The sequence below is a fragment of the Vidua chalybeata genome, chromosome 2 (genome assembly GCF_026979565.1).
Source record: "Vidua chalybeata isolate OUT-0048 chromosome 2, bVidCha1 merged haplotype, whole genome shotgun sequence".
Classification (NCBI taxonomy): Eukaryota; Metazoa; Chordata; class Aves; order Passeriformes; family Viduidae; genus Vidua; species Vidua chalybeata.
In genome coordinates, this window is record NC_071531.1 from 17,172,577 (window position 1) to 17,244,665 (window position 72,089).

The 72,089-nt window shown below is 40.4% G+C and overlaps 2 protein-coding genes across 2 annotated transcripts; both read left to right on the plus strand.

The window, feature by feature from the left end:
* The first annotated feature begins 20,260 nt into the window (after nucleotides 1–20,260).
* On the plus strand, nucleotides 20,261–50,891 carry VEGFD (vascular endothelial growth factor D). Its single transcript, XM_053935103.1, has 7 exons — nucleotides 20,261–20,824; nucleotides 37,950–38,160; nucleotides 42,130–42,320; nucleotides 44,713–44,861; nucleotides 46,138–46,235; nucleotides 48,598–48,793; nucleotides 50,220–50,891. The coding sequence occupies exons 1-7, from the start codon at nucleotides 20,735–20,737 to the stop codon at nucleotides 50,344–50,346; spliced, it is 1,062 nt and encodes a 353-aa protein (XP_053791078.1). The 5' UTR covers nucleotides 20,261–20,734; the 3' UTR covers nucleotides 50,347–50,891.
* Nucleotides 50,892–62,563: 11,672 nt separating this feature from the next.
* PIGA (phosphatidylinositol glycan anchor biosynthesis class A) lies at nucleotides 62,564–71,728 on the plus strand. Its single transcript, XM_053936119.1, has 7 exons — nucleotides 62,564–62,628; nucleotides 62,851–63,509; nucleotides 64,062–64,194; nucleotides 65,239–65,371; nucleotides 66,525–66,731; nucleotides 68,316–68,620; nucleotides 70,400–71,728. Exons 1-6 carry the CDS (start codon nucleotides 62,588–62,590, stop codon nucleotides 68,577–68,579), a joined length of 1,437 nt encoding a protein of 478 aa, XP_053792094.1. The 5' UTR covers nucleotides 62,564–62,587; the 3' UTR covers nucleotides 68,580–68,620; nucleotides 70,400–71,728.
* The last annotated feature ends 361 nt before the right edge of the window (nucleotides 71,729–72,089 follow it).

The window sequence follows — 72,089 nt, forward strand, 5'->3', positions numbered from 1 at the left end:
TCCTGCAGTCCATGAGGAGATATGAGGAAAACTTACATTGGGATAGTATGGGGATTAAACAATGCCTTGGGGGCTCCCTGAAAAGCTTCTTGAACTTTGAGTAGCTTTCAGCTTCTTTCTAGAAATATTCAGAAGAAATTTAATTCTCTATTAAGATACTTTGGCTTTTCTCAGGGATTTGTTCTTGGTTTTGCTTTGCACGTTAGAGTCAATAGGCCTTCAGAAAAGGACATGATCTCAGCAGCGTTTCCAGGAATAATCCCTAAATTGTTACCTTGGAAAGAAGAAAGCTCTACAAGAATTAGAAGGTGATCAAATGCAGGAGCATTCCACTGAGGAAAAGGTGACAGAGGAATGTCTGTCAGCATTTAAACCTGGGCAGGCTTCTGCTGACCTCCTAACCCTGTTCATTACAGCCGAGTGGACCAATACTGCCACAGTCCCTCCCAACAACCACCTGGGCTTCTTTCATTCAGCTGCAGAGGAGAGGGCAGCCTTGGGGCTGTTGTACAACACTGCAGGAAGTTCCTAAGAATTCTTACTGCTCTTCTTTCGGGGAGGGCTGATGTATACTTTGGAAAACATCAATGTCTAACTGCAATGTGCTTACACTGTCTTTTTATTTGGTGGAGGGAGGGAAATAGAAGGCTTTTTTTTTTTTTGTACATCTGGATTTGTCTCTTGACTAGAAATATTTCCAAATAATGGTAAGCCAATTAAACATGCACTGGAAAAAAATTGCTTCATTGCTATTCCTAATGGATATTTAATTGATTTATGTATTCAGGTTCTGGTCATATCACTTGCATGGATGAGATTTCACAATTGCTATTGATTTCTATAAAGAAATTTTTTCATTATAAAACTGTGTGATGTAACACTTTGAATATTTTTGCCAGTGAATATCAGTCCAAGGGTGGTGATTCCTCTAGTTTGCCAGTAATCTCTAAAGACAAACATAATATTTTCAGTGAAGTGTAATATTGGTTAGAATTTTCATTTTTCTAAGGTTCCCTTAATTTGCTTCACTGTCTCATTGGTGATAGCAATAAGTAATTTCTTCATAAATACTATTAATTTCACTCATTTCAAAGTCCCTGTTTTCTTCTGAAGAGTTCATATTTATATAAATACTTCAAGAATACAGAGAAAAATCATGTAGTGCGGGAGCTGTCAAGCTGAAAGATAAAACTACTGTGTATGAGGTCATTCCTTCCTAATGGACATTATACACTTCTGTTTAGTGTACCTGAGGAAGTGTATTGACTATTAACCTCAGCCAGATTTCCCTCTTTTTTCCCCATTTGCTACTTTGGCTTTGCCTTTTGCAATTTTTTTTCCTCTGTTTCCACATTATGTTTATACAGTTGCCATTACATCTTCTATTACTACAGCTATGGTGCTAAAAATGTAGAAATCTTCCACAATTCCTACTCCATTTACCTGGGGGATTTTACAGCTGACTTCCAAAGAACAAAGGAAACTGATTTTTAAGAGTGGCCCTAGACATCTTACAAATTAGAAACTAGCTTCTAAGTATATAAACAACATTTTCTTTCCCTGTTTGCTTTATCCTTAACCACATGCAAGTACCTGGGCTTCAAGCTGGGTAAAGAAATCAAGCACACACCACTTTCTTACAGGTGTGAATGTTATTGGTTTTGTGGGAGGAGGAAAGTGGGAGAAGAAGAATTTAATGAACTGATTCATAATGAGATAAAATATTTCACCTTTATAGGGTGAAAAGCATGTTAATTTTGCAATGTTCTGCATTCTGAGTGTTTGGTAACATATTGGAAAAGGCAGTTACCTGTTCCCAAATTCTGCTTTTGGGACAGAGCAGCACAGTGTTTGATGGGAGCTGGGCTCCTCTGTATGGGGGTAGAATATCTCTATTGATCTAAAACTGCACTCAAGAGCAGCTCAAATTCCACTGATAGAAAATCAGCAAGAATTGAAAGATATAATCCTTGCATACTAAATGTGACTTTGAGGTGTTGGACTGGAGCATAGGAACAGACTTTTTATAATCCAGAGGTGGCTTGTTTGAAAAGAGCTTGTTTCCTTGGAAGGGTAATTATGGATTAACACCAAAACTGATTTTGTCAGACCTTCATTGCTTTCTGGATAACAAAAGGTCAAAGCTCACCAGCAAGACTGAATTTCTTTGTCTCAACTAATGATGGACTGGATGAGAGAAGAAACTTTGTCTTCTACATAGAAAAGCCTGCACTTGATAGTTCAAAACACCCTCAAGTGAGAGTGTGGGCTTGTGATACCTTTAGTGAATGAAAACTGCTTAATTCATGCTGATTAATCAGTTTAATAGTTTCCCTTGGTGTGAATTAAAAAAAAAAAAAAGAAGCAAAGGTGCAGTAGTCAGCTATATAAACTTGTGAGGAGGCGTTCCAAACGCCTTCATACATACTAGCTGTATTAATGTGAGAACAGATGAAGAGTAGGCATTTGGGAGAAAGATTTAAACACAGACAGCTCAAACAGTAACATTTTTCAAGTGTGTTGTTTCATTGTTCCTTCATTTTCTGGCTTCTGTAGATTTCTTAATTGTCAGACTGCAACTGGAAGATTAACTACAGACGCTAATGGTAATCAGATGTTTTCATGTATTAATCTACTACAGACTTTGAAAGGGAAACAGTGGAATAGCAATGCCTATTTACTTCAGTCTGGAGAACTAAGAATATATACAAACAGTCTATGGCAGACAATATCTTTACATGTTTTTTAGGTAGCAAGAGAAGACCTTACTATATGAATGTACGTTTGGTGTCAGTCAGTTCAAAAGAGGAGATTGCTCATGAACGATTATTCAAATGATAATGCAAACTTACCTCAAATGGGAGGGCTGGAGGCTCCATTAAGAGCTCTGTACTGAGAAAGGCAGCAGTTGGACTCCACTCTTACTATCCCCATGAGACAGGGTGTTGCAGGTACCCCAGATCTGCAGGGAAAATGTCGCTTGTAATCTGCACTTCATCAACATCTGAGAATTCACATAGAGTGACAGGAAAAAATAAATAAAAGTTGACACACATCCGTTAGAGGTGAATTTTTAGGGAACTAGTTTTTTTAATTGCGTGGATGATTCCTTTAAACTAGCACATCTAAGAGTTAAACAGTTGGTCAGTGATTTTGGTCTCATAGAAAACAGATGTTTCAGCACAGCGCGAGAGCAGCAGAAGGCAGGCTGGGGGTTTGAAAGCAGCACATTCTGCGTGGCTTGGAGAAAACCCAAGGCCACATCCTGCAGCCTGCACCCATCTGATAAGTCTTCCTCTTGGGAGCAGTTCCCCACACAGCATGCGCCAGTCTCAGCAGTCAGTGGTTGCCCTCAGGATTAGCAGAATCTCAGTGTTGCATAATTCCTTCACATTTGTAACACATTTCTTCCTGCTAGCTGTATAAAAGGGAATTCCTTACTATCTATGGCAGTGGATTTGGTTTGCATCAGAAATCAATTTCATTTGCAGTACAAAAGATAGTTTTTAGCTGCTTTCAAATAAAAAGGTCAGATGAGGAATAATGTTAATAATTATGAGCATGTAGCACATCCAAAGAACTCTTTTGTCTTTATGGTCATAGGTTACAAATTACTTACATATTAGAAGAGCAATAAAGATGGGAAGCTGGGCATAGTGAATCACCTCAAATTACATATTAAATGCATCATAGAGGTGTGTATGAATAGGCCTGTAGGTGAGCGGTGAGGATTGTATTCCATTGCTGTAATCAGCATGCTGGATCTTGGCACTGGATTGCTAGAAGAATGACTGGAGATGGTCATGGCATGTGAATAACAGGAACCTAGTGAGCAAATATTTTTCATTAGCAAAGGGTCAGGGTAACAAGGTGATCCATGAATGATCTCAAGCTGTGAATGAGTTAGGAGATGGTGGCTCTGATTTAGCAGATCACTTTAATCACAATACATTTACTTATCTCTTCTTGCATGATGACAGCTCCATGCATATTTGTAAACAGAGACAGAGTTTCTAACCCAGCCCTCTGTGAATGCATGAATGCAGTAAGTGGAGGTAGCTCGGTAGTATTCTAGTTGCCATAAAACAAGTCACTTTTGACCTGTTGTTTTTGAGGTAAGTTTAATATTATGGGGATTTTGAATTTAATAATATGTAGATACACCTCATCTTTTTAAAAAGAGTCATTCTGTGTTTCTTCTGTCTCTGCATACTTACCATATCCACAAGAGATAATTGGTTTCAAAATGCTGAGTAAGAATTGGTATAGTGTCTTACCTTAATGAAACCCAAAATAGGGTAAGGTTTGATTTGGTTGACAATTTTTATGAGACTCCTGTGTATATTCTAGCTAAAACTATAGTTATTTTAGCTGAAATGTCTTAAAAGAAATGACATCCCAATGTTCTTTACATTGCAGCTTCACAGCAAGGTTACTGTTTTTTGTTACCTTTGGTCTAATTTTTCACCAGGTGTTTTATCAGTACTTCTGGCAGATTTGTTAATTTGATGGTGGACATGATATATTGAAAAGAAGCATTTTGCATTCTGTTTGCCACAAGCACTCTTCAATGAACAATGTAATGTAAAATTTAGTTCCAGGATTTGAGTGATTTTAAAAATAATTTCTTTAAACATTTAAAAGCGCAGAACTTGATCCCATAAACTTTAGAAATTATGGTAGGATGATTTTCCTACCTCTTTGCAGCCAAAATATAATAGTTTAACTTATCATAATTCAGAATTGCAGATAAGAACACAAATAGAAGCCAAACCAGATAAGGCTGATATATTGTCATTGCTCTAGGTGAGAGAAAAGCAAAATTAAGCAATATCATACAAAACAAATAGGACAAGTCCTTTCAGTTTTCCCAATCAACAGTTCACCTGATAGAGAAGCTGGAGGATATTTCTTTATCCTGAAATACCTTGCTAAGAATAAATAATCTGGGAGGATGCAGTACTCTGCTGTAGGGTCATATTAATCCCTGGAGTTCTGGGTTGCTGTAACATTCTCCAGTGACTCTGGAGAATGGTTCAGCCAAACGTATTGAGCCAAGTCTGCAGTCTGGCTTCAGGTGCAGATGGTGATGGTGTGGCATCCAGGCAGTGCGTAAGGCAAGCATGAAAGGAGCACCTTAGACCTGGTGTCAGCAGATGTTCACAAATGAGGGATTTAGTCTGTAGGGCCATTTGGGAATCAGGCCTTGATTTAGGAGTTAACTGCAAATGGAGATAAGCAGTTTTTAAAGGGTCATGGAGTTTATGTATTTCTAGCCTTAAAATTATGTGAGCTGGGGAAAAAAAATTCTGAGCTATACCCTTAATTTTTATAATTATGAACTCTAATCATAAAAAATGGATGGAAGGGGAAAAATAGGAGTGTGACAGGTATGAGATTACATTTTTGAGAATTTCAGCTCTTAAGGACTACACCTCTCCCTGCTGTCAGAGGTGATCACCAAGAAAAAAGATTCCTTGCACATGGCAGGTGAAGGGAATATAGAAAATGTGGTCAGTGTAATATAGTGGGATTCCCATCAGATGATTTACTGCAGATATATTACTGATAGCAAATGTATTCCAAAATGGAAGTGGATTATTTGTTGGCTTGTTGAGTAGTTAGTGAATGTGTGTGCATTATTTACGTATGAATATTTCTCACTATGGTACTAATTGAAAATTTGACACACCAAAAATCCTTTTAGTGCTAAGTTATAATTTGATTGCAATATTAAATCACCTGCATTGGTGATCAAAGCATGGAAAAGTGTGCAAAGGACACTTGGCTTAAGAATTTGATTAATATTTGAAAATAAGCTACTTTTAGAGTGTTCTGATATTAGAAAAAATACTCCAGTTGTGGAGTATTGGAATTTAACCAATGTGTATGTAATATTTGGAATAGCATCTCCAGTAAGACTTCTCTACATCTCAGATAGTAAACCATGTCTTCTACTGAATATAATAATTTCTTACAGCAGTAGTACAGCATTGTTCAATACAGAACAAAAGCTGTGTCTTTACTTTTAAGGCATCTCTGTTGCAGCCTGCATGCCTTGAAAAAAAAGTGGTAATAATAATGGAGGGAAGCTTTCAAAGGTGAAAACAATATTATACCAAAACAAAGAGATTGAATAAAATAGGGAGTAAACTGATCTAAAGGGAAATATTTTGCTAGAGGCGAATGCTACAGGTTAGTAACTAAGGCATAAAGAGTTATTAGTTATTAGTCTGAAGTTATTTAAGAAATTGACAGAATGTTGGCAAGCCTAAGGGACCTGCAGAAAATTTTGGAAGACCTCATTTCACCTTGAGAAAAGAAGGACACAAATATTTCAATTTGCATGAAGCAACAACCCCAGATGGGATATGTTGTGAATTCTACAAGGAGTAAGTTATTGGCTTATGGCATAATAATTTAAAATGTTTCTAGGAAATTGACATTTTCCAGGCAGTATATGAGAGGCAGAAGAAAAATGCATCTGGAAAACACTGTGATTTTATTACATGGCTGAACAGCTGAAGGAGTTGTTTGTGACTGTGAAGACTGAATCCACCGGCACCCGGTGGAGCCCATTCACCCTGGGCTCCACTACAGAGGAAGAAAACAGACTCACTAGAGCACCATCCTCATTTCAAAGCACATGCATGTACTTGGTCTGATAAACCCATACACTTGTTTGTAAAAATCCAGAGTTAGAGAAATTGAATCCAGTTATAGGTACCGATAAGTTCCTTAAATAGAGAGTGATTTGGCTCAGTGCAAGCAGTTTCAGAGGCTAAGTTAGGTTTCAGATTTTCAATGCACAGGACTGTTAGGCTCCCACAGCCAAAGCTGAAAAGACTGTGTTGATATTTACTCTGGTCCTTGTTTAGAGCACATTTGTGCAAGATTCTATATGCACAAAACCAAGGAGTAGCACAGAGCTGCAGTTGTCTGGTAGGGCTGACACACTTGCACATATGTGTGTCTTAGCCTTTAAAGGAGCTGAAGTCTCTTATGGAAGTCAACCATTGTCCAAAATTACCTTGCTGACTGCAAGTGAGCTGTAAGGCAACATTAAGAATACTCCCAGTCTGTTACACTGCCTTGTCTGTGAGGTTGGAAACAAGGAGAAAAGACTCTTTTCTAAATTTGTTCTTGTGGCAATGGTACCTAAGACTTATAGACTTTAACCACAGACCCATCTGTGCATAAACAGCTCACTGACCAAGTCTGTGAAACCCCTCAGTTCAGTTCAGCGATGTCCTTTCTATCTGTTTCCTAAAACTCTGTATATTAAACATAGGTTTTGTGTCTCATTGTACTCCAGTGTTGATAACCTTTATGCATACCATGCCTGGCACTGTGTATGGTTGGTAAATCTGTATTCAACTCTCCTTGAGGCTTCTGTTCAACTCTCCAAAAGCAGCACTCTGGTGCAAGCCAAGATAACAAGATTTGCGGCAAACGGCAAGATGACAAGATTTGCAAGTATGTGAGATGCTGCACTTAATAAAAACAACAAAAGTCTGTGGCTAAGCAGAACAACGTGCTGGTGTTTTGACAGCTTACGGCTTTCATTTCCTCTTCAGTGTCTGAGCACTGTTGACATCACTGTGCTTTAAAGAAAAATGCCCACAGAAGAGGTTTGTATTATGTGATTATTATTTACATGCTCAATGTTATCTATCAGATCTGTTTTCCCACCTGCTGGAACTGGTGTAGGACCCCGTGCTCTCCACACTTTTATCTCCATGGGGCTGCGTGCCTGCACGTTGTTGGGGAAGGCAGGGGCCACCCACAGAGAGCAACCCAGAGGCAAAATGTGCCCCTGACTGTGCCCAACCCAGCAGAGTGACCTAGATGGTGTATTGCAGCATCTGACTGCTCAGCTCTCCTGTGCTCTCTTCAAAATTGGATGAAGAGGATAATCAGAGCACAGGGACAGTCTTTCCATGTTCATGTCTGCAGTTCTTATTCCCTTGCTACGAGACCTAGGGAAATCTGTAGGTCTGCTCAATACTTCCAACCAAAACATGAATCAGTAATCAGAATTTCAATATGTGTGTTACAGTTTAATTGGTCTGGTCTGTGTCTCTCAAGATGGTGGGAATTATTGCTTAATCCTCAGTACTAGAAGAAGGGAAGCAGAGTCAATGGGGATTAAATGTGGTAGCCAATAAAAGTCATACCCTATGAAAATATTACAATTAGAAATGAAAGATAGCCTTTCCAGATAGCTTTCCTTGAGCTCTTACAAATGTTTAGACAGCCTAATCTAACCACATATTTAGAACAGCTATTTTCAGAGAGACCCTTGTGAACTGTGCTGTTAGTTAGCATTCTTGGCCCAGGTTAGCAATGGAAAATATTTCTTATCTGATTTGGCTGTATTTATAAGTGAAAGACATGTAATATGTATTTTGTCTTTTGAAACATTTTGATTTACAAAGAATAACAGTGTTCATAATGTATCAAAAAATTGCCTGTGAACATTTATGTAATTGTCTTTGATGCTATTCTGCAAATCTTCTGTAAGCAATTTATGTATAAATAGCAACATATTTTACATATGTAATCTATCTTTGTATAGCTAGCTTTCCCCATTTTTATAAACTGACTTCAGTGTCTGGGACTATAGACAAAACTCTGTCATTTAACCATGAAGACAGCAATTGACAGTCCAGCAACAGGCCATAGAAACTACATTTATGTATAATCAGAAATGATCTTTCACATCACAACATTGCTGTTTCCAACCATCCCTTTGAAAAGTGAGGAAAGGAAAAATGATCTCATATAAAGTCAGAAGTTCAATATTTTGGCAAAGTTGTACTAATGATGTGCAACTTAGAATTCTCAGAAAGGACAGAAGAAAATAAATTCTCCAAGGAGTATATATGCCCTTTATGAAAAAGGCACTATTGATATATTCAAATTTTAGATTACTACATAAAAAATCCTATATGTGGCTTTGAAATATGGTATTTAATGCTTAAATGGAGATGGAGTGACAGTGAAGACCAGTACTGTATGCAACAACAAAAGATTTGGGGCCATCCTTTATATCTGGTGTTTGAGAAAAGGCTGGTTGCACATATCTGTCTTAAAAGTAGAGAGAAAAAAACCTTCTTCCAGCCAACATAAAGAAAGAGTAAATCTGAATGTATTCAAGGGAAAAAAAACCTGTCTTGTATTTTAAATAGATTGTAAGAGTAACATAAATATTTCAGAGCAAAAAAAAAAACTTCACAAGTGTTTAGAAAGAACATACAGCCTGATTTCTGCATTTGCTTTCTTACTTAAATGTCTGTTTTATTCAAAGATCCTGATGATGCTAAAGAAAAACTTGAACTTCACCGTAGTGTATTGACTGACAATGACTGCTCAGTTTGAAGACAAGATATTTCTGCCCTAATGATTGTGGTCTGAAGGACATTTCTGAATAAGATTTAAGATGAGGGTTGCTGACATTGTTGCCATAAGCCATAACTGTTAGTTCATCACCTTCCTGACACCTCCTGACACCTCCTTGCAGCCTTTGAAGTATAAATTTTCAAATCTACTCTCAGTATTTCAGATCAGGAAGCTCCTAAATATTTCATAATGGTTGTGTCTTTCATTAACTGGTCACATTTTTCTTAATTTTTATGATACACATCAATCCTTCTGCCTCTGCATTAATTTTGAAGTTGGAATTGTAAAGGGGACCTTTTCTTTGACATCACCAGCATTAATTTCACCTAGACAGATAATTTCTTTTAAATGTCTTTTGCCATTATAAAAATTAGCTATCCCAGAACAAAGTCCCTTTTCCCAAAAATAGGACAAAAGGACAACAATAATAGGTCTGTAGTTACATTTAGCATACTAATTATTCTCCAGATTAGTTTCTTTTGTGTCTGGCGTACTTTTCCAGCCTTGGGGATCTTCTGTAAGACTGTAACAGGGAAAAACAGTGTCTCTTTGGGGAAGCAAAGTAGACAGCCTCAGTCAGTCATTATGATTTTTCATGAACCTACATCATGATGCGATCCTCTCACCCTCTGTCTCATCTGATCATTTGCTGTGCTCTGCTTCCTTTTATGCTGAATGCTCTTTATTGTAGGCAGAAAAATGGTGGATGGGATGTTATGCATGTCAGAGAAATATTCTGACTGTGAAGTCCAGCTTGGCAGAAAGATTCTTAAATAATTATCTATTGAAATGTGTTTACTTTATTTGCTTTTGTCCCTCAATGGCAGAAGATAATTAAAATCAGGGAAGTATCAGTAAGTAACATTGCTTGTATCAAAGGCCAGTGAAGATTCAGATCTGCCCAGAACATTCTTAATAGCACATATTTTATAAGCCTCAGGTAGTCCCTTGGACTATTTGTAGGATTTTGGGTGAAAGAAGGACAGGATCTCTCCCTGAGGACAAGACATTTGTGTCCAGAGTGCTTCAGGCACTCAGGATTGACAGCAACTTGTCTGAATCTGGGCTATGGAGCATTTGGCCCGACTTCTCCTCTAAGCTCCATATGATGTTCCTGTGGCTTTAAGAAATAATTATCCCTTCTAAAAGACTTTTTAAACATTATTATCCTTAATGACTTAATTATTAGATCATCATTATGCATGTACCATGCCTTGGGGCATGGCAGGAAGACACTTGTGCATGTTTGAAGAAGCAAAGCCTGATTGTAAAGCTCTTTGTGAGGGGAATCCCCTTGCTTCAGCCTTGGAAAGAGATCTCTGGAATGATCTATTGCCAGAACCATCCTTGGGTGTTGCCTTGGAGTGAGCTAACTACAGTGGTCCAAAACAGGACCATGGAGCAAGGTAACTGTGACTTATGGCAGAGGAGCAGAGATCCAATACTCAATCCTCTGTCACTGCCTCTTTAATTAACAGTCTACAGATATTCTTGGTGCCCAGTCAATACTGAAAAAATAAATTAATTAAACCCTGCTTATTGGATTAAAATCTGCTTTTTAGTGTCTTTCATGAAGCCTGAAAAGATTTTGCAACATCTTCAGCTCTTTAAAATCTTGCTTGCTTGAAGATGGTTACTGAAGATTTTCTGTCAAACTGAAGGGATCAGAAGAGCTAGAATTGAAGGTGTAGGTACATTTAGGTAGAGCGCATTATGTGGCTTTTTTTCAGTGTTTTAAAACTTGTTGAAAGTTTGATATTAAGTTAGCTATTACTGTTTTTCAACATGTTACAGCAGTGATCTATTCCCAGAGAGCTTTTGAGTAATTAAGGTTTAATTTCCTTTGGACTCATGTCTGCCCATTTTCTTTGCTTATTTATTTATTTTAATTTTTTTTCTTTAAACAAGTAATTCCTGTTTCAGTATCTAAATAGTGTTCCTTTTTCTTTATTGAAAATTTTTATATAAAATTTCTCCACTGTGTTTAAAGAATAATACAGCAGTTGATATGGACTTAAGAATAAATATCTCATTATTTCACGTGGTTCTTGTCTTTCCCCTTTTCTTTTAAGTAGTGCAGGTTTGCTTTCTGTTCTCTGGCTGCCCTCCTGAACTTGGAGGATTTTGTTATGAAAAACTTGGCCAAAAGGCAGTGCTGGAGGCTTAAGTTCATGGCATATTCATCAAATACCAACAAGAGGGTAATTCCCAGATGGATAAAGAGGTCTCTCAGAGCTCTTGTGACTTTATAAAACACTCTGGTTAAAACCTTACAGGTTTTTTGTGGCCAAGTGAACTCTTCTCTACACCACTGCTCCTGGTGGGGGATCCATCCATCTTTCTGTGCTACCTGAGCAGAAGTGCAGACTCCTACACTTATGAACAGATGTGGGGGCAGCAGTCTCACCCATAGGAAAACAAGTTTGCATTGGGTGTGAGACCAGCAGGCTCCAAGATGAATGAATGTCAGGGGCACCCTCTGAGCTGTTTGAGAGCACCTCCTGTCCCTTAAGAAGCCTTGAGGGTACCTGAACCCTGAAGCCTGATGTCTGCAGTAAATGGGCATTAGAGAGAAGCAGTCTGTTTCACACAGGTGACTGGCCAGATGATGATGGATCTGAAATGTTCATTGGATCTTGTATGCAGGCAGAGCTGGAGCAGCACAGATAACGTGGGGATGAAAAATGTCTGTAGAAGGGTCAGTTAGCCAAACCATCTTTATTTTATCTTCAATGGGAAATATAGAGGGTGAGACTGACAAACTATGTTTATGCTTACACATTATTGATAGCAATAGGATGTAATAAAACCAGGAAATGGTGGGTTTCTTGTAAAAACACAGAACTGCTTTTGTGTTTTAAGTGCCAAAAAATCTTTCTATTAGAGCTAGAGATGAACTTTGCAATATACACACTTTGAAGCATATATTTTCTTATCTAAACATTCAACAGACATCTCATCTATTCTCCCCTGCTGATGTCAGGGAGCTGATTTGTCCTTTTATTGGCCTAGTATCTGAGAGTGTCAAAGTAGAAAAAACAAATGTAAATAATACCCATTTCATACTCAAACTCTAAATTGCACCAGAAGTGTTTTATTTTCATATTACTGAACTGTTGTTACCCTAAAGTGTCCTCAGATATGTGTAAGTCCTGAAATTAACTTTCAGTGTTTTGCAATAGGTGTGTGCACACTTTTGGGATGTTCCCTGCAAGGAGAATTATGCTAAACCCTCTACTGGTTCTCTGACCATCTGCTATGTATGTACATATTGCTCCAAGGATGTCACTTCAGGATGCTACAAAAATAAGTAGGGAAATCACGTGTAGAAAATAAAGGTATAAATCCCTTCTTTATCACCTCCTTGCTGTCCTACTTCCCACAATGTTGTTTTAGTTATCCTTGGACTTGTAACAAAATTTTCTGCCTCTGAATGTTTTAACTTCTACTTCTCTGCCTGATTTCTCTGATCACCTGGTAGCTTTTATTTGTGAAAATAGCTATATGAGGAGCAGAAAACTCTGTTTAGGAGAAATTCTGGGCAAAGGCAGTTGCTTCTATGACTTTTTAATGCTGAAAGTTCCTACAAAAAGCTGTTTTGTGTTAAGTGAAGACAGAAAGTGGCAGGGAAGGTGACTATAGGTATCTTTAAGCCGTCTTGTGTGGGGCTTAGCCTTGGAGTTCCTTGCTGGCCTTGAAAGGCAGGATGTTTTCACAGCATCTTCTGGCTGTACCCACTGGGTCAAGAGTCCGGGGCTCTGGCACAGAAACTGTTCCCATGTTTCTTCTTATTTCATGGCCATATCTCCCTGACAGGATATCAGAACTAGGAAGTAAGAAAAATCTGAGCCCTGGAACTTGGCCGGGCACTTGAAGTATTCTGTGTTGCATTTAACCAATAACTTTTCTAAAGCAGACTGGATATGATTATAAAGTCCAGGAAAAGGCCAAAAAGCTAATTGTGAGTAGATGTAACTGTGAGACTATTTATATTATTCTGTTCTGTTAGACAGAACACAGTTCTGTTCTATCAGAAGATAGTTATGCCTACAGTTCCACCAGCTGCTTATGGGAGCTTGTGGCAAATTCTAGCCTGATGTGTGAAGTGCAGAGATGAAACTAATCTTACATTTTCCACTCCTGTCACAAAGTCTGCCTTACCTCAAGGAGTGTTGTGATGAGATGGGTGAAGCTCTCCAGAAGCACTTGAAGGTGATTGTGTGGTAATGACTGCTTCAGAAAACTGTTCTTGCACAAATTTGCTTTAACTCTCTAGTCCCATAATATATAGTTGCTTCTTGACCTCTGAGAATGCAACAGTCACTAGAATAAATTAGGATTTTCTCATGTAAAAGATGTTTCCTTGATGTTTTGTAGCTGCTCTTCTGGCACCATCCACTCTACAGTCACTTGAATTAGATTGCTGTGAGACTACTGGATGAGAAGAAAGTAAATGTTTGAAGTACACGCTGTAATGTTGCTCTGCTATGTGGACTTGCTCAAGACATCACCAGAGACTGCAAGGTTAAGGATGTTGATATCACCTACAGTCACATCTTTCTCTTGAGAAATTCTGGGCTTGATGTGCACAGTGCAACAAATGTCTGTTCAGTTACACAAGTTGGTGCAAGCTGTGCATACCTCAATTCCCAGAGTAATTTAGCAACAGTGCCACATGTGGTGGAGAAAATGTGAACATATTATTATTCTCCTCCTTATGAGAACCCATGAGTTCATCTGCTTTGCTTGCAACATCTTCAGGATTCAGTAGTCAGTGTTTTACAGTTACATTTCCCTTTTTTGCTGTACAGTAGCTGAGGATTGCGGTGTTTCGTTATTTTTCCTGGTCCCAGGCAGCTCCGGAGAGCCCGGCTGTTTCTCGGCGGGACTGCTGCGGTTCCCGGGCGCTTCTGCTGCTGCGCACCGGGGCGGGCTGGCCGCGTTCTGCCGTCGGCATGAGGGGCGAGACAAAGAGGGAAGGAATTGTCCACTCTGTCCGCATGGTTGGCTGGAAAGCTTTAATTGCTGCGGGGAGCTGTGGTGGAGAAGCTGCGGCTCGCTCTCAGCACTGCGTGGACAAAATGGCACTGGGACCGGAGAGGCGTGGGATTTTATAGGGGGCGGGACAAGGAGGGCAGAAGCCCTCCTGCCCAATGGGGACAGGCAACGTGGCGGTGACGTGGACCACGGCGACCAACGGGGGCATGACAGGGGCGGACATGGGGCTCTGGGGCGTCCACGGACGCGGGGATGGGGTAACTGACAGGGAAGTTTCAGGAATGAACAGGGGGTGGTTACTGGAGTGACGTGGAGAAGCTCCAATGGCAGGCAGCCTGGAGCGAACCATCGCAGGGGGAACGGGGGCGTACAAAGGGGTACACAGAACCGGCTAACTAACACATATCAGAACCCCTAATCTGAACGCAACCCGGGATGCAACAGAGGATGAAGCCTCAGACTGAATGTAGCCATTGAACTCTGGGTGTTGAATCTATCCTCTTGGAAACTGCTTCCTGCCTTGGCTTTGTGAACTGTTTCAGACCTGACTTGAACAAGTAGTGATCCTCAGATGTACCTGAACACCAGCCACAGGGGCCTGGCTACAGTCAATGGAAGATGTGAAGGATATCATCCAGTCAGAGTTCCTCCTCTCCTTCCTCCTCTCTCTTCTGTTTCACCTATCCCCTACCTTCCCAGCTTTTCCTTTCCCTTTCTTCTCTTTAACTGCAAGACCTGTTTTATCTTTATGTTCAGCTTCTCTCACTTCTGAGTAGAAAGAAATGAGAACTTATAAAATAACAAGTGAAATAAAGGCTCATGAAAGCTACTACACACCTTTGTAATTAAAGTTTGATTATTTTTTCAGTTGCACCCTCATTAACAGGTATGTAAACACAGATGGATGTGAAGACAAGCAGACACAGAGCTCCCATTATTGAAGATAAATATAAATAACAGGAATCCAGAGAGAGGCCTTGCTCTCTGGATCAGGTATCTCTGTGTAGGTTAGACTTCTTAGAAGTTGGAGTTACCCAAACAGACACAAAGGAAGCACTGAAACAAAAGAAGCACAAATTTCTTCATACTTGATATAAAGCTGTTGCTCAGCACAGCAGCCATCCCCAGAGAGTACTTCTGTCTTTCCATGCATTAGACATCACAAATGTGAACTAGTGAAGGGTAACAAGGCAGCTGTGCTCTTTATGAGGTTGAGGCAGAACCTATTCAAAACCAGAGCAGCTACACGGTGTTTACATCTCTCAAAAGCTCAACAAACAGTGTTTGTTTGTGATTTGTATCTGCTTTTTGCTGGCAGCGCTCCTCCATTAACAAGGGCGTCCCTCCCTGGAGCAGGGGAGGACTGAGCTAGGGGATGCTGTGGAGAGCTGGGAGTATGCCTGCCCTTCAGCCAGGGGTGTGTTGGTAGCCTGTGTAGGCATTCCCAGGTGAACTTTCAGCCAGCTAGATGAAGGTGTGGATAGCAGTTTAGCCACCGCAGCCTGGGGCACAGCAGAGGCACCCGGTGGGATTTCCCCTCTTCCCTGGCCGGTTTTGCATCCTGCTGTGAGCTCCACGTTTGCTGCAGCAAGCAGACAATTAAATTATCTAATTTAAGGGCAACTAAAGAATAACCTGAGGGGATGAAGCAGTGCTGGGGCTGGTGCGGGGGAGGGCTCTGGATCTGGCTCTGTGGTGCTGTCCCCATCACTCCGCTAGCCTACCTTTGGCAGAGTCTTCTCGTGCTCTGAATCTGAGATTCTGTGCATGGGATTTTTCTTTTTTTTCCCTAAATTCTATCAATCCAGATCAGCATTAGTGTGATGTTTCAAGAATTCTGCTATTTCACTGAAATTTCTGATGCCAGTAGCCATTTTAATAAATGTTGCTTTATTTCAAAAAATGTTTTTAATTTAATAATTACTTGATAATTAGTTTAATAATGTGCACTAAGTGACCGGATTGCCACATAACGCACATGTCATGAGTGTTTATTAAAACTGAGTTAGATCCTTGTTCGCAATATTTTATAAACTCTCAGTTTTTCTTTTTCTATGTATTTTTCAAGAAGACAAGTTCCTCTGTGTATGGATTAGTTAGAGGGAATGTTCAGATCCACTTATAGAATCATCTTGAAAATACGTAATTACCTTCATTGAGAATTATGTTATTCTGAACATTGTGCCATACTGAAACCTCTAATTGTGTGGAGTTTTCAAGTCTGAAGTAGCTGATGAAACAATACTTTGTTTGAAGTAAAGGCGATGAACTTCCTTTATTTATCTCCAATTTCAACTTTGCAAACTGATCAATTTAATTGGAGTTTATTTAGAGCATATCCTCACAAACCTTCCCTGATCTAAGTAGTCCTATTGATTTATGGCTTACTCTTGTGTTAAGAGCCTGAAATATCTTCCTTTATTGTTTTGTTACATTTTTCCAAATGAAGATGTTTTTGTTTGTTTGAAGTGTTCCCTTTTAATTTTTTTCAGGCTAATAATGACACTAGTATGGGCCTTTCTGCAGGTCTAAGTTCTTTTCAGATTACTGAAGGAATTTACTGTCTCACCTGAAAAGATTTCAGCTTGAGAGTTGCTCAGCACTGTTAGGAAATTCTTCTGTTCCTTGGCTGTGCACACATGCAAGAAATGTATGAGTTAAATATGGTGCTGTTTTTTTAGCTTTAGTCATCTGTACTGGCCTTATTCCTCTTTATGTGCAGCAAAGTCCAAATATAGAACCCCCAATGCATCATGGTGAGGAGTTCTAGTAAATATACTGCAAGTGGTCTGCCTATCCTATCATAAAAGTACCAAGAAATTATGATTAATCCATTCATTTACCAAATTCTGGGTCATTTATATGTTCTCTTCCATCACAAAACCAGACAATAGGAATCAGTGATTCCAGGTTGTTGTGCAATGTGGGACTATTACTTTGGAAGAAAGACTCATAATTCAACTGTTATTAAAAAAATCATACATAATGCCTGTAGATAAATGGTTTTAAAGTTTTAATCTGTATTGTTCATCCATTTCAGACATCAGTGTTGATCAACATTAGAAACAGATTTAACTAAACAAAATGTTAAGCTCTTCTTGTGAAGAGCTGACTCATTGCCACAGTATTAATGTATTAGCTGCTTACCCAAAGGTGGCATAAATGTTTGAAATTTCAGTTCGTTGTGCAGTATTTAGCATTGCTGATGTCTGTGGAGCTGATTCTTCAGTTACAAAAGTAATTTAAATAGTCATATAAATTTCATTTAAGCCTCTTTTTAGACAGTGCTGAATTTCAAAAGCACAAACCCCAAACCCTGCACAAATCTGAGCAGGTGGTTCTACAACAGCTAACTGACATAAAAGAAGAAACTGGAGTGTGTGTATTGTTAACTTATGTTCATACATTAAATGAAAACAGAGGTATCTGGCTAGACAGCAAGTCTGTTCACTGCTGTTGCAGGCAGTCTGCAATATAATCTCATCATACTTCTGAGATTTGAGCTCCAACACAAAAGTATTTAAACTGTTCTCAAACACTAGGCAGGAAAAATCATAAGAAAGCTGTGTAAGGAGCAGAGCTGAGGTGGTACTGAAGGGAGAACTGATTCTTATCTGGAACTGAGGAGAGAGGCAAGAACTATAGGGAATGGGATGAGCACTGTGATACAGATGGTGAAAACAGTTTCCTAGAAATTCATTATCAGAGTTTCTCTGCTGTCCCATCAGCTGGTTTTTCTTGCTTTGCCTTTGCTTTCACTAACAGCTTTGAGCCAGCTTTAGAGTCCTCTGCAGTTAACAAAAGGGTTTTTTCCATTATTTGCTAGTCTTTGTGTCTGAGTGCTAAGGGAGAGACTAGGTACATTTTGTGTTCTGCCTGCAGCATCTAACTTGCTCTTGTATAAACGAGTTTGATTCAGTGCCTGAGGGTCAGTTCAGTCTTCCTGCCAAAAAGCCCCCTGAAGCCAGAGGTGGGTGACCTTTTCTGATGAATGGGTTGCTTTGAGAAAGATACAGGCCTGGTCTTTCCAAAAGTATTTGTAATTCAGAGCTGAATTCAGTAAGTAACAGCGATGAACTACAACATAAAGAAAATACTACAGAGGTGTTTCTCTCCAACATTTCCAAACCAAACAGCCTTAATTTTCTAATGCTAGATTGCTTAGAGTCCCTTAAGGGCAGTTTGTGGGCATTTGGCACCAGCCCTACCAGGGAACAGAGCAGCTCATCCCTGAACAGTGCTGCAGACAGGCTGTGTAAGGATCCCACTCACCAGGCTTTAAGGTGTGGGGGCACATATTGCTTCTTGTCTCTCCCGTGGTTCCAGGTCTGTGCTCCAGATGATCCCATAAATGAGAGGTGACTATGGCCAGACACTCCCTCCAGTTAACTGCAGGTCAACAGAAAGTTATTTTCATGTAGTCCTGAGCCCACAGAGGTTATTTTTGGTTTGATCCCTTACTCGGAAGCTGTGCATCCGAGGCTGAGGCATAGCCATTCCTTTTAGCAGGCTTTCAGCTCCTGCAAGGGGATGGATATTAATATCAGAAGCCAACCAGAGACATTAAATGAGGTCAAGGTGACCCTACATAAGCGTTAGATAATACAATAATTTAAAATGATGAATGAAATAGTTTAAAGAATGTTAATTATACTCTACAGTGCAGACACAGGATGACCCTTGTAGCATGGGTTGTGCAAAGCTGTGTGAATATCTCTGGCAGCTGGGTGCAGGGGAGGTATGAGGGGGAGCAGCAGGTACACTGACAAAGCAGCTTTTTCACTCTCATTTCAAAGAGGTGAAATTCCTGCTGTCTTTGTACTAACCAGTGTGGAGTGGGTGGGGAAGGAATAAAAAAAAAAAGAGAAATAGATTGCTTTCACAAATCAAGTGGGAAAAGACAAAGCTAAAAAATAATAGAGTTACATATATTTTTTTAAAACCTAATGACAATTAACAGACAACAACTGGAAAGACTGGATTAAAATAATTTTCTTGCTAAGGTCCATTTGTGGTCAATACTTAAGAAGAAATTATTCAACCTAAAGGTAGAACCTATTCAACCTATAAAGGTAGAGAAGAGTAACTTGTATTTAAGGCAGCACTTGTTTGGACATCAGAGGTAGGAAACCAGGACTCTGAAGTATTATGTGCTTGACTGTTTTTAACAGCTGTGAAGTCTGATTCTGCAAACACTAAAACCTGTGAGAGTGGAACTATTCTCCTGAACACAATATATATGAGTACAGCAATATAGAGTTAACATATGTAATTATTGGAGTCTTTGTCTCTGCTATCATTTTAAATGATTGATCTCTGTTTTTAAATCTCTGTTTTAAACTGCAGGAATATATCAAGAAAATACATACTTATCTTGGAGCAGAAATGCTGATTGTGTTTTGTTGCAATAAAAAAGTTATTTTGTCCTTTTATACTGCAGCTTCATGAACTTTCTTTTAAAAAATCAAAATCTTGTTTGTCAGAGATAGTTCTTAACTTTGCTTTTTAAAATTTATTCAGAAACCCCTATGACACATGAGATAGAACACATGAAAGAAAGTCTTTCTCTTTTCTTTTCCCTCCCTCTTTTTTTTTTTTCTTTCAGAGAAGTAACATAAAATATGTGTGTGGTGTAAGAACGTGTGCTAAAGTTTCATGTTTCAGGTAATCTCCTTTAAAATAATGGGAGTCTTGATTGCATCAGTTAGTTTAAAAACTGCTATGCTATTGGTAGGAAGAAAATGGGATTTGAGCCAAAATTTGCCTGTATTACTGCCAAAGTCTGTATCAGATTTAAGACACATGCTTCTGCAAGCTTCCATGAAGGTTGTGAAAAAAGTTTTCATACAGAGTTGGATTACAGCTCTCGGCTCAAAACACTGGCCATTACACTACCATCTTAAAAGCCTGCTGTAACACCGAGCACAGAATCAAGCAGATTTCTTACATTTTCTGGACCACAGATGGATTTTGAATGTCTCCTTGTGTCTTGATGGAAGATATATTAACTTCATTAACTGGAATCCATACCCGATTGCTTGTGAGTGTGTATGTGTACACATACAGATATATATCTATTTAAAACCTTATCATGATTTTATTTCAAGTGTATCTAAGATCTGCTCTAAGAAATTACATTCTCTAGAGGAACTTACAATTGTTTTGAGTAGCAAAGAGACATATATTTACTCTCAGATGTTGGAATCCTTTGTGAGTTTATGAGAGAAATTCTGGAAGCATTTCTGTGTTGGTGGTAGAGAAATGCCTTTTGAAACAGACACTTCCAGCTGTACAACAACGACTGCGTAGTAACCTGTGGATTTTAAACATCAGAATGTACAAACCGTGGGCAACTGTGAATATTTTTGTAATTTCTTTTCTACATCTGCTGCAAGGATCTGACTATGAGAATGGTTCTGTGAAGGTAAGTGAACTTTATTTACTATGATTCCTTATAATACAAATTTCCAGAATTAGCTACATTTAATGTGCAAGGTAGTAGGTTTCTTGCTGTTTTGGTAATGAATTGTTATTTTTTTTTTGTTTGGTGATGGTTTAGTTGCAGAGATGTTTAGCAGCCATAGAGGAAAATGAATCTACAAGGAATTTAAATCCATGTTCTCTGTTTAATATTTTATTACTTCTTTTACTAGTTATTAAGTACTTATTGTATACTTTGTTCTTGAGTTAAAATTTTAGTTTCAGTCATGGAAAATAAAATAAAAATCTGAAAAAGAAGCACGAATCAGAGTATTTAGAATATTTGGTAAATGCACTTTTTTATTTCAGGTATTTATAATTGCAGGAATTAGTATGCTGGCATTGAAATTTTCCCTGTAAAAACACGTGTTCATCAGTTGTTCACTTGTTTGGCAGATATCAGAGAAACATTTTTCTTTTCCTTCATTAGAAAAAGTTATACAGGATTTTAAAATAAACAGCAACTAGTAATAATAGAGCATATTGCCTAGAAATTAACTTTTCTTCTGAATATGGTACATGAAACAAAATTTAATCCTCACCATGAGAGTAGGATTTTTCAGATTTGGCTTTGAGACAATGTGAGAACATCCAGGGCAATCATTTAGAAAAATCAGAACAAAAACTGGAACAAGTCTCTACACATGCAGTCTGTCCAAAAATGATTAATTCAGTGTGTGGTCCAGAACAAATTATTTGTTTTTTGCTAGCAGAGCAAAACAAGCTAATATTTTTTTTCCCACTTCAGAAAACCTCCTGCTTGCAAGCAATGACCACACACTAGTCTGTGAGCCTGCTGCATGCTGACCTGTGCTTTAGGAAAGAAATGCTAAGTTGTGTGCCTAACTACAGACTGCTGTTGCCAGCCCAGTAAGTCAGCAGTGGGGAGCAGTGTGTGCCTCAGGAAGACTGATGCCTGCTGACTGCTCACAAGCTTTTAATTTACAACCTCAGCAATCAATTCTTTGAAGGCATTAGGACCAGAGTAATAAGCCTTGTTTAATACATTAACTTTGTGCACTGCATGACAAATCACTGGTTTTGTACTTGTAGGAATCACTTCATTTAAACCAGAACATGCTTTATAATACAGAATAGTAACCATTTCATAATTGGCAGGGGTGATAATTCTGGCCACATGTGGGATGCAAGTTTATTCAGCACAAAAGTAAAACCACTAGAAAGCCCTTTAATTGTAAACTTTGAATCTATATCCACTTTGCCTAGAGTAAATGCAAGAGCTCTTCTTGCTAGCTTATACTAGCTTATAGTTCATTCACTGTGGTAGGACTGTCCATCCAATATAAGGTGGTTATTTTCACTGGAACTTGGTTACCACTGTCAAGCAGCCAGCTTAGCCACAGGCTACTGTTCTTGAAACAACTCACAGAGAGTTTCCAAGACTATCTTAAAGGAATCTTATAGGTCACACTCAAAAGGTGTCACACTCAAAAGGTATCACACTCAAATGTTGTATTTCACTTGCATTGGCTGCTGATTGCCAAAAGGAAAAGACTGCTTGTTTTGGCTCTTTTGGTATAGACAGAGGTTTTTGGCTAAACTGTTTGTTTTTCTTTTAATGTTTTACACAGAGTGTTAGTTGTCTGGGTTGTTTTCTTCTGTATGACCTGTGGGCTTCTGTGTGTGTACACATGTGGAAATACACCACAAAACGTGCTTCATTTTACAGTGTTGGATGGCACACAAGGTTATGATTATTTTTACCATTTGCACCTCAAATTGAATTTGCAGTACACAGAAATGATGCATTGCATTCACTTACCTTATCTTGTTTTTTTAGAGTCCTTTAAGATCAACAGCAGCACTGTGTGGATAAAACCCACAAGGTCAGGATGCAGCTAATACACAACTGATAAGACCTAGGAAGGGTTAAGCACCAGCAACCTGCTCTGCCCCTGTTATATAAATCCAAATTAGGTGAGCTCTGCCCAGGACACCTGAAATTTTAAAACTGTTTATGCTTCAAACCATCAGGTGGTGTCAGTGTGGTATCATGCAAGAGTTTCAGGGGGCTAAGAGTTTAAATTTTCTCTTTTCCCCCTTCAAATATCCTGATTAAAGTCATGAATGTTAAAAAGCTTATTTACAAGCTGCTGTGATCCAGCATCTCCATGGCAGTTGGCTTTTCCTAACCCTTCAAAAACTCCATTGTCTTCTGAGCACATGAATCCCTTTTCCCCACCATGTACATGTATTCCTCTCCTGTCAGAGCTCTTCCTTCCTCTCGCCATTCCCTGTTCTACTCCCAGCATTTAACCTGTGTTCCCTCACCTCCAGGACTCAGGAATTCAATTTTCCAATTGGTCTCTTTTTTGTGCTATCCAAATTTCACCCTCCTTCCCACTTGCTTCCTCCTGGATGGGGACATCCTTCTTCTGTCACAGACCCTCAGGAGTTTTGTCCAAGTTCCTCAGAGACAGCCCTAATGGTCACTTTTGTTTTCCAGTCATCTCTGACCATGGACCCTAACCCTTCCCTTCTCCATTCATAGCTTCCTTCTTTGTCCCTGTGGTTTTAACTGCCCCAGTTTTCCTTTTCCTGACCCATTTCTTGTTCTGATCTCCAAAGATTATCTCAGCCTCCTTGGCCAGGCCTTGCCCTCCTCCCCTCCCACAGGCAAATCCAGCAGCTTCCTGGCCCTGGATGCCAGACCCCTGTGGCCTGAGGGGGAAGAAGGGCAGGTCCTGTGCTCTCAGCCCCATAGGCTGGACCTGCATCTATGGGTGTCCTGCACCCAGGTCCTGCTCTGCTCCCGAATGGACTGCAACCAGCACAGGGCATGACTGCTGCAAAGCCCTGGGAGGGCTATGTGGACTTTTTTCAAAGATAACAGTGTACACATCTGAGGCAAAGAAAAGGTTCCTCAGGTGTCAAAAATTCACATCTGTGATTCACAGTAGGGAAACAGAAGATTTTTTTGCACAGATAAAGGAGGAGCTTCATCCTCTACTGCGGTCAAACCGTTTTGACAGAGAAAGCAGAAAAATTATTAAAATAATTTTGAGGCAGACATCTGGTATGGAAAGTTTCAGCCTGAACATCAAATGTCTGCCAGTCAGAAGCACAACTGGAGCACAGGCTCATGGTGGGAAGCAGTGGGCAGCCTCAGCCTCAGCCACACAGGTGTCCAACGGGACTTGGCTCCAGAGCTGAACTGATGTCAAGGGTGGCCCTTGCCTTCCAGTGGCTTGGTTCAGGATGCCAACCTAATATATAAAGTCCTCATGGAAGAATTAGATTTCCACATGGGTTTTCTGAAGACAGAGAATTATTTTTAAAGGCTTCTTTTCATCAGGAAATGCTTTAAAAATTCCTTATTGAAGTTCTTGTTCCGACAGTCTCTTACGTTTTGGAACCTCTCAGCTAGAAAACCGCAAATTTCACTGTCTCTCTTTCTGTCTCTCCCCCTCAAATTTTTCCTCTCCTAGAGCAGCAACAGACATAAACTACTATTTCCAGAATTTTAAAATTAGATATGAAGAGCTATGTCCTATATTCATCAGAGCTGAGGCAAATTTTTTGCCAAGAAAAGCCAATGATCCATCAGAGCTGCTTCTGCCTTCCAACACTAAACCTGCCTCTCTAATGAGGCAGCAAGATTTGATCTGGGAGAATTAAAATCTAATTGCTTTCCTCCTCAATTCTGCTGCTTCACATTATTGACAGAGTGTTGGAGGACATGCAAGAGAAAGGAACAACTGGTCACTTCCAAGTTAAACAGACTCAGAGCCTTTTCCTTTTGCAGAGATGTTCTCCCCATGTTGAACCCTCCTTTGGTTTTGTTCGAGAGAAAATGACAGTGGATAGGCCTGAGGAGTGTCCCTGAACTATAAAGCTGCTTTCTGATCAAAAGACCAAGGGTCAGGTGGGCTTAGCTGGGAGGTAAACATGGCTGCTCTCTGTTACATGCACTCCTTTTCCGCAGCTAAATCTTTTCTACTTCTGCACCAAACATTGTTAAAGCCTCTAATGGTCGCTCTTGCTCAAACAGATCTTCTTAATCTCCTACTGTCCCTGTGAGCTGCACAGAGCAGGAAGCCACTTTCCAAACACAGCTGGTACATGGTCCTTGTCCACTGGTGAGAGTGAAGCAGCACTTCCCCACCCTCCTGAGGCCCTGGACCACCTAAGTGGAAAATGCTTTGCCCTTGGGAAGGCATGGAAATACTGGAGAGCTGTCACACCATGGGTGGAAGAAATCAGGAAGCTCTTTACATCCCCTTTCCGAGAGCCAGCTGCAGTCTGTCTGTCTGTACAACTGAAACAGAGCTCTGTGAGGAAACCTGAGCAGCAGAGCTGGCTGTAAGCTTTTGTCTCTGTAATTATAACTGACACTGTTTTTCAGATAGATCTACACAGCTTTCTAAAATCTGCTTGCAAATGTTATGCAGTTTCTAGAAAAGTTAAATTCTAAAAATCTTCTATGTCATGGGATCTCTTCCTCAAAGGCAACTCCTAAAATTCCAGTAAAGTGCTCAACTGCTAGAAAAAGCAACCTGAAATGTTACTGGGAACAATTTCACTGTTTTAACTAAGCTTTTCATCCTCAAATCCAGCTTCCTTTCAAAGTTAGGAAACACTTCTAAACAAATATTATGAGATTGTGGTTTTCAGAAGTATTTCATTCTCCCAGTTTTGTCTACTGCTTTTGATTCTCTGTGATTACCATCTCTGATAGGCTCGATGAGCCAAAAATGTGTGAAAATATACTTACAGCATTCCTGCAGAAATGATTGTTTGTATTTTTCCTTCAGAAGTCAGAAGCTATCAGGGAAGCTGTGAAGAAAGCCAATTTGTTCTGACTTATCTGCTACTGTCTTGACAAGGTGCACTGAAGGCAAACAGAACAATCCTGTTTTGTTGTTATGCCACAGAGCATCCGTCCTTGGCTCTTATCAATTTGGAAAGGCAACTACTAACATGCTGCTACTTTATCAAGAACAGTTCTTGCTCATGAGAAAGAGCAAAAAAATCTCTCCCAGCTACTGATCCAATCCAGTCCATCCCAGCTAGGATTTTAACGTCTGAGGATAGAGCAGAGCTTGGAAAAGTACACCAGGCTGTGTAGATTATTCAGATGCAGCATTTGAGAAATCCACTTATCAGCTGTTTGAAATTAAGCACTAATTAAACTTTGCCATCAGTTGTAGCTCACATCTGAAAGCCTGTGAAACCAAGGGGAGGCAAGAAGGCAGGTTCAGAGGGCAGTGGGCCATCTTTTTTGATAATTAGTGGTCTGAAAGCAACCAAAACAAGCCATCAGCTCAGGCTCAGCAAATGTTGCTTGTTTCTGTTTTCTGCAGCCTACTGGTGCTTTCTCCGCACAGGCATTTGTGTTGTTTATAACCAATGGTGTGGTGGTATCAATGTAGGCTCCCACAGGAGGCAAGAAGAGAAAAGATCTGCCTGAAAACAGGAAAAAAACTGGTGCAAAGTCTGGCTTGTGAGACTTCTGCCCTGGTGTCTGCAGTTTTTGCTCTGATCAAAATTGCCACTATTGCAGACAAGGTTTACTTATGTCTTATCTCCTGGGGACACCATACTGGCATTTGGGAAAAATAAATAAGGTACAGTTGTTGTAGGTGATAACTCATTTATTCTTATTCTCACTAAAAACCCCTTGTACCATACTTTTTATAGTTATCACATAGTGGGATCTGTAATTCTTTTAGGCCTTTCTGTCAAGGCAAGTAAGTCCAGTTACAAAACTGGCTTTTACCCTTTCTTGGACTTGGCTTTGAGACCGTATTGCTGAGGGGGAAAAATGACCTGAGCTATGCTGCTGCAGGGAAATAAATCTGATATGGTAACTTTCCTCCCAGAAACACTTATTCCTGAGAAATTTCTTATTCCTCTCACTATGTGCCATTCCCTTATCTACTTCTCCACCTGCTTCCTACCTCCCCAGCATGCTTTGCAAATCATCTACATCTCTCTGGGATTTGAGGAATGCAAACAAAATGCTGAGTGCCCCCACTACAGCTGCACAGACCCACTTTGCCCATGGGAAGACCTAACAGAATTTTTTTTTTTGAACATCCTGGCAAAAGAGTGATATATGGGCTTCTGTACCAATGAAACAGCAGAACAACTGCACAGGCTATTTTAGCTTTCTTACATTAATAAAAATTCAGCTTCCTTTCTTTATGAAGGACAGCTGAGTATTTTTTTATATTTTTCACCCAAATGTGATTTAAGGTGTGCTACCACTCAGCTGGTGGTAGGACGCCATCTAGGGTCCTTCTGCTTCCACAAAGTTGTACTGAGCACAAACAACGTGGGGTTGGACTCGTAGGATTTGGCAATCCAGTGTGGGCACCACATGAGTGGGTTTGGAAAGGGGTGACCACCTTCCTCACTCTCGGGATGCCAGGATGGGGTTGCCTGAGCCATGCTTTCAGGGGAAGCAGGCTGTGTTGGGTTTGACAATTCACGGTCACCGACTGCAGTGTGGTCACTGTGTGAGTGCAGCTGGGGAGGGAATTCTATTTGAGTCACGATGAACTGCAAAAAAGTTGCATCATGTTACCATATCATATGTCACTTTACACACAGAGAATGTGCCACAAAGACAGGCAAAACTTTTCACTTTAATTAGCAGCATGACTCAGAAACCATGTTAGGATACTTTTCTGAATTGCTAGGGAAATATTACTCAAGAAAAACTACAATTCCAGGAAAATGTGTGCGTGTGATTGGGGTAACATGAGTTCATTCAGTGTTGGCAATGGCTTTGCTTTGTGAGTGACATTTTGAAACCCAGCTGTCCAATTGGCTAGTCATACCTCCAAAACATTTATTAAAGAGTCTTGGGGAAGACCCAAAAACCATTGAAAGTGCTAACCGAAGAACCCTTCATCACATTAAAAAATATTTTCAAATATTAGAAGAATACATAGTCATCTGATTTCATGCAGGTCTCTCTTACTGAGCCATTCCAAACTCACTCTCCAAACCCCAGTGACTTCCAAAGAATGGACAAATATCAAAAGACAGTGACTACAGCCTGGACACACTCTTTGTAAACACATTTAATTATGCTATTTTTGATGTGTGCATCCTGTCATAGAGTTGGGCCAGCACCTAACCTGGTGTACAGTGAAGTGATAACGTTCTAGCTGAGCTCTGTCTTGAGCAGCACACCTGCCTCAACACATTGCAGCAATACAAGACCATATGAACAAGCTTATAAGCAGAAACTCAGAAAATGTACTGTAAGACTCCCAAAGTTGTCAGTAGAATTTAGGATATACAGTGAGTTACCACACTGGACATTTATGACAAACCACCTGTGTTTTTTCACTTACCAAATGAATGTTCTTTGCATGATCACTGTAGGAGGGACCTAAAGGTAAACTCTCAATGTAGTTGACTAGGCCTGAACAGAAAGAAAATCCATACCTTAGCAGACCAACTCTTTTCTTTCATATACCACTCCAGCTTTTCCATTACTACCAGCAAACTGATGCACAGTTACCTTCAAAATCACAATTGGAGGATGCTTCCGATGAGAGCCAAAAGACCTGGCTGTGGGAAGAAGCATTTGTTTCAAGAGAGTTGTAGCTGATACTTAAAATGTTTTCTGGCTGAAAAAAGTGCCTCATTTTGGTGTAAAGACCTAACTGGCTAGAAGTATATAGTTCTGAGAGGTATTTTGATAAAATATTATCGTCTCTGCTTTGGACATAAAAAATTATATGAAATATTCTGACCAAACCATGTCCAATTCTGATATTTTCAGTTATTTGCTTTCAATATTTTGGTTTATTCAAGAGAAAATACAGCAACCAAAGTATCTAATCTCCAAGGATTTTTATAATGTAAGCATGCTACTAAAGTGCAAGAAGTCTGATTTGTTTGCCGTAGCACCACAAAAGATCTATTCTAGTTCAAAAGGCCATTCAAAATATAAAACAGCTGTTCTCTTGAAGCCCCAGAGAAGTTAATATGATTTACTTGTGAAAACACATCATCTTCAGCTAAAGTAGAAGCTGTTTTATCACCACCTTGACCACCAAGTTTAGAAAACGCGTAATTAGGAATCCTTCAGTGGAAAAAAGAGTAGACTGGAGACCAAGAAGACAGACTCTCAAGAAGGAGTGTCTGGAGGAAGCTTTTTACCACATTGAGCATGAGGTGGAGGCATCAAGAGCTTCCTCCTCCTCTGGTTTTGTGAATCAGTCAGACGATGTACTGGCACGGTTTTAGCAGAAGAGGCCCTCAAACATCACAAATGTATCAGTGAGAAATGTGACAGCCTCAGGTCAGTGTCCCCCTGTCAGCCCTCTGCCACCTCATACAACACCTGGCCAGACTATAAGTTTGACCATTTTTTGTTCCTTCCAAACCCACAAGTGACATATCTGTCAGTCCTTCTTTGTGTGCTCTGGCACAGTGTAGAGCTCTACACTGCTCTTCTTACAGGCCAGGGCTCTGTGCAGTTTCTCTTCCAGCAGCCATGGCACACAGGACTTCAGGATGGAGTGCTGGGATCACAGTCATCCTTTTCTGAGTGGCACAGCCAAGGCCAACACTCTCTAATTCTCAAGGCAGAGTGCAGAGAGGATTTGCACAGATTGTGGGTGAGGGAAGAAAATTTTTCCTGTGCCTGTTCTTCAGTCCTTGAGCTATTTCAGGGAAGAAGTTCCATCCCTTTGTGTATTTTTTTGCTATATATTTGGACAATATAGCTGTATGTTTTCAATACAACTCTCACTGGAGAAAAAACCCTTTTTTAAAAAGTGACAGCTGGAAATTTGTCTCACAGGGCCCAAACTTGTCCCCACTATAAACAGAATGCTCCTTCAGGTTATTAATGTTGTAACTGTGATGATCAAATGAATGTTCAGTCTGGACAAGACAGTGCACTGAGAGAGATGAAACATTTTTAGAAGAGATTTGAGTATGTTTACAATATTTTGAAGGTGAAGTACTGCACGCTCCTGAAATTTCATCCATGCTTCTGAGATGACAAAGATTGTAATAGGCACTTAAAAATCCCATGACAAGCCCATCATGTTTCAGAGAATAATTTTAGTAGGAAGTCAAAATATCTAATTGTTTTGTCTCTCTACGGTCATTTTCGCTGTAATTAAAAATAACTTATTTGTGCACTAATAATGTACAATGATGCTTCCAGAGGGAATATAGTCAGGAATGCAACTTCATATATTAGAAGTTCATAGCTGACAGAGAATCAAAAGTATGATTTCTCTGGAGCTGTTGAAAAGCAAACACTCTTTCTCTCCTCGGAAATGAAATACAAAGTGATGACAAAATTACTGTATGCTAATATGCGTGAGACATGTGGCAGAGTTAGATGCCTCATGATAGATATTTATGGGGTGCTGCAGTTGCTTGTTGATAGGGCAGTAAGTCACTGCTCCAAGCCTCATGTTTGCAAACTGCAGAAGATTCTCTCACTGTTTTATTACCTGTTATGCAACATCCCAGGGATACAAGATGCTGTATTACAGACAATATTTGTTATAATAAAATTTGACAATGGTTGAGCCCATGCTACCTAAAAATCATGGCTCATCACGCTGAGCAGTATCTTCTGTGTTTCCTTGGTACTCCCTTTGGATGAATGCTGCCTTCTCTTTCTCATATATTTTGCTTTGGCTATAGACACCAGGTTAGGGATCATCTCTTCATTTCACGTTTTAACATGACTCCAAACTGATAGAAGACACAATAATGCAAAAAATACTATGAATAATGATGAGAACCCTCAAAAGAGTTCTTCTTACTTCAAAAACTCCACACAAGCTTGTTATTTTTACCAGGAAAATGCAGTTCTTTGTGTTGCCGTCATAATGGCAGGAGCTGCTTCATTTTCTTGCCGAGAGAGAACCAAACTTTTCCACAGGAACTCCCTTGTGGTTCCTTGGCCACATCAGCTCACAATCTGTGTGCTGGGAGCCACAGCATGGCTGGGCAACTGCACCGTGGCCTTGAGGCAGGGAATGGAGTGCTTTTTTCTGCCAGTGCTGGCCTTCAGCCAGTCCCAAGTCCTTCTGACCCTGGTGCAGTTGCACTTCCTGGATGGCTATATTTGTGTACCTCATAAATTGCTTGTGCTTTAGATTAGGAGAGGTTATTTAATCTCATTTGAATACTCTCAGCTGAGTGGGATTCAGGTCTCCTCACTACAGCTAAGCTGCTGATCTGCCAATTCATCCTTCAGCATCAGCGGAGAGGAAGAGGCATTTTGGAGGCACAGTTAGTTCAACAGGCCTTAGAATGGGATGAATGTTCACCCAGTGGCCCTATTTTTCTCCATTATCTATGAGAGGAGTCTCAGATAAATAGTTCATATTCATTTGGGCAAATAGAATCATAGAATCAGATTAATTTTTATTTTTTATAATTGTGGGGTGGCAGGGAGCTGTAAGCACTCTATCTCCACAAGATGAGCCTGCAACTGTAATCAGTTTATACACTATGGTAAAATCACCTTGGGGAATGCATTGTGGAAGAGAAAAGGAGGTTGTATTCAGATGTAGCATACATAGGAGCAAAATTCCTTTGTATTTTCTTGTGGTGATGAATTATCGGCCTAGTATTTAAGCTGGTTTGAATCTAGTTCTGAGATTAGCCTTCAGGCAGCACTGGAACAGGAGGAATTCACCTTCTAGTTGCATATAGTCTTTGTCTTCTACATAACGTCTCTTGAACTGAATGCAGCTGCAGCAGCTGCGTAAAGCACACGATGCTGGCATAAAGGTTCAAAATGTCCTCACATGCTGCCAGTACTCTTTGTGTTCAGGTGCCCTCATTTAGAGACAAAACTTCCACCCCGCAGATTGGTTAATTTTGAAAACTTTAGTCTGACCTTATCTAAAGCCTGTTTGGCCAAGTTTGAGATACAATGGCATTAAGAGAATCATCACTGTGCTATGAAGCTACAATCTGCTTTCACTGGCAAGATAAATCTGTTACCTTCTTTCTATTGCTTAGCTGCTGAGAGGACGGATCACAAAATAGTGCAAGGTTATCGAGAGGTCCCTTATCATTTGTCCTGGCCCCAGGCACAGTGGTAATGCTGAAAATTTCCATTGGTATTTATGCAGCACTTGCCATGACAGTGTCTGTGACCCTAACTCAGAAAAACATTCCTTATCAGAAGAATTCTTACACATGTTTAGCTTTAAGCAGAGGTTTATGTCCTACTGTGGAGAAAGACTGTGAGGCTGGAGCTTAAGGAATATAATAATGTGTAAAGCTTTCAGGATGTATTTCCTAAGTCTGTGAGCATGCTTGAGTACAGAGTGAAATGCAGGCAGATTGAGCAAGATATAGATTTCTATCAATTTTTATTTTTGCCTTCCCATGCACACAAAGTATTATTCATCTGCATCAATGCAGATCATTCATGCATCTGTTTTCTTAAATACAACCTCATATGTTTTTATGCTATAGGTCCTCAAATAAATTTAGGACCTTAGCAGGCCTTTTTTTTTACTGTTGTACTCCACATCTCTCTTCTGTTGTTCAAAATACCTCCAGGAGGTCTTGAAACACATCATTAATACTGCTGAAAAGAGCAGCACATGCCAAGGAAAAAAAAAGGAGTTCTGCAAAGGTGGGCTCTGCTGGCTTTCTTAGACATAATTTTGATTTATTTTTCCTAAGCAGGAAATCTAGGAGCTTGTCAAGGGTGGAGAAGAGGTGCAAACTGCAGAGCTGCAGCCCCTGATAGGATATGGTCAATACTCAAGAAAGAGCACAGTTTGAACAGTGCAGGCTGGCTGTGGGATTGTGCATCTGTATTACATAAGCCAAATATTAGACTAGCATAAATCAGTGGGAAAATGAACTCAGTGGCTGATTTTAGTTATTGTCCAAGGTGGGAAAGGCCACTGAATGTATCACTGCTTTTTCTCTTGTTTCTTTCCAATGCTGACTACTTTTAGGGTTTTCCTGGCATCTGAGATTACTAGGAAGAAGACAGATAGCCCATTATGGTTTCTTTTGGAAGGACAAGAGTTGTAATTATCCAAAAATCACAATGCTAACTCGCGTTATCATTTCCTGGTGATTGTTCATAGCCAAAATAGAGGAAAACAGATATTCCTCTTTGAATTGAAGAATAATTTTGGAACATATGAGAGGTCAGTGTTTTGAAAAACATGTGACTTCAGTTAATTATGAATCTGGTTTTTATCTCGGGGTATGGGATCTGTTTTTAGATAAGGTCCTTAGAAAAATTACATTAATAGCAGCAGCAAGCTGAGGAGATAAGAATGAACTACTTAAACCTGCTACTTTGATATTTGTTATCAATAAATTCTACTCAAACATTTCTCACAGGGAATAGCATTATGTCTTTGGTGGACTATGGGATGTACATTGATGGGTAATGGAAATTTAGGACATTTGGAGCTTTCCAGTGATATGGCTCCACAGGTAATTTTTTAATATTGGGAGCGTGGAAATGACATTGCCATGGTCCTTTCCCAAATACCCCTTGTCTAATTTGTTTTTCTATTAACTCTTAATGCATATTCTAAGGTTGCTGGGGCCGGAGTTCATGATTTTGCTCCCTATGTGTACCATGCCAAGTGCAGTTTTAAGTTCTGGTCCACATCTTGGTTGCAACCATTACAACCAACAACTTCCACAATGGTGACAGCTCACCTCAGATGACTACTAAAATCTGTGTCAGTGGGAAGGAAAGTTGGATGAGGGCATGGAATGGAAAAAAATGGATGTTTTTCTGGACTAGGAGGCTGAGCATCTCAGACTGAGATAGGTTTCACTAGACTCCCACCTAGCAGAATATGGGGAAAGCAGTGAAAATAAACAACATAAAAGCACAGTGGGATCCAAGCAGTTCAAGGTGTTGAGAGCAGAGTGGAGAATGGGAAGGGAACATGGAAGGAAGGAATGTAGTCATCAGAGAAAGACTGAAAAAGGGAGGTAGGGATATCTGAAAAGTGAGGAACAGCATGTGCAGATGGCTACAGTCAGGGAAAGCAGTCAGTGGTTCTGTTCCTCTTTTGCTTTTTGTGAGGAGCTGGATCTCCCAGAAATGTCAGTGAAATGTCAGTCTGACATCTATGCATCTTTCCTCTGCTCTGTGGCTGGGTGAAGAGCTCCCCTCCTGTTCAAATGCTAGTTTTAAGAGCTTTCCACTTGCTATCAAGGTGAGAGGCCATAAAGTCCTAAATCAAATGACAGGAAAATTTGGGACTATTGAATTTAACACCCTCCTCCAGTTTCACATTTTGAAAGATTTATTCACATTTCTGTCCAAAGCTTCATTCTTCTAAGTAGGTCTTTTCAGTCAGCCAGAGTATGTCTCTATCTAAACAGAGCTTGAATTTAAACAGCAGTATATGAAAGAAGTCTCCAGACCTGTGTGGTGCCCTATGGCACTTCATCCATGGTATTATCTGAGATTGTAAGAGGTTCTGTGTTTTTATTTGGTGCTGTTCTTTCAAAATAGTATGACCAGAAATGAATGCTTTGGAAATATTTCATGACAATGATCTATTTGGTGCAGCTGTGCTGTAGGAAGAGGGTGGCCAGCAGAAGTAGTTCAGGCTGTAGGGCTTTGTCCTGCTTATGGAGCTGATGCACCTTCTAGACTTTGCATTTTTTAAGCTTTTACTTTTGAATGCTTTTAAGTTGTGGGCAGCCACCTCTGTGGTCAAAGTGAGGATGAGGATGTCCTTCTGGTGGCTCAACTGTGCTGTGTGCTCTAGCAAGCATTTAGAACAAGGTTTTAGATAAGAGCATTGTGGTAGTCTCAAATAAATCAAGGGACTTTTCACAGTTCCTGTTTTGACACTTAGCAAGATTGGAACAAAATTCAGTCCTTCTCTTCAGATGTTTTATACCCCAGATAGCTGTGTTGAGATATGTTTGACCAAAGATCTACCATACCTCTTGTGATCTGGTGAGCGTGGCCCTTCTGGTCACTCAGAAAAAAGACTTTCAGTGTGATTTCAAATGAATCATGCTCTGAAAGTGTCTATATTTCTCTGTCTTTGTTACAGAAGGAGCTCAGGGCAACCAGCTCACAAACAAAATAGATGTCCCCACTGTAAAATCCTATAACTACTTGAGATTCAGACCTCCCTTGGACACCAGCAGTGCCTTCAGCTCACCATCTTGCCTAGTGTCAGCAACGCTCAGAGGCAAAGACCATACTTTACCTCAGTGCTGTTGTTATGGGAAAGGGCACCAGGAAATTCTGTACTGGATAGGGAATCCTGTGAAGAAGTTAAAAAGTCAGCTGTGAAATGTGTTCCCTCTGGGAAGAAGTCAAATATAAGAAGCAGGAATACAATTATCCTTGTGTTATCATGGTAGGCAACAGGCAATCCCATCAAGCTGCAGAGCTTGGATAGGTGTTAGGACACATGATGAGAGAAGGGGCTGAAGTGAATCAGATTCACTTCAGGGCAATGTTGAGCCGAGTTGGATCTGACAGAGAAGTGCTAACACTGTGTGAGTTTTGGATGATTATGGTTAGGTTTATTAGGATACATTTCTGATGACAAATCTACAATGAGCACTGCTCCTTCCATTTCCTTTGACCATACACTCCAATTTCCAAAATATGAAAAGCAGTAAGAGAAGAAACAACCTGAATACATAGGCAGGTTTTGTTACTACCACTATTATGCATCAATATCAGAGGTGTTTTTTTTTTTTTAATTTCCAGAATTCAAATCCTATTGGAGATGCTTTTTTGGTATAGAAATGACCTCAACTAAAGACCCTTCTACACATTAGTACTTGTGATGGCATAGTTTGTTAATTTCAGTGTATTGTGTTTACATTATGGAATTTGTATCTCTTTAAAAATTAAAAAGTCCTTAAAACAGTACAAAATCTTGCTTTAGATAAAATCAGTGATCTTTGCTTACCATGAGGAGGCATTACTACTTTTTCTGTACTCTTTCATCTTAGGTTTAAACATTATTTTGCTCATATAATAATCAGGGCTTGTTTTAGTGGTAAACACAGTGATGGTGTTTGGTTGATGGTTGGACTTGATGATTTAGAGGTCTTTTCCGACCTTTACAATTCTATGATTCCATGATTAAGAAAACCTCTTGATATAGGAGTAAGAGAAATTGAGAAACTAGTCATCCCAAACTGCTGACTCTTACAAGAAGTGCAGGGATATATCTTCCAAGTTCCAGAATGCTATAATCTCATTTTACAGGTTCTCTGTAAATTAAGTCTAGTTTAGAAGTCTTGGATGCTGATTCAGCTCGAACATTCTTTTGTACCACAAAGAGAGAGGAAAGAAGTTAACAGAGTTCAGTTTTGATGTCTTTGGTCCCATTACCATGCCAATTCTGGTCCTACACTCACATGTTTTGCAAGACCAAGGAGACAGTTTGTGAATGGGAGTGAATATAAGCTGTGGTTATTAGAACAAGTAAGTCTTGACGCATTGACCTCAAGCTGAATTTCAGCTTTCCTGGATCAGCAAAATTCTGGGTATCTTGTTTGCAAAACTGTCTAGAAATTCAGTTACTGGTGCTAAGTATTCACATTCCTTCTGAGCTATTTGTCCATAAGTATTGAGATGGGGTTTCTAGTTTTTACCACATGTGAAATGCATGAGAAATCATTCACCTATGAAGCAGACATCTCTATAATGAAATATGGCAACTTGCTAGAGCACAATATAATGTTCTGAAGGCATAAAAGGAGAGCAAACAACTTTTTCTGAGTTAACTACTTAAGGAATTTTAGGTCAATGGAAGGTAATTACCCAAAAATTAACTTGGCCCATGTGTACAGGCTAACATCTGAATTGTTGCACAGTAAATGCCACAGATGTCTTATAAAAAGTAACAGATGCACTCAGTGCTTGGATTTCAGATCTCACCTAAAAATCTTCCTGTTATAGGTGGTCCTTTCCCTCACACCTTCCCCAGCCCTACACAGAGCACTCACTTGCTACTGGTTCAGAGTGCTGTCTGCTACACAGCTCATTGAAAGCCTCTTGTACTACAGCTTTGCTTGAAGGAGCTGGAATTTAATTTATGACAGCTGGCACTGCAGCCTTTTGTTTGCAAGTCAAAAAATACAGTTCACTGTACAACCAGAGACTACAACTGAGAGAGACCAGCCCAGTGCAACACAGACATTTACAAAGATAACCTCTTACTTGTGCTGGAGACAATGTTTTCAGCAGATCTGGTGAGTCAGTGGAAATAAATACTCAGTGCCTTGATAAAGGCACAAACACAGATGTCAGAAAGCAGCAGCCAAAGAAAGCAGTATTGTTATGGGATGCTGTACAATATTAAGTGTTAAATGGCTATTTTTAAAGTGAATATTAACTTCAAAGTGATGGTAGAGGTCTTTATAGGGAGCTTTCTCCAATGGAAGCAGAGTGGTCATAAGCATCACACAGGTGGAAAATGCAATGACTGTGCCAATGCTGCTGCACAGCCACAGCTCTGAGGCTGGCCTTGGGCAGGACCCAAGTGTAGTCACAATGGGAGATGGCAGACACATCCTGCACTTTGCAGCATGTTGAATGTTGTGCATGCAGGCTATATGGATGGGCCCTTGTATTTAGTGCAGCTTCCAGCTGTATCACCTGACCCTGCAGCGCTGTCTCTTGGCTCGAACCAGAGTTTTGACACCCGAGGTGGCTGGTGGCTGGGCACACCAGCTGAACTGATTCAAGTTACCTGTAGGGTGACCTGGGATTCACTCTGGCACAACTGGCCAGCTTGGGCACAGCAGTGATGTGACCAGTGAGGTCTACCAGGCTCCCTGGAGACCAGGGACACAGTAAAGTCTGCATTTGTCAAGTAGTTCTGAGGGCTGAAGAAGAGGGTGAAGAAGTGGGCATCTCTCCTTCCAAATCTATGTGGGCATAAATCCTGCAGATAAGTCTGGTGCTGGGCACTCTCAAAGCCTGGGACAGCTCTGTGTGCTGCTGTTTTCCCAGGCACACTCAGATGTCCTCAGTAATGTGCTGCCCTTTGGTACAAGTGCTCCATGTGCTGCACTGGGGACAGGCTGCAAAGCACTGCCTTTCTGACTTCCCCCTTTCCTTCCAGAGGACATCTCTGTCGGCATTGGAGCGGTCAGAACAGCAGATTAGGAGAGCATCCAGCCTGGAGGAGCTGCTTCACATCACTCACTCTGAGGACTGGAAGTTGTGGAAATGCAGGCTAAAACTCAAGAGCCTGGCCAACATAGACTCCCGCTCTGCTTCACATCGCTCTACCAGATTTGCTGCTGCTTTCTATGACATTGACACACTGAAAGGTAGGTGCAGGTTTGTAGCCAAGTCTGATCTCAGCTTCAAGGCCCCTCCCTGATTCTCGTGCAGTAAACTGAAGTAAGGGGTTTCCTAGAATATACCCATACTAGAAACAACAGGGCATTTCTGGAAAATTACTTTGTATGAAAAAGTGTCAGACAACAGCCTGAATACACCTCCCTATTTTGTGGCAAAATCAGGCTTATTTTCTCTGCATACTCTCCAAAGGGAAGATGTACTGTTCAGGGATTTGTCAGTGCACAAAAGAAAGAGAAGTCAGTGTACAAAAACCAGGTCAGAATGACTGGATGAGGGGCTGGAGAGCAGCATTGTGCTACATCTCAGAACGTGCTTGCAGGCAGAAATGAATAAACTTTACTGCAGGCATAGAAATCCTTTTTTTATTAGGTGTGCTCTGATACAAGGCACTGCACCAGCAGCAGTGTCTGTGTGGGAATTGAGAGAAAAAAGGTGTTGCCCTAACCTCGATCTATTTGAGGAAGTTTCTCCAGAGAAAAGAAGACCTTGAGGCAACCAACCAGCAACTAAAAGTGGAGAATCACAACCTACTCCTTCCATCTGGAGCAAGTATGAATATTGTTCCCTGTTGCTGTGATGCTCAAGAGGTATTACATATTCATGGATGTAAAACAAAGGATCAGTTACTATATTTTGGTCCAGCAAATGGACATCCTACAGCAAAGCTAAACTGTAGCCTAATGAAGGACAGGCTGAGATAATCTTTGTTGTCTTTATCCTGCTGTGATATTATCATATCACTTTCCTTTTGGGAAATCAGATATTACTGATCCTGTTCCAATACCACTTTTACAACAACCCTAGCCTCATTCACACACATATTACTCAGCTGAATTATGTCTGAACAAAGGCCTTAAATTGCTTCTCTGAGCCACAACACAGAAATGTGTATACAAGTGCCTGTCTGAAGGGGATTTTCATATCACAGGCATGGCTTTATGCTTTTCACAGAAATTTTGTAAGAAAAAAAGTTAAAACAAATACACACATGAACAATTAAGAAAGCTTTTTAAACATTTTGCTTATATAGCCTTGTAATTCTACTCAAAAACATAAAAGATCCATAGAATTATTAGGAGTACCCAGAGTCAAGTGGTGTAATCCTCTACTCACTGTTGCTTATTTATGAACACCAACATTTCTGCAAAACTAAAACATCCCTTTTGTCAAAACAGCATGACAAAAGGGGATGTTATTAAATGTTACTGAGGCAGAGAACATTGAAATGGGCATTTTTCAATGGCAGAATAATGTAACTCAATATTTATAACATAAATAATGCTCAGATAATAAGGTCACTATGACATTTAGTGTGCTGTGAATTATTTGAGATGGTCACAAGGCTGGAGCACCTCTCCTATGAAGTCAGGCTAAGAGAGTTGGGGCTGTTCAGCCAGGAGAAGAGAAGGCTCCATGGAGATCTAATTGCAGCCTTCCAGTACCTAAGAGGGAGCTGCAGGAGAGCTGGAGAGGGACTTTTCCCAAGGGCATGTAGTGAAGCTAAAAGAGGATGAGTTTAGACTAGATATTAGGAAGACACTAGTCTTCCTAATATGGAACAGGCTGCCCAGAGAAGCTGTGGATGACACATCCCTGGAAGTGTTCAGGGCCTGGCTGGGTTGAATATTAAGCATCCTTGTCTAGAGGAAGGTGTTCCTGCCCACAGCAGAGGGGTTGGAATTAGATGATCTTTAAGGTCCCTTCACAGCTAAACTGTTCTGTGGTTCTATTTTACTATGGTCATATTGATAAAGTTTTCTGCTTGGAACAGCTATTAGGTTGCTTCCTATTTTCCCTTTGAAAGTCTAAATTTAGACATAGGGATGTCAGCTTTCTCATTAAAAGTCAAGGTGCTGAAATTGAAGTTAAAAAAAGCCCATTGGGGCTGGCCATTCTTCCATTCAAAGTGGAATTATCCCAGGCCAGAAAGTACTTTTGTTCTAATATATTAATATGTTCAAGGTACTAAAGCTCCTTTAAAAAAAACACAAGCCCATAAACATGTATTTCTTTCCCACACCCTTTCCAGTCATTAAACAGTGACCTTTCTGCCAAGTGCATCTGTTTTGTTTTAATAAAATGTTTTGATGAGAAGGCTGGGTCAAGACTTATCATTGTTTCACTAGAGTATCTTCCACAGCACTCCAAACTCCATTGAGGAAAATTCAGGACCTTGTTCCTCCTTTCTAAAGTTTTAACAATGAATTCACTGAAAGTTTGTGTCACTTCATCTAACCACAGTCTCCCCTGCTGCTCAGTCACTCAGGACTGCAGCCCTGTCAAGCTGGAGACTGTATCACAGACAAATTTCTCATAAACTGCTCTGTGCTTGGTGTCAGAAATGACCAGGGTGAGAACAGGGCTTCTGAACAAGATGTGACACTCAGTTGCTTGGCAGCCAGTTCCTGTAACAGCCCTTCTGCTAAAGAAGTGGTTAATAAAGTGAGGATGCGTGTAGCTGGAAAGGTCATCGCTGCTTATGCTCATTGAAGTGACATTTGAAGTGATTAATGAGTTTGGAAAACACTTTATTTTCTATTTTAATGTTAGGATGAGATTGCTGTTTTGATAGAACTAACATTACTCTAGAAAAGTATATTGATTGTAATGATTATTCTTCTCTTAATTTATGCCTCTTCTTCACAATTCAGACATCAAACTCTTATTTCTTGTACTCTCTGCATGACTGAAAAATGGAGCAAATCAACCATGTTGAAGGACTTTGCAGGAGTAAACAAAATTATTTAAATATACAAAGTCAGTTGAAAAAAAAAAGGTAAAAATAACAAAAGGAAAGTCAGGAATGAGAAAAATAGATATTCACCTGAAGGTGAGGTATAGCATATAGGTTAAAAGTATTCCAAGGTTTCTTTTTTCTCAGAACTTCACTGTAAATGTAGGCATTGCTTTTACAATAGTAGGGAGCTGGACTGTGCTTGAAGATAGAGCATTTTTTGAATAGTATGAAAGTTGCTTTTCATCTTTCACAAGTCTGATGTAAGGGGTAAAGAAGAAAAATATTTTTCATCATTTTAAGAAGAACTTAAAGGATAAGCACTGATGACTCCTGAGCAATTCCATAATTTGAATCAAGTAAGCAAAAGGCAAAAAATGGAGAGCCACCTCTTGAGAAAACTCCATACTGTATTATGTTTATTAGGTAAATGTCACTATTTTCTCTGTCTGGTTCAGGCAGTTAATACATTATTCCTTCTCACAGTCAGAATTTGACAAATCAGTCAAGCCTAGTCTAGTGGTCTACAGCAATTCAGAATTTGAAAGATGCCATGGTGCTTTGAATAGACGACTCACGCTTGAGTTCATATTCCTGTTATTCAGCCTTGAACCCCCTGGTGGTACTGAGGTGTGAGACTGTTTGTCTTGGATTTCACTGGGCATTTTGGAAACCGTGCTCTCTGGCTGACATCCACCAGGAGTACTCAAACCCTCTGACCAGAATCTGGTAATCATTAATGTGCTTTTGCACTAAGGCCCAGGCCCTGCTGGGTCCGTGGCGGGGTACACTCAGAGAGAGGATAAAGTGACAATAAGGAAGGCTACCCTGGAGCAAAGGGGAACAGGGTGTGGGGCAGCTTGGTCAGATAGACACTGTGGAGCTGGGGACTCTCAGCTAAGGGAAATCAATGCAGCTCTACCTCATCTGCTGGAATTAACAGAGATTTTGGTCATTTGCATTGAAAGCTAAAGGCAGATAAATGCAACAACTCTCTGCCAGGCAGCTGGTGTAAGTTACTGGGATAATTTTGCACTCAGACTCCCTCTGGTCCTTAGATTGATCCAAATAAGTGCAAATTGATCCAAGTAAGTGCAAATGGCCTGCCAGCACTTCATTTTTATTTATATAATGCTTCTGCTTCACTAATCAAGAGGTTTAACTTTGCCATGATTGTTCATAAAAATGCTGTTTGCTCCAGTCATAGATGAAGAATGGCAAAAGACTCAGTGTGTGCCAAGGGAAACCTGTGTGGAAGTTGCCAAAGAGTTGGGTACAACAACCAACAAATTTTTCAAGCCTCCCTGTGTGAACGTGTTCAGATGTGGAGGCTGCTGCAATGAGGAAAGTCTCAGCTGCATGAATACAAGTACAACTTACGTGTCGAAAACGGTAAATGAGGTTATTCATCTGTTTTCTTTTTACCCAGGCTCACCAAAAAGGGAGGGGAAGAAGGATGTTTGGTTTCTGAGATCCTGTTATGAAAGAGCTGTCTCTACTATCATAACAAACAGAAGAATTAATTTTTTATCCACGTGGAGTGAATTGCAGTGAATGCAATAGCATTTTACATTCATGTTGCATTATTAAAAATTGTTTATATATGTGTAGAGATGGAAAATTAGGTCCTGAGAAAGTGACTGCAGGCTCATAATGATCAGAAGTTAGAGCCTTCTTTAAAATATTGTTACATGGACTGGGGACCCCTTGAAAGCATTGTCTCCTAGGAATCCTCTAGTTTAACCCCAAGAAATTTTGTTGTGTTGGGCTGCTGCATTTCAACATTATCATCCGTGCCAAGAGGGCTGGCTAATAATTTTGGATGCGCAATTTTGTAAGCCAAAAAAAGAGACATATTCATCAGGAGAGACTAAATGCTCTTAATTAGCATGCCTCAGGATCTCAATGTCCCAAATCACACACCTCTTAGGGAGAGAAAGGCATAAACCAGTAGTCAATTACTAAATAGGTGCAACAGGCAATACCCAAGTTTTAATGACCAGTCCCAAAAACTGAGCATAGCGTAGCCAGACAGCTTGTTGTTTAGACTCCCACTAGAGGCTATGAACAGAGATATCTTGCTCCAGTGGGTGACTGAGCAGAGCTCCAGGTTTAGTACTTTCAATCCACTCTGTGGCTGAAACCATCCATTGTTCATCAGCAGTCTGGTCTAGTGGGTGGCACCCCTGCCCATGGGAGGGGGTAGGGGTTGGAACTGATCTTTAAGGTCCCTTCCAACCAGCCTTTCTATGATTCTATGATTCTATGATTCTATGATTCTATGATTCATACCCACAGATGAAACACAGGACACTGGTCCTCTTCATCTTGTGCATTTCTATTTCACTTGGCATAATAAATGATATTCTACTTATAAAAAAGCCTTTTCTTTAAATCATAATAAAGATCAAGGGCAATTGTTTCAAAAAGAAAATTGAAGCCCTTATGGGGAACAGGTCCAATTCACTTCTGTATTTATTTTGTGTTTGTTGGAATGTAATTCCACTGTGTCTGGTTGTAGTGGAATATAGCTGGAGTAAAATAAATCAGGGCCTGTCCTTCTTGCGTCAATGCTCATTAGTTGCTTTCATTCCACACCAGAAGGAGAAAGCTGTTATGAGCTGTTGGCCACACACAAAAGACATCTGATCAGCTCAGGGAGCTAGGTCAGGCTAAGAAGTATTTATTTATTTATGTGTTTTTTGAGCAGCAGTTCATAAGTTTGTTGAAAAACTGCAATTTTGCAGAGTGTAACATTCCTTTAGCATCCTTCAAAATAAGCATTCCCTCAAAAGTCCCCAGCTAAGTTCCATTTCTGGATACACCACCATTAGTTCAGATTTATTCATCTAATGGAATTATTTCCACATTCCCATATTCCCATTTTTTCCCTTGGTATAAAATATTGACTGGAGGATATTGATGCCACCTGAAGTTAGACACTGCAACATGTAAGTTTTAATGCCTAAGCAGTCTACTTTGGAATACTCAGTCCCTGCAGGTGGATGCAGCTTTAAGCCAAGACATGCTGGCACACCAAGACGTGCCCAATGCTTTGGTTTCCATGGGAAGGAAGCTGGTTTGAGAGGCAGAGGGAGTGTGGATGCCTTCAACAGCTCCTACACATAGCTGCCCAAGGAACCAGAGCCTCCTCAGGCCTACTCAGAGATCGCTCAACAATCTGGATGCACTGAAAGCAGGCTGCTTTTCTCCTCAAGCTCCTGCTGTAGTCAACAGAGAGACACTTCCAGGATAATTCCCTGCAGAAACCCAGCTGAAGCAGAATGAACTTTCCTCTATTTACTCCTGTTTCTTCCTTCTCTGAAGAGGCTGTGGGGGTTAAGTCAGTTCCCTAAAGATACATACTGTGATTATACTCAAGGACAGTTAAGTAGCTGTCTCTGTATGTAGTAGAGACTCAACTGATGGTACAACAAAAAGAAAGTTCTCAACACCTACCTCTTTCTCATTTGTCCCTAGCATCTAAAAGAGTTTTTTGTGTTTGCTTGCAAATAATTTTGAGTAGTCTTGGGTGCTTAATAGCTGTAATACAACACTAGGATGCCCATTTTGGCAAGTTCCTACCTTGATGGGTATTGCTTACTCTTCCAAACCCTCAGTGCACTTCTGCTCATTTATATTTATGGTAACTATCTCTAGATAAGAGCAAGGGTGGGAAAAATGGTGGAAAGGAATACAAGATTTTTCTTTAAAACTGTAATTAATAATAACTATTAACTGTAGAATGAAAACTGAAAAAATAAATGTTATTTGTGCCATCTAGCTCTTTGAGATCTCGGTTCCCTTGACAAGTGTTCCTGAGCCTGTGCCCATCAAAATTGCCAATCACACAGCCTGTAAGTGTACATCAAACACCCAGCGCCACCAGTACACCATCATACGAAGATCTGTCCAGTACCCAGAAGAAGATGGGTAAGTTCCCTCATTTGCAAACTTCTACACATGTTGAATTTTTTTTGTCCTGATTTGCATGTTATAATGGTCCTTTCTCTTTCAGTTATCCCAACAGTTTTTCTGAATAACTTGGTTATCACTCAGGGTTAGAAAGTTCACCCAAACCATGTGAATTTTAAGTGAATGGTCATCAGAATCCAGCAAACTGTAGGCTAGTTTAACAGCATCTGGAGTCACTAAGATATTTAGGTTCTTTAGCAGGGACTCAAAGTGCTCATATTGGCACTATGCTCCACTGCAGCTATTTGAGAATGTATGCATAGATGTTTTCAGCCTGACACAGCAACTCTGCTTGTGCATTATTTAGCCAGGGCACACTGAGTTCTGTGCTCAAGCTGAAGCCCTCTGTCATACTTTATGCCACCTTGAGTCAGGATCAATGTCAATCTTGGCTTTTCACTTTTTGATCCAGTCTTGGTTTGCATCTGTTGGGCTCACGGACGGGAGAAAAGTCACCTCACATATCACTCCAAAATGTGGCATAAAATACTATTACTCCTGGTGAGAAAAGGTTACATAAATTAAACAAAGGCTCTAGAAACTGAAATAGCTTGAATGACTCACTGGAAGTCAGCTCAAAAACTCTGTCAAGACCTGCATTCAGCTTATCCCCATCACTGCCCTTCAGTTGGACATTGGGGTGGTGAGAGGTGTCATTTCAGCAAAGCTACTCCAGCCCTCCCTCAGCCTGCTGGCCACTCTGAATCCTCTTTCTTGACAAATACAGAAGAACCTCAGTCTTTTTTCAGTTTGTGAGTTTCCTTCCCAGAGCAAAGCGCCTGAAAGTCAATCTGTTCCTCTGACATTGGAATAGTCCCCTGTGCATCCATGAGCATGGGCAAATTAAATTGGAACTGAACCTTCTGGCAGCAAGGCAAAATTCAGTAAAGTTACACAACATGAATACTGCAGGACAAAGACCACCCTGCCTGGGGTAAAGCTGTTTTATAGGGAAAAGTGGAGCTGCAAAACTGTAGCTTTTTCCTAGGGCTGTAATCTGAAATAGGTGCTAAACTTCCTTCCTGTGTCACTGGGAGCCAGAGAGCTCTCCCCTATCATCAGAACCAGCCAGACCCTGTTCCTTCTGTTTGCAGCAGTAATGCACACAGGTGCCAGCCCTTCATGTGGGACAAGGTGGCAGACCCAGCACACCAGCAGCTCATTTTGCCAAATGGCTACTCCGATGCCCCTAATTATATTTTTTAATTCCTATCTTAATTTCTTTTTCTTCTAGATGCCCCTTTACCAACAAATTTTGCCATAATGGATGGATCTGGGATAGTGACAAATGTGAATGTGTTATAGACACACAGCACTCCAACAGACGAGAAGGTAAAGATGGAATGACAAAGAGACACTTTTGCATACTATCTCCAAGCTCTTTGTCTCTCATTCTGGTCTTCTTCTCACTTTTTTTTTACATTGAGAGAGTTAAAGTTTTTATTCCACATCCCTAGATAAACTTGGATTATGGTTTGGAAACTCACCTGAAAATAAACACACATATGTTCTTCCCCCATCTCATGTTTTTATTCTTGGATGTTTTAGTCTCTCTGTATCAGCAATCTGAGTAGGACATAGGAAAGTATTTATAAGATTTGGTGAAGTAGGCACCCTGTACAAATTTTTATTTCACATGCACCTTAAATTGTATGATGGGCATTAGGGAAACTTCTTAACTGTAGAAAAAAAATGCCCTAGAATACATTGCATGGGGCAGGTACTAATTTTTTTTTAATTTTATTTTTAGCTCTTAAGAAAATAATTAATAAGCAATAAGATAGACAAAACCAGTCCTGCACATTAGTTGTAATCAGTGCAAAAAATTATATAACCTTTCAAAATATTTGAGTACTTTTAATGATAATCTTAAGTTATTTGGAATCTTTCAAACTGATATACCCTACATACTCAGGAGCATGTATGTATATGTCTTCAGGTCTGTGGAAGGAAATGGAAAAGGATAAAAATTGTAGAAGAATAGTAACTGCCTTTCTTCCTCTGCTTCCCCTGTAAAATTTTAATTTCTCAAAGAAATTGCAGGAAATATTCTGGGTGGTGATTGTGCAAGTCTAAACATACTAGCAATAAATATTAAGAGAAATAAAATTTTCTCCAAGTCCTGTGTAAGGTTTTTAAGAATTGTTTTTCTCAGGAAATTGTATTGGTCAAAACAACATGATCATAGCACTAGAGGAAACAGAGAAGGAAACCTTGCCTTTGTGCTTTAAGCTACATTCAGCAAGAGAAAGAATAAACCATTCAAGGCAACAATACATCAATCTGGTGAACAATTCCTAGATTAGCAAACTAAAATAAAGCTAAATAACCTCATAAACTGGTCTACTGATTTCAATCTCCTAATGTTAATAAGCAAGAAATAATTTGCATAGTGGTTTCACTCTGACCATCAGGTTAGGCAGTCAAACACAAGTTAGGATTTTCAGTCCAAAAAGATTAGTACTCTATTTTAGACTGAGTCTGAAGGACTGAGAATAGCCAGAGCCCTCCTATCTCCGAGTCTTTTGAAAAGTCAGCTTGGAGCATTAAAATCTGTGGCTTGTGTAATTATGGCCTTTGTTGACATAGACTCAATACATCCTCAGAAGAAATATCATTCTCTGAAGTACATTGTGTTTGGCAAGTGGCTGGGACAAAATAACTTAAAATCTGTCTTTGATGTTGAAACAAAGTGAGATCGAAACATTCAACACCACTTCACACATGCCAAGCTTTATCACCCCAAGGAAAGGGTTTGTCTTCCAAGAATTTTGGGCAGACTCCTTCCTTACTTTCAATAGGCCTTAGGTTTTATTCTGCTGAGATACTGGTTTTTCATCATTGAGTAAATAATAATGAAAGTTTCTTTCAAGTAAGGTGCAAGCCTTTTCTGCCCACTGAGATCAGGGATCAGATGGCAGAGGTGCAATTACGTTTCACATGCCATAGGTTATATCCAAGAGCTAATTGTAAAGCCACAGGAAACTACCTTCCCAATGGCACCTTATATGCCATGACCTTTAACCAGGGATGTGCATCTTGCATTTTAATAAAGCTTTCACAAAATGTGTTCCCTTTTTGCTAGGATTAGCTTCATATTGTACTCCAGATGTGCATTTTCAGTGAAGATATTAGACAGTGAGTTCCCTTGGCTGTTTTGGCTTTTTTTCTGAAACAAAGTATTTTCTTTGATCTTTGACAAATATGAATGTGCTCCTTGTTGAAGTGCTAGACCAGCTTGACCCTAGTAGACATAGTATTACTGCTTAAAAATTTCTGCAGTGACTGTGTAGTGAAGTACACATGTGGTGGGTGTGGTACTTTGCATGGATGTGCCTTTTTTCACAGGTATAGACTAAATACGTTTTGAGATTATCTTTTTAAAACTTGCTGTCTAGTAAATATTTGTGCATTCCAAAACATAAAAGTAGGCTCTTGCAATATACATCCCCCAAAATTTTTTTGTGCTAAGTTCAACCCACAAGAAACAGCTGTATTAGAATAAAGTGAAATGATCAGTGCAATCCTCTCAAGTCCTTTTCTGCACAGGAAGTTGCAACAGAAATTATGAAGTCTAGAATCTATCAGAAAGTACATGTGTGAGTCCTAATGAATATAGAACATATAGAGTCTCTTCAAAAGCAGAATTTAGTCATGTAAAGCTTACTGCTAAAATATGTATGTGCTATTGCAGGACTCCCTCCTCTTGCTGAGCTGGCTATGTGTGGACAACATATGGAATTTGATGAAGAAAACTGCGAATGCATCTGTAGACATAAGTGTCCCACAGATTTCTTTCAAAGTAAAGAGAACTGCAGCTGCTATTTGTGTAGGGAGAGCCAGGAGACCTGTGCTCTAAAGCACAAGATATTTCATGCTGAAACCTGCAGGTAAGTGATCCTTGCCATTCAGTGTCTACATTGCAAGAGCTGAATTAGAGGTGCAAGTGCTTAATTGGCTGGGAGGTACACTTGGGATAAAATACCTTGCTGAAGCTAGGGAGAAATAATAATAATAATAATAATAATAATTACTGTATAAAAGAAACCTAACGTTTGTTTATACTTTTAAGAAATCTGGACAAGGCCGCTATTCAAGTGTCAATACTTACTACCTTTTTTTTTTGCTAATCTTTAGGGAATGATGATAAAAACTGTACTACAACTGGTGTTAGTTTTTGCAATGAGATACCGAGTTTTGTAGGTAGGCTGAGCCCGTCCTGTGACAGCTGTTCTCTGCGCCAACTGAAAGGCAATCTCATGGATGGTTAGGGACAAAGGTTCCCTAAATTTGCACACAGAGCACACAGCACATCCTTATCAAGACTGTACTCAGAACAAGTAATTTTCTAAACCTAATGCAATTTTGTACACATATAAATCTACTCAACCAGCTCTGACTCCACTGAGAAGCAGGAAAATTGTTCTGGGGCTACTATATTCCATGAATTTCTCTAATCTGTTTGTATTATTTGTTTTGAGGTTTCTGTGTCAAATCTCAGATAGAAAATGCCCTCATGGATTAGTTAATTTTTTTAATTTTTCAGAAAGCTTTGTTCCCATGTAGAGACCCAGGAGCATGCAGTAGCTTAGTCTTGAAGCTTATATAAGGATAGTCAGCATCCAGTTTCCCTGGGCACCTTGGCAGAGCTGTAGCTCACTGAGTGGTCACCCACAGGGTCCACTCCCAGTGGCTTCATAGGTTCATTCACAGGGAAGATGCTGTGGAAGAATTAACATCTGCATCTTCAGGTTCAGCTTTGAAAACAAGAACAAACACAAAATAGTTGGCAAGTATAAAAATAGCTAAAACAGTTGGCAGAGCTAAAAATGAGCATGAAAGAATTGGTTATTTATATATTTCAGACAGGTGGGAGGGGAGCAGTGAAATCATTTGTTTACATGAATTTGGCTTCTAGAAATTCCTGTAATCTGGATGCAGGACCTCAATGCCATTTCCATGCAGTATTTCTGGAGGAGCAAAGCTGAATCATGAAGTGAGATCAGCTACTTTGCAGAGTCCAAGGGCAGCAGTATCCAGTGCTAACCCTCAGGACTTCACTGGTCTCAAGAAAGGAAAGTATCACTTAAGTTGTGAATCTGGACAAATGGACCACTGCAAGACATGTTGCTGTAGACAGAAATTGTGAGGCAGTTAATTCTTGTCTCCCTATATTGTAGGATGTCAACACTTTTCCAAAGAGTGTGTAGGGAGCATTCCAGTGTTCAATGGTGAAAAAGTTGAGGAATGTGACAGTGAAGAATTTTCATATTAAAATGCTTTTCTCTTTTGTGTTCTTTCTCCTTTATCAAACAGTTGTGAAGACAGATGTCCATCCCAACCCAGAACATGCCCAACTGCCAAACCAGTGTGTTCCAGGCATTGTCGTTGTCCAAAAGAGAAGAGAGGTTCTCATGGGTCCCAAAGCAGAGAAACTCCTTGACTGAGCTTCCCCTATTCTTTGAAAATCCACTGCTTTGCAAAGTAGCTGTCACTGACTTTCAAACAATAGTAAACATGAACATCTTCCACATTAATAGCAGAAGAATTAATCCAGTCTGCATTTATTTATTAGAGTAATCACTAACTGCAAGTGAATCCTCTGGGACACTGGTAATTGTTCTCTAAGAGGTAACAACAGCTGATGAATTTCTGGCTGCATGGAAGAAAGATTGGAAAGTACCAGTTCAATGTTACATTATGGAAGATGAAACTGTGTATTGGAAATAGAGTCACAGTCTCCAGCCAGTCATTCAGAAATTGAGACTTGATAATCTTAGCCTCTGAATCCTTAGCTAATGCAACTCCTGGGTAAAACTTTCTTCAGAAATTCAGTGTACAGGATTTGGCTTCTAATAGGTTCAGCACTGAGTTATTTGATCTACTGTTCAGCTTTGATTATCATTTTGTGTTTATTGTACAACTACTGTCAGATGTGCCATATTTAAGTGTATATAAGAAAATAAATACATCAGTTATTCGAGTGGATTTGATTTTTCTCTGTTATTTTGAAACTCTGCCCAACAAAAAGAAAGAAAAATCCCAAAGCCATTTCAAGTACAGCTTTCTTACATTTGTTCCACAGGGACTGGCTCCTGCCCAAACCCAGGTCGAAACAAGGTCACTTGACCCAACAGTTTCAGTAAAAAAAAAGCATTTTTTCCTATGTCTGCCTGACAGCATGTGTGATTTATTTATTTGTTCCTGGTGTAGTGTGTTAATATTTCTAAGGGGATAACAACACACTAGTACTAACTCTTCAGTGATTTTTTGGAAAAGCACTGTTCACTAGAAGATGGTTTTCCTCTTAATCTACCACACAATGAAAATATCTCCTTTGCACTGAAATTCCTCTTCCCAGTGTGAGGCCTGAGTAACAGTGCTTTAACCAGATCAGAAAAGGGCAGTATTATTTTCTGAGCCACTGAAGTCTGGTGTGAGCTAGTCCAGAGAAAATATTATAAGCAATAATCCTGAACTGGAAGTGATAGTCTTGACATCTGTATGATTTTTTCCCAGTTGCTGAATTCTCCAATTCTACACTGCACTGTGAACAAAGGGAATAGAGTATATGAAACAAATGCTACAGAGATGTAATGTTTGACACAACACAGGGAACAGGAAATGGATTTCTGATGTGCAACTAAGATTTTTTTTTTATTCATATAGGAAAACCAGATTGCTTTATAATAAAATTAGAGCCAAATCCTGTAAGATTGATTGAATGGCTGGACAAAACACCAAACAATTAACCATGCCTTTAGTCTCAGTAAGGCATTTAGGATTTGATCCTGAGTGTTGAGAGTGTTTCCTAAGCCAGCTGGGACCTAGGTCTGTGCAAACATACCTGCAGGCTGTTCGTGCTACCTGTTCTGTGAGCTGGCCTGAGATCCTCTGACCGAGCAGCACAGTCTGACCTGCGAGCATCGGTAGAGCCCCTGCAGCACGGTTACCCCTGGCTGCACTGGGCTCCTGCTTGTGTGTGCTCCTCCAGAGAGAAGGACACATGCCACCAGCATGAACAAGAAGGGAAAGGTGATCCCAGTGCAAGACCAGGTGAAGCAGCCTGGCAGCACAAGCACACCCTTACATCTCCCCTGCTCCTCCAAGAGGCTCTAAATTCAAACACCTGTGTGATTGTGAGGTCCCTGAGCTCCACAGGGGAGTGAAAGGAATAAGTGAACTTCCCCATCACTTCTCCTCTATCTCATCTGGGGACACCCTGACCAAAAGGCTGTGTTGCCAATAAGTTGCACCTGTAGCACACTCCTCAGAAAGCCAGGGAACTGCAGTGGCAAACCTGACACTTAACTGGTAGCACCAGAGGAATATGGAGTGAAAATACACCTTTATGTAAAACCACACAAAAGTATTTGTAAAGCTAAATTCTGTGTAAAGAAATCAAGCTTTTACATTTCCTAGCTTATCCTGGAGTTTAGCAACTGGACTGCTGTATTAATTACACCTGTGTCTTGTCAGTGTTGATCTGTAGAGGCTTCCTTGGTTTCCTGTCCTGACCAGTGAATATATTAACTTTATTTTTCAAAATGGAACGCTCTTGCCAGAGAGACAAGTAAGTCTGCTTCAACCCCAGAAGGCTCTTAGATAAAGCAGTCACTGAGGTGCTAAAAACCATGTTCCAAAGCTTTTCTTATGGATTTGAACATGAACCACCTAACCTCCAGGAGATTACAATGGCTATTAGAATACCTAGGCTGGAAAGATGCCATCACTGACCACCACTGTGAACCCTGCTCTGAGTTTTTCACATTTCCCCATTCCACTGAAAAAGAGACCAGTGCCTGGATGTCCAATGCAGGACTGAAGATCCCAGTGGGATGGAGTGAGATGAGATCTTGCTATATTCCATAGGCTTCTTTCAGTCCAAGCCTTTGGGTGAGTTTAAACTTTAACCTCAAAATTTTGCTCTTAAATCTTATGGATCACTTTGTTAAACACTTAGGCAAATATTTTTGATAGTGTTGTGGTTTAACCCCAGCTAGTAACTAAGTACCCCACAACTCACTTGCCCTACCACCTACCACCCTAGTGGGGACATGTGGAAAGAAAAAGTAAATCTCATGGGTTGAGGTAAGAATAATTCGATAATTGAAACAAAATTAAATATAACAGCTACAACAACAATAATAATGCTACTACTAGTAATTGTAATGGAAAGGGGAGAGAGAGGAATAAAACCCAAGAAACACAAATGATATACAACAGAATTGCTCAGCACCCACTCACCAATGCCCAGTCCATCCCAGTGGTGATGGGACTCCCCTTCCCTAACTCCCCCAGGTTATATACTGGGCATGACGTTCTGTGGAATGGGATATCACTTTGGCCTGTTGAGGCCAGCTATCCTGGCTGTGCTTCCTCACAGCTTCTTGTGCATCTGCTCTCTGTCAGAGCACAGGAAATTGAAAAGTACTACTTAGCAATAGCCAAAACATCAGTGTCTTATCAATATTATTCTCATACTAAAAACAAGGCACAGCATTGTACCAGCTACTCAGAAGAAAGTTAACTCTATCCCAGCCCAAACCAGGATAGATACAGACATGCTCAAGCAACAGAGAATGTGTGATCATCAAAAACACACCTGGAGGTCAATGTAAAATTCAGTGTTACTTTCACTGAATTTACCCCCCTACAGATTCTTCTACCTGTGAGGGATTTCTGTTTTGCAGAAGCAATGTGCCTGAAAGCTTGTGGATTAAGAATGGTTCTTAAGCTTACTGTGAAGATGGAAAAAGAAATTTCTTGTGGTGGCATTCACTAGCAAGCATGACCTAAGCAGCCAACATAGAGGTTTTTATCTAGTTTATAACATGGATTCTCCTTAGGGGTTCTCAGCCCTAGTTTCTAGAAGCCTTATGAATGTACTTCTGCATGCTTCAAGCAGGATTGTCAGCTCTGGTGCAACCTACAGGCATCTTGCAGCCCATTTCTTTTACAATAAATTCCTACCCCAGCAGATCATCTACTCCTAGGACTCTGTGCCACTGTCTATTGTAGCGTGCTGCTCTTTGCTACCCTGCTCTCCTAATCATTAGAAAATTACCAAAGCTAGAGCATGTAGTGCATATCTGTAACATTCACTGAAACACTATGTGGAAAAGCTCAAGAATTTAAACACAGTGCTGTGAATGACAGTGCTGTGTGATGGTCTTCACTGCCACAGCTCCAAGAATATCTGGATGTCACTAACTCTAAGGTGTAGCCATAAATCCTCTATGTGGAAGACCAGGACTAAAAGGAGACTCTGGGTGAAGATGCAGATAATTAGATTTTGGTGAGTATCTATAAAAGTTCAATGCTATTTTGTTGGTGAAATTCTGGATTTTTTCATTTAAGAATATTCAACAAACTTTAAAAAAGAAATGCTTTATGTTATTTTTGATATTGATACATCAGACTGACTTTTAATTAGGATATTTAATATAACAATTCAGAAGAATTAAATGAGGTATGTAAAATTCATAGCAGACCTGTTTTTTGACTGATATCATTAGCTCTTAAACTATGATTAAATGACCCTCAGAGAGAGAAGGTTATTGAGCAGTGGAATGTTCTCTTTGAAGTTTGAAAGGCCTTTTATTACTGTGTTCAGCATGACTTGCTATTTAGGCATATGGACATGATTTACAGATTTCATAGGCAGAATAATAGTGCTAAAAATTCCTGTTGCAGTGTGTCTTAATTTTTATATAGTGAGGGATGTCTTTAATGCGATATTTGTGTTGTGTATGTTATAGGAATGACAGTACTTAAATAATAATTTTTAATTCAAAATAAACCCACATGAAATTTCTCAAACCATCAATTTTTATGAGTAGTTAGCTTCTACTTACATGTACGTTCTTCAGGAAGGGGACAAGGAAGAATATGAATCAAGAAAATAGCTAAATATGCACACTGCTTGAAAGAGTCAGGAATTATTTATCTACTTGCAAAAACCATACTTGACTTGCAGAAGGACAGAGGTATGTGTGATCTTACCAAATGCTGGTGACATGGAAGAAATTCAAGCACGTCCTGAAAGTACTGCTCTCATTTACTTCAAAAGCTGCCACAGGTCATATGCTGTGACATTGCTTATTCATCACAGGTCATATGCTGTGACATTGCTTACAGCAAGAATTATTCATCAGAGGGTTGACAGAGCACATATAAATCCTGGCATACTCATATACACTGCAAACATATAAATCTGTACGAATCCTTTGGGCATCAACTGCAGCTGACTCATAAGGTCCCTTCCTGTATTCCAGTGAAAACAAATGTGAATCTGCTTAGGTTTATTTTTTGTTTTCTTGTACCACTGAAAGTCAGGATTTATGCAATCAAAGTTTTTTTGCTTTACAGTAGTGTAAAAAAAAGGAAAGGAAAATCTTGAGAACCCAGAACTGAATTTGAGGAAGCTCCTTCAGCTGCCTGTTTCCTTTGTATTTTCTAAATAACTGGTAAATGCATTTCAACTTTAAAATACCAAAGAGGTTATCATCTTCTAATTCTGGACTTGTGGAGTGAATTGTTCTTTCTGCAAGGAACTACAAGGTGGATACCAGGCCAAGTAAATCTATGTCCTCATTTATTAAAGTCTACATTAAAAGAAACAAACAAGCAGGGGCTATAAGTGATGTACTGCCATTCATTTTATTTGTCAAACTCCTACATCAGCAGTTACTTAAAAACCTCACAAAAAAACTTCTAACTCAGGGATAAAAAATCTGTTTTAAATTAAGATAAAAGGAAAGTGCTCCTTAGGCCAATAAAACAAAATGAGTACACAAAATTATGTGTCAGGGCTTGGTCTGCATTTTGACTTCAAGGCCATTAACACTCTTCTTTGTTTCCACTTTTATCATAATTTACAATACTACTCAATGTGAAAGGTCATTCCAGGCTGACAGCAGTCAGTGGAGGATCCATAATTTAATGTGAACTGTCTTCTCTCTTAAATATCTAAAGGTACTTTTAAAATGTTTATGGTTGAATAATCAACGGTTTAATTCTAGTCTGCATTGGAATACACTATAGATTTAAAAATACAACAGTAGTTTTACAAAAAATATCTAGCTATGGAGTGTGATTACAAATTAAGTGCCAAAAAAATAAGGTGACAAAGTAGGAAGCATTTCACTTAGTCTTTTTGCCCCACTTTCTTATAATAAGTGGTATTTTTAATTGGTGAAGACTATCTCTCATGTGTGGCTTAGGATCACAGGTCCAGCTGAAAAGGCAATGCAAGATACCCAGACTAACCCACCAGTTTCTGTTAGGTGACTCATTGGCACCTATCCAAAACTTTCCCCTGACCCCAGCTGCGCACACTCATGTGTGTCCTTTGATCTTTTTCTTGGGAAAGTGTATCTTGATCCCTATTAATGGACTAACTTTTCAGAATTATGCTTAAACATTCAAATACAGTCGCACAGTGGTTATTTTGATTCAGTTCTCTGAATAAAATCACCAACTCAAGTGATGAAACACAAGGAAGAGCTTAACACATCCACAAGAACTATGCAATGCTTCTTATCAAATTGTCTTTGCAATAAACAGCAATATTTTCCTGTAGCTGAGTTATGAAGGCATATCATGAAAATCCCTTTAAAGTCATCCAGTCTCTTTTTTCCTCCATTTCCCTGTGCATCCCACTTTAAATCTATCCACAGCTCACTCCTAAAACTTTTCAGAGCTAAGAATGCCTACACTTCTCTACCTGTCCCCTCAAGTACATTCACCTTTCACCTTGCCCTGCTCTACATCAATTAAATTTAACTCAGAGCAGCACCTTCCAGCCCCAAACCCTGTGGCTTCTGCTTCACACCTCGAGAATGGTTTTCATGCCTCTCTGAGTCTTCTCAATTCTAACAATCAAATAAAAATTATTTCTTCCTCCATAGACCTTACCTTGTATTTATCTGTAGATATTCAAGGCTACAGTAATAGTATCAATTTAAAGAAACCCTTATCTCATTTAATGGATTTTAAAGTATAATTGAAGTTAATTATTCTTGTCTTACAGTTTAAATCTGGTTTCAAACTATCAATATAGAGTTAATTACAGTATCAATATATAGAACTATAGATAGTTCATGCTTTTTTTTATAAGAAACTCATTTTCCTTTAAATTCAAACTGTAGAGGCAGTAGTACTCGATTTGGTATAATGACTACAGAGAACAATGCTAAAAATGTTCTGGAGCATTTGTGGGTATGGGCATTACTAGTAGGAAATAAAACATACCAAGTTCAGGTTCTTCAGCTTTGCACAGAGATATTTTGCAGCACCACAAGGATGAACACATTTTAAGTTTCCAATAGCTCCATCTACTGTTGTCACTGCACCTTTTTTTCTCCTTCAGCAACACACTCAACTTTCAGTCAAACCCATTTTAAAGCTGAAACCCACCCGACAGTTCTGCCACTCCAGTTTGTGCCAACTCATAGAAGTCTACATAAATTGCCAGGAGATTTTAAGACTGTCTTAAAATCAATTTTAAAGATACAAACAAAAGACCTCTAGAACAGGCCTTCTCTTCTAGCACAGCTGATACATCAGGATTAAAGTACTCTGGTGTGGCCCCAAGGTTGCAAAAGCAGAAAGAGATCTGCAACTAAATAGACAGTAAAATCTAGTAAAGCTGACAAAAAAAAAAAAAAAAAAAAGGAAAGTAGAACCAAGTCTAGTGTGGTCAATATGCTGTGGCTTCATAACTGACACCAGACCTGTGTGTTACTGTAAATAATTTGATCTAAATCAGACTGATTTAGAACTGTAGAAGGCAGAAGGCAGAACTGTATTTCTGTCAAATTAGTCAGACGGCTTGTTAGAGAGTTGATAGTAGTGGTATGCTGGCTGAAGGACAGAATCCCCTGGGTCTGCCACTACAAAACCAACTTCTGACAGATTTAAAATGTCAGGATAAGCACAGACACCACTTTGCATTGTGGGCTCAGGAATCTTTTTCTGCCCTATTTGATGAGTACTTAAACTGGAACTTCTGGGAAGGCAGAAGACAGGCACCATCCAGGCTTTGTTTGCCATGACTGCTCCTGCTAGGGACCAGGAAGGAGCAGAGACCAAGTGTCCAGGTACTGGAATGGATCCTGCATGGCAGTGGTGAATGACTCACTGGCAGGTGGTGTAAAAGAGGATTCTTCTCAGAGATTCTTCTCAGGATTACTGAGAATACTGCAAATACAGCTGTCCTGTCCTGCGTCCTGCTAAGAGATGTAACTTGTTTGTTAGCCCAGAGGACTGGAAGCTACTCCTGGTGTATATCCTTTGACTGTTCCCAAGCCCTCATGCTCTTCTTCACCTTCACTGACCTGATTTGACAGGGAAGGGAATGCTCTGGGCTCTGGGGTGGAAGAGCATTGTAACATGCAGAGGATGACCAAGTGATTGAGACCTCAGGGCATGCATGAGAGGCACAGATCACACACATGTGAGAGCTAACACACACAGCCTTCAGCCTTGCCAATCAACTTCTCCTTTCTGCTAGCAAATTCATATCCCACTGATCAATTCCAAACTGCTTAGAAGGGAGAAGTGTCTGTAAAATGGAAAACCAACTTATTTTCCGGCATTTGAGAGAGAAATCTGGCTTAAAGAAAAGAAGCCCTTTCTCCAGTTTGCGTTTAGTGGTAATTTCCTTCACAGACAGCACTGTGGTTTAAGCCTTCAACTTGAAACCTGTATTTTAGAAGTACATTAACATGTAATTTCAGCAAGCTTCTGTGGGATTCCATGAATAGTAAAACCCAGGTGCTTGAATGAGAAAACCATGATTTTTCCTGGCTGCTTAATGGGAGGTATTCCAGCCAGGTAATAAGATTGCCTGTATGTGGTAGAAACCAGGCAAAACCAACCTTTCTATGGTATTACAGAAATCTAATAGATCCTGTTGCTATTTCCTAGCAGAAAAAAACAGCTGCTGAGGGAGACCGTTGGACACTCACTCCCTCTGTGCAGGAATCTTAGAAGTGACTGGCTCTTCAGCTCTACCCTGCAAAAGTAAACTAAATGGAAGGACAATTAGTCCTCTTCAGAGGAACAATTCCAAATACTGCTTTCCTCTTTGTTCTGGAGCCTACTTAATTCCAGCAGGATCAAAAACTGCAAATGCTGTCATTATTCAAACAAAGTGTTGGGCTGTCTCTGGCTGTCCTATTTGGTTTCACCAACCAGTCTCTGTTTATGATACATCTACAGGCCACAGTTCTCCATTCAGCAGTACTATTTTTCACTCAGGTACTTCATTTGTGGTTTCCAACAGTTTCTGCTTTCCTGGATCATGAAAAGGAAATGTCCTTCACTTCAAGCCAGTTGTGCAGTCTCACACCACTATTCCATGTCATAAGATTTCTTTTCCAGGAGAACTGTGACTTCCTTGTCACGGCATCAGGCCCCAGAGCAGCACTGCTTCACAGCTCTTTTGTGAATAACTGATAGCTTGTTTTTGTCAGTTACTATTGTTTTTAATAATAAATGTGCATGCTTTAGGCTTATTGAGTGTAAATAAATGCATTAATTTAATACACCAGCTTAGCCACTTCACCAAACAGTGACAGTCTTTGCTCCATACCAACATGGAATAAGAGCAATGTCATCCAACAGGCTGGGGGATAGAGTGGCAAATTCAGCCTGAGAGGAGGCTGAGTGGGAGTTGAAAGCGCAGAGTACTTGGCAGAAAGTTTTCCTGTATTTTCAAGAACACTGAAGAGGTCTCCTTGAGGCCCAATGACATCTGCTACCTGAACAAAGACACAGGAATCTTGGAGTGTCCTGCATCTTCTCTCTCCATTAATTCAATTTATGAGATGTTTTAGAGAGCATTCAAGGACCAGGCTTGGAAGTGGCAATTACTCTGCTGTCACAGGTTTTACATCTTTACTCTCTACTCTATTTATCCTACAGTCTCACTCTGACCTTGTATGTGCTCTAAGTGAGGGAGTGAATATACTGAGTGCAGGATTTAGAAAGTAAGAAAATCTGATTCTTTCTTCAGCTGTTGGTCTCTTCAGTATGGGCTTCACCTCAGATCAGGCAGGATAGACTCTGGATATGACCAGGATCTGTGACCATTTTATGAATACACAACACAACAACACAGTCAGTGTAAAGTGAATGTTATCCCCTCCTTGTGATCCAGCTGTGGAGACAAAATTTAGCAGCACCTTTTTCAACTTGGTAGTGGCAAAGGTTCCTTTCCTTTCCATTAAGGTTTGTCCTGGGCTCCTTGGATGACAAATTTTTCAAGTTCCCTTGAACATGTCAACAGGAGAAGGCTGCTAATACAGGGGGATTTATTGGACCTCTGACAAGAATGACATTAAGCTCAACCAGACACATTTAATGAAGAACACAGACGTCAGACCACCAAAGCCAACGTGCCAGGCCAAAGGCATGAAGGTTGGCCACAATCCCTGACTTCCTTCAGAAAGACATCCAGAGCCAATGACCAACTGCCAGGAAAGTAAAGAAAGTGGCTGCTATGTCATGTACCACTTACGATTTCTCTTTGGATTTTTTGAGTTTGCATACCAAGAATTACAGCTTCTCTAGAGAATACACACAAAGAACTAATCTAAAAATATATATATTTCAAAATAGTTAAAATCATAAGCATTGTTTTCCTGACAGCTAAAACTGGAGTGACTTGACAGCTTGATTCTTCAGGGCAGTGTAACAGCAAGGGAGGTCACCACTACAATTTACCAGAGCTCACATGAGGTGCTGCACTGCAGAACCACCAAGTGAATTCCTCCGTCTCCTGGCACTACTTTGGTGCCTTTTTCCTAGAAGTAATTGAAGGCCGCAGCTTTAAACTCAGGCTACAGTTCCTTCTGAGAACTAGAATCCCTACAAACTCCAGCTTCTCCAACTCTTCTTCTTTCACACCCTGCTGTTGCTGGTGAGAAGTTTCCCCTCTTCTGGCCTCACACTCAGCTTCTCATCCTGAAATTCACTCCAGAGAACCACCTGATGATGAAATCATATTTGCCAGTGCTGGTCCCATCTTCCTGAACACATGAGAAAAAATTCAATCAATGAGCAGTGCTTTTCTTAGTCAACATAATAGAGGTTTTCAGATCTTTCAGTCCCCAGAATGATGTGCCTTATTTCCTCCTTAGTCCTTCCTGGGATCAGTGTCTCCAAACCACATCTGTCCAAGCTTCAATCTAACAGGAATCCAGCCAGAACTCCAGCCTAGGTCAGCTTGTACTGTCACTCACAACAAGCATATTTGCATAGGAGCCATGACAGACTCAAATCTGACAAAATTCGTATCAGAAATCTTGGCAAGAAGAAGGAACTGCCAAACATAATTTTGGGAACATACAGGAAAGGCATGAACACCCTTCTTGGCAGCCAGCAGCAGTCAGGACAATGTTTGAGCTGTAAAAAAGGCTGATGGTAAGGCTCCTTGAGGAGACCAGGAATACACAGCCAAGTGACGCCAACCCGGCTCCTTTCCCAGTGTTCAAGTTCCCGAACTGTCTATAAAAACCATGTTTTTGAAATTACTTTTTATTTAGAGACAGCAAGCTTTCAGCACTTGTGGCAGAAGATCTAGAACATTTCGGGAGCTCCAACTGCAATTGAGCCACACACCAGATGAGCTTCTCCACTGGGGGCAGAGCAAAGCCTTTGGGATTTTGAGGCAATCCCATCCCTATACGGCATTTATGTCATTTCTTTCAGTAGCTCCGTACTACACTTTTTTGACAACAACCGTACGGGACTTCCCACTACAGCAAGGACATCGCTGCTGCATTAGCGCCGTGCCCTCGGTGTCCGGCGCCGGGAGCGGGGCGGGACAGCGGGATGCGGGGGGCCAGGAGCGGGACGGAGCGGGGCCGGGATCCCAGGGCGGGATCCCGGGATAGGGAGCTGGGGCGGGATCCTGGGATAGGGAGCGGGGCTGGATCCCGGGACAGGGAGCTGGGGCGGGATCCCGGGACAGGGAGCTGGGGCGGGCCGGGAGCGGGGTGGGATCCCGGGACAGGGAGCTGGGGCGGGATAGGCAGCAGGGCGGGATCCTGGGACAGGGAGCTGGGGCGGGATCCCGGAACAGAGAGCTGGGGCGGGCCGGGAGCGGGGCGGGATCCGAGGATAGGGGAGCGGGGCTGGATCCCGGGACAGGGAGCTGGGGCGGGCCGGGAGCGGGGCGGGATCCGAGGATAGGGGAGCGGGGCTGGATCCCGGGACAGGGAGCTGGGGCGGGATCCCGGGACAGGGAGCTGGGGCGGGCCGAGAGCGGGGCTGGATCCCGGGACAGGGAGCTGGGGCGGGCCGGGAGCGGGGCGGGATCCGAGGATAGGGGAGCGGGGCTGGATCCCGGGACAGGGAGCTGGGGCGGGCCGGGAGCGGGGCGGGATCCGAGGATAGGGGAGCGGGGCGGGAGCCCGGGACAGGGAGCTGGGGCGGGCCGGGAGCGGGGCGGGAGCCCGGGACAGGGAGCTGGGGCGGGCCGGGAGCGGGGCTGGATCCCGGGACAGGGAGCCGGGGCGGGATCCCTGCGGGGAGGCAGGCGCAGCGCCGCAGCCAATCCCCGTCCTGCGCGGCGATTGGCGCTGGTTTTCCCGCGTGACGCCGCGCCGGGCGGTGATTGGCCGTGGCGCCGCCCCGCGCGGGCGTGGCCGCGGCGGTGACCGGGAAATGGGGCCATGGCGCCGGGCAGCGCGCAGGGAGCGCCGGCCGCCGGCAGGTACGTGCACGCTTCCCCCGCCCTCAGCGCCGCCCGCGCTCCTCCGGGGCGGCCGCCGCGGGGACTGGGCTCTTCAGGGGGCCGCGGCGCCTCCCCTCCCTGCGTGCGGCCTGCGCGGGACGCACGGTGGGCCCGGCGGCGCCGCCGACACTGAGGGGGCCGGGGGTCGTCGCGGGCGGCCGCCGGCGAGTGATGGCGCCTTGTGGTTCCTTCCCCCGGCAGGAACGGGCCCGGGATGGAGGGCGGAGGCCCGGCGGCGCACAGCGTGTGCATGGTGTCGGACTTCTTCTACCCCAACATGGGGGGCGTGGAGAGCCACGTGTACCAGCTGTCACAGTGCCTCATCGAGCGCGGCCACAAGGTCCTGGTGGTCACCCACGCCTACGGCCACCGCAAGGGCGTCCGCTACCTCACCAGCGGGCTGAAAGTCTACTACCTGCCCCTGAAGGTGATGTACAACCAGTCCACGGCCACGACGCTCTTCCACAGCCTGCCCTTGCTCAGGTCCATCTTCGTGCGGGAGCGGGTGACCATCGTGCACGCCCACAGCTCCTTCTCGGCCATGGCCCACGACGCCCTGTTCCACGCCAAGACCATGGGGCTGCGGACCGTGTTCACTGACCACTCCCTCTTCGGGTTCGCGGATGTCAGCTCGGTGCTGACCAACAAGCTGCTGACGGTGTCCCTGTGTGACACCAACCACATCATCTGCGTCTCCTACACCAGTAAGGAGAACACGGTGTTGCGAGCAGCCTTGGACCCTCGGATAGTCTCTGTCATCCCCAACGCTGTCGATCCCACCGACTTCACTCCAGACCCCTCGAGGAGGGATGACAGTACAATAACAATTGTTGTTGTCAGCAGACTTGTTTACAGAAAAGGTAATAGGGGAATCAAATGTAAGCTTGTTTTGGTTTTCTTACTTTGGAGAGGTCTTGGTCAGGTATCACTTAGGCTGTATCTGTGGCATGGATGGAATTTTCACTGGGCGTGGTGAGGTGGCTGTTCCAAGCTTTGTGTTAGTGAGCTCAAGAAGAAGAAATGTACATTTGTTTTTGTACATGTTGGGTTCAGAGGTGTGTTTCCTTTGTAATGCTGAAGAGACCAAAAACTGCAGTTGGTAAAATGGAAGGTTTGGATCGTATTGGACATAAGATTTAGAGCCTAATCTATATATTCTGTTAGAAATGTTTTAATTGTTTTTTATTTAATCAAGTGACAGCAAGTTAAGTGATTTTTTTTCTATTTTTTTCTTCTATGAGGTCCAAATTGTGGGTTTTTTTTCATATTTCTGTGTACTGCAGTTTAACTGTCTTCAGGAGACTTTTTTTTCACTCCTTCTGCTCCTGAATATAGTTGCAGATGTGGGCTACATCACGAGAAGTTCTGAAATCAAATGCAATAATGGCTTGCCCTACGTTTTCTACTCTTAGGTATTGATTTGCTTAGTGGTATAATTCCTGAGCTCTGTCAGAAATATCCGGAGTTACATTTCTTAGTTGGGGGAGAAGGACCAAAACGAATCATACTGGAAGAAGTCCGAGAGAGATACCAGCTACATGACAGGTTTGTTCTGTGGGTGTCCGTGACCCTTCAAGGTACTTCAGGGGTGGGGACCTGCCTGCCTCCTTCCCCCAGATAAGCCCCAAAGCTTGAGACTGGAGGCCTAAGGCAAGGCAGATAAACCAGACACTGAAGACTTTGAGAGCTGGACTATGGTCCAGGAAGTTAATCCATATTTCTATGAATAGGCCCTCAATGAGCCTTCACTCAGATCATAGAAAGGTGACTTAGATATAAGTTGATCATGCCCCTCTCTGTGACCATGATGTTGGATCTCATATGGCATCAGGTGTTAACAGCTTGTTTGTACCATTGCATGTGATGATGACTGCTAGTAATTTATCATTTCAGTATGAAACTCTTCAGCATAGTGCTTGTCTCTTATGCTTTCTTGTCATACTACAAACACTTTCCCTGGTGCTACCATGTTACCAGAATGTTGCCATTTATGTATTTCTCTTGGATTTTCTGGATCAAGTACAGTTTCATAGTCTCAATTTGTTTGTTTTCTTTTCTAGGTTTTTTGTTGCCTGTTTTGTGCTTTAGTCAGTGATTTCCCCAATTAAAATTGTCAGTATCATTCTCATTTTACCCTTTATTGTTTTCCAATATCTCTTAAAGATGATGGGTCCTGATCATTATATCTTAAAAACTTTTTCCCTTGACTCGGATTGGTCAGACCTCACATTGAAAAGTCAGATAATGCATTTGACAAATCTTAGTTATTAACTGAAGGAAGCCATTTTTTCTTGCAGAACTAGAAGGCTCAGTACCAGTGTTCTGGAGGCAAATGTCATTAAAACAGCAACTTCTCCCACCAACTTTCAGAATTTTCTTTTAGTGTGACAATAAAAAAGCAGGGTCTTCTATTTCTCCATTGCTGGAAAAATTTAGAAAACTAAACCAAGGTGCCCATCTTTGTTCTCCCACTATATAAGTATGAACCATTGATACCTTTTTCAGAATATGTGGCATTATTATGGTGCAAATCTAGTGTTTATCTCTGAGGGTTTTTTTTTTGTTGTTGTTTTTTTCTCTTGTATGCAGGGTGCGTCTTCTAGGAGGCTTGGAACACCAGGATGTCAGAAATGTCCTGGTCCAGGGGCACATTTTTCTCAACACTTCCCTCACTGAGGCCTTTTGTATGGCTATTGTGGAGGCAGCCAGCTGTGGTTTACAGGTAAAAAAAATATCTCAGTATCTGGAAAGCATGTATCCATTTTAAACAAATTTCACAATGAAACAATATGTGCCTATCACATTTGATTTCATCTGAGATTCTGTTTTGACAGAGGTAAGCAAATGTTATGCCCATTTACAGATCACCTGGAAGGTGAGACAGAAGGGTTAACTCCAAGAAGAATTTTGTGCAGAATTGGGAATAACATGTAGATCTGCTCTCAGTTCTCTGAACTAGCCAGACTGCCTCTCCAAAATACTATTTTGTTTGTACTCTTGTACAGAGCTTTGGGGTAGTTGATGTTCACAAAGGTTTACTTTGAAAGGAGCAGCAAAAAAATTGTCTTCCTATGTAGGAATTCAAGATAAGTTGGAGAGAGAGAGAACAGTAAAAGCTCTAACTAATTTATAACTCAGATTGACAACTCAAAAATAAGTTGAGTCAATAGCCATAAAGAGTTAGAGTTTCACAATAAAATATAAAGAAACCTTATTAAGAAAACTGATAAGAGTACCTAATTTACAGTAAGTATAGAAAATGTGAGCAGCTTCAGTTTTTTCTTCGGTATCCTTTGACAGCAATTACTACCTAGTTGTAGTTATTCTCTTGCCATCTCTTCTCTAGAGGTGAGGAGGTTCTGCAGTTTCTTATTGCCCAATGTTTAGAGATGATTGCACAATCTAAGTCTTAGTAATTTCTGATTTTCCTTTAAAAATAATAATTCAAATTAATATGAATACATTTTTGCAAGTGTTCATTAACCTAGGAAACTGAAATTTTAAGTATGTGGTAAAATTATCCTCTGCAAATAGAAGTAACAGTTTTTTTGAGATACTGTGGAGGAAATGTCCAGAATTGGATTACACAGGTTTAGTTGAGTACTGGGGCAGACACCTTCAGGAAAGGTGTCTCATAATCACTCATTAGACCAAGTCTTCTGTTTTATCATGGCACCAAAGAATCATTCTGGACAGTGTTGAAGGTAATCTGCTATGCTTTGTCTTCTCTGGGGTTTACCCCTTTATTTCACATGCACATCAAGTTCCCAAACCATGATATTTTCCTATTCTTTTAAACAATGTAATAGCATTGCCATCACACAGGTTCATTTTTTAGGTTTGCATGTGTGCCGTTTCTTTTGTTTGTTTCGAAGGTGGTGAGTACAAGAGTTGGTGGGATTCCAGAGGTACTTCCAGAAAATCTCATCATTTTGTGTGAGCCCTCTGTGAAATCTTTGTGTGATGGACTAGAAAAAGCTATTGCCCAGCTCAGATCAGGAACTCTGCCATCTCCAGAAACTGTTCATAAAGAAGTGAAGACATTTTATACATGGAGGAACGTAGCAGAGAGAACTGAGAAAGTATGTATAATCACTTCTTTTAAATTCTCTGAAAGTAAATTTCTGAAACAATTCTTGTTTTGAAATATTACTATGCACATTCACTGTGTAATATTCCAGTGTAATTTTTCAGCATATTTTCTGTCAAACATACATGGTTTTAAAAGGTTCAGAAAATGCTTTTGTTTTTTTTCCAAATACATTCCTGGATGGGTGTTTTTTTTCTATTTGTATTTTCTAACATGCCGTAACTGTTGGTAAATATTTTGAAGAAAAGCCTAGATTATTAGCTAGATTTCTACTCTTTGTTTGTTCAAGTCTTCACATGAAGTAACTTTTCTGGCATAACTGGAAAATGTGCTGCATAAGCTGTACGACAAGGTAAGAACAATTCATGACAAAGCTTTGCCATGTGCTAACAGGTAGTTTAAAATTACGAGAGGTATTTCAGTGCTGGAAGGCTGAATGCAGCTGAGTTTACATAAGCTGTGGTTGTAATGAATATTTCTTTTCATAGTTCTGAAATCGTATTTCAGAATTAGAACTGCACTACAGTAGAAAAACTCTGCCTTTGTGAAGAATGTTGGCTGCAGCAATGTTACAAACACCTGCGGAGCTGTGTCACTTCGGACTTCACCTTCTGTGTTTTAGGAAGGAGAGAGTAGCTGAACCCCATGCCTCTTAGATTGTACTGCACTCAACTATGTATCTCTCACAAGCCTCCTTGAAGTGCCATGTACAGCCAATTTATTTTATTATTTTCAAGTGGCATCAGTATCATTCATTTTATGATTTTGTAACTGCAAGCAACATCTTAAAAACCCAGCAATACTTCATGAAGGAAAATGGTCATAGAATTGGTAGAAGTATGCATAGATCTTAAATTGTACAGAAGACAGCTGTTGGTTTGCAAATTAAGTTACTTGTAGAATGGAGTCTGTAACATTCTTAAGGAAAAAACGGTGTCCTTCAAGCCTTTTTGGAGTGCTTTGTAATGGGTTTGTAGTTGGCTGTGGTTGACATGTATAATAAATCACTAGTAGCATGTATTTGCTTTGTGCAGTAATTGAACTACTGTTTCTTTAAACAAAGATCAGGAGCCTATTAGGATTTGGTTCATTGTTCAAATACAGAGATTTGGAATAGGGCCAAACTCACCTATGAGTTCATCCAGCTTTGTGTTTAAAATCTAGTAATTGCATGTTCAAGCTCTTCCTGGGACTGATGGGACTTTGAGTTTAGAACCCATGCAATCAATTAAAATCCCCAACCCTTTCTGTATAATACTACATGAGAGACAAATTATGCAGACTTCCTAGTCAATGAAATACTTTTGACTCTTCAAAAGTAAAAGTATTGACTCTTCAAAAGTAAAATAAGAGAATGTTTCATATTTCTCCTTAAATAAATGAATGAACTATTTAGAACAAGACTCATAAATCAGCACTTAGGATCTGCAGAGCTTCTTCGGGGGGTAATATTTGTCCCATCTGGTAGATAAGAATGGATCATTTATTTTGTGCAGTGATGACAAAGCACTGCCCGATTTTTGAGGTAGAATCAATGTGTTTCTAAGATGTTACTTTCTGTCTCCTCTCTGTTTAGGTGTATGACAGAGTTGCAGATGAAGTGGTTTTACCAATGAAGGAGCGACTTGACAGACTAATGACTCACTGTGGTCCAGTGACTGGGTGTATTTTTGCGTTTTTTGCTGTTCTGAACTTCCTTCTCTTGGCATTTCTGAGGTGGATGACTCCAGATTCCATTATTGATGTTGCAATAGATGCTACAGGACCTAAGGGTGCCTGGACTAAACAGTATCTTCTTGGGAAAAAAAGAAGAGTTAAAGAAGAACTTCCAAATTCCTAAATTGTTCAACTGGAGAGGGAAGAATGTGTCGGTCACTAAAGGTTTTAATGCTTGCTGACAGAGACATTACTCTTAAAACTCTTTAGTTTCTTTCTGAAGTTCTTGGAAAGAAACTTAGATCAATGTGCTACCTCAATTTAGGATGATGTTCTTAGTTCAGTTTTGGATTCATACAAATTTATGGGCATCTCTTTTGCACTGAAAGCTGGGAGGAGAACATGTGTTTTTATCTATGTCAGAAGCCTTGGAAACAAAAATACAAGATTTTTTCTTGATAAATTGAACATTGCAGAAAGGGGCTTATGGTGTTTGGGAAAGCAAAACACAACAATTATTAGCTTACTGTAGTTCCTTCTAATCTCTGATATTTACTGTGATTTTTATTTTAAGACCTCTTTCAAAATAATTAAAAGCTCAACAAAATACACCTTTTTTTCTCCTAAGATGAAAATGGCACTTGAAATTATTCATAAAGTCCATTACCATGTAAATTTCAGAGACTTAGTTCTAGCAGTTGTGTCTCAGTGACAGTGCTTTGCCTGTGTAGCATTATTATTTTGAAGTTGTTCCCTAGTCAGAGTTGCACATCCTTTTGCTAAATCAACATTCCATAATGATTTTCTGATATTTTCAGAGGTGCTAAATTTGTCCTGTTCTCTTACATGTGTGAAAGTGATGTAAAGCTTATAGTGGTTTTGGGTTTTGTTTTTGTTTTTCGGTACACAGGCAAAGAAATAGTATTAATTAGAGATAATACAGCCTTTAGAAACATCTCAGGCCTGAAAACTTCCAGCAGTCTGTGCCAAAGTGAGAAGTAACACGTGTGAGAGAGCAAAAACTGTGAAGGGCTTAACAGGCACACTTGTGCTTACTTGCTCTCTCCCACCTCCCACCCACCCATCCCTTTTCCCCCACTTCTCTTTCTCCTTCCCCTTACTTATGACCAAAGTGGCATTTCAGTCCATCCTGGGGAGGGACAACGTTCAGGGTGAATGATTTCACCTCATCACATCAGAGACACTGGCTGGCAGGTGCCGCACGTGAAATCTTGGCAAGGTATCCCTTAAACAGAAATAACAATGGCTGTGCTTTTCATGGAGAGACAGAGAGAAGGAGCAGCTGTGAGGAGTCTGGCTGATGTGTACGTGGGGCAGGAGGCAGCACAGCATTGTGCCAACATGTGTGAGGAGTTTATTTCATTTGTGTCAACCATCTCTAAGATTGCCACTTGTCTGATGCACTGGGTTAGTTTCTTTTTCAAGCATTACTAATGATGATAAGCTTACTATTTTATGACTCTGGAGTATTGTGTGCTGTTGGACATTATATTAATATTAAAACTGTGCAATATTAAAACACTGTTTCCAAACCCTCGAAGGGTAGTATTTAACACACTACTTCTGCCAAATTCATGTTGTTTGGGTAGAGATGTAATTACAAAAGCATTTTATAATTTCATTGAACATATTTTCATGAAACACAAAGATAATGTAAATAATTGCCATATATAAAGTCTATTTTCTTTTACTAGAATTTTTAGCCTTTGATATTTAACATATAGCATGTAATATTACAAATCAAGTTTTTCAAACTCTGCATTAAAAGTGGAAGCCATCTAAAGTAGTGCCACAAGGTTTAAGGATAAATGGGTAGAATTAAGCTAATATTCTACTTTTCTAAGTTATTCTTTTTTTTTTTTATATTGCTCAAGCATTCAAATTTCTATTAGCCTTCTGAAAATACTGATTGCCACTCCAGGGAAATGCTATATAAATACATGTGTGTGTATTTTTAGTAATATTTTGTTTTTTCTCTTTTAGTTCTGTTTGGTCTCCTGCAACATCTGCAAACACGAATCAAAAGGATTGTGTGTATCTATTCAAAATAAGTTTTCTTTTGTGGAACATTGTGTACTTGTGAATAACATAATAAAACCTTGTTGTAGTCTTGTTTACAAGACCAATGTAAAGTTTATCTAGAGGTTTATTTACCTTTCCATAAAGAATGGATGCATTTCATTAATATGTGGGAGCATATAATTAGAAAATACAGAACTACAAACCATAATGCTGCCTTTCACCACTGATTGTTGGAGTTCTTATGGGAATGTTTTTTTAATATTCGTCTTTCTGTACAAGCTGCCATACAAACTTAACCCATAACTGGTTTTTCAAATAACACCACCTGTATTATGCAGAACTCTGTGGGAATTATTTGCTCACTGGCCTTGTGCAGTGGAGTAAAGGGTGATGCCACAGAAACATTTACAGTTTTACAAAATATCAGTGGGTAACATGAAAAAGGTTAAATAAAATAAGCAGAATACTAAAAAAAAAACGAGTGTGGTTAGAAATTAATAAAATAACTTGTTAAAAAATTTAAATGTTTCAATTGTGCTTGTAGGTAAGATTATTGTTTTGACATACCAGGGCAATGTTAGAAGAATGACACTAATTAAACAATGTCTCGCACAAAGCAGAGCCTCTGGTGTGTAGGAGGAGCAGGAAGACCTGTATAGAATGTCCCCCTCCCAAACTGCAATGAAATTCCATCCCCAGGCACAAGGAGAAATGTTATTTCCAATACATTATGTGCAGACACTGTGAATTAAGGTATTGAAAATTGTAGGTTAAACCATACAATATACCACACAAGCATCAAGTATGGATATAAGATTAGTCCTTCAGACTGTGTTTTAGTGGGTGTGGATGTATCTGTAAGAAGGTAACTACTGTAATTTACTTGTTTTGTACTCATGTTTTTCTGCATCTGTTTATATTTTTTCTCTTTTTGATATTTATTTCTCTTTACCAGTCCCTTTTTTTCATATATGCTTAGACTTTTAAAAAATTATTTGTAATAGTCTTTCTGGTGCTTTCTGCTTCAGTACAATACAAACTTTATGTAAATAGATAAAAGAATAATCAATCTCAAAATGGTTTAATAATTTAAAATTTAATTTTTTAAAAATTAAAAGTATTTCAATATTTTTAGTGTTTAATTGCTATCATTAAACTACTGTCATAATATTTGCTGTGCATCATGACATTCAGTAGTATGTTGACTTCCAGAGTTTTCCCTAATGCCTTGAACATTGGCAGAGATAAAAGGTGGATATTTTTTAAGGCAATAAAGATAGGATGTGGTTATGTGTCTGAATTTATTATTTTATTAAAATTATATATTTTTCTTGTAAACCTAGCAGGTAGATTAGGTTGTTTTCAGACCCTGATATGCTTGAATACTGTCATAACTCTAGAGATGCTACCTGTGCAGGATTCATTGAACTTTAACTGTGCATGGCAGGTTGTCTTGTACATGCAGGTTCTTCAAGCTGCTTGTTTAAGCAGGAGGGACTGGTGCGTTCCCTGGGAACACAGGCACTGGGAACACAGATTGCTGCTGGAATTTGCTGTCTTCCTGCCCAGGCAGCAGCAGGAGTTTCAATAACCAGACCCTACCCCGTGTGATGGGTGGCAGATAGGTGAGATGAATCCCACATTGGCTTGA

What these genes read in the sequence shown, in the direction of transcription:
- VEGFD (XM_053935103.1), top strand. Translation starts at nt 20,735, where the DNA reads ATGTACAAACCGTGGGCAACTGTGAATATTTTTGTAATTTCTTTTCTA. An exon ending in CAGTACCCAGAAGAAGATGG is followed by an intron (nt 44,862 to 46,137) that starts GTAAGTTCCCTC and finishes TTTTTCTTCTAG; the next exon opens with ATGCCCCTTTACCAACAAAT. An exon ending in GCACTCCAACAGACGAGAAG is followed by an intron (nt 46,236 to 48,597) that starts GTAAAGATGGAA and finishes GTGCTATTGCAG; the next exon opens with GACTCCCTCCTCTTGCTGAG.
- PIGA (XM_053936119.1), top strand. Translation starts at nt 62,588, where the DNA reads ATGGCGCCGGGCAGCGCGCAGGGAGCGCCGGCCGCCGGCAG. An exon ending in CAGCCAGCTGTGGTTTACAG is followed by an intron (nt 65,372 to 66,524) that starts GTAAAAAAAATA and finishes TTTGTTTCGAAG; the next exon opens with GTGGTGAGTACAAGAGTTGG. An exon ending in TAGCAGAGAGAACTGAGAAA is followed by an intron (nt 66,732 to 68,315) that starts GTATGTATAATC and finishes CTCTCTGTTTAG; the next exon opens with GTGTATGACAGAGTTGCAGA.